Below are 71,793 nucleotides of genomic sequence, written 5' to 3'. Positions count from 1 at the left end.
ACCTACTCGAAAACAGGATTTAATTTTAACATTTTGTATAAATATTTTATTACACGTAACCAATGGTATTCTGTAATCAATGACAACCAAAAAAAAAAAAGTATATTATGAATTATTTCTACCATCTAATCATAATAGTAATATAACAGTAATATATTATACGTGTAACCAACGACAACCCTATAAATAAACAAAAAAAATATTCCTCTTTCGTGAGTTGAAAACTATAGATATTATGACGTGTGAGTTACTGTCAGCTTTCCAACTACCTATAGAGGTTGAAAAATAAACTATAAACACTCTCCAAGTCTCAATAGGAATCCATTGATATCACTTTTACTTCAATCGGTCAAGTCGTTCAAAAGTTACACGAACAGTAACAGAATACATACTCAAGAATTATATAACCAACCATTTATTCAATGCAATGATTTCTATTCATAAATATGGCTATAGAGTTCAGTGGTTCATTGCAATCGATGAAATCAATGTATTTATAATCGATCACCAAACAACAGGGGCACTGCGTAGGCAACCTGTCTCGCACAACGCCGTAAAAATACGGTCCGGTTTTGGCTAGGACTAGAGATTATAATAATTATTATGTATTGTCGTTTTTGTTTTTTGTTTTTTGCAACTTCTGATTACCGCTTTTGTTTATAATGTCCACAAATCACGTCGTGTTGAAGCAAAATTGTGGTTATTTAATTCGACATGTTTCTACGAATTCTACATGTTCTGAATAAAATTCACATTGACGCATAATTCTACTATAAACACGTAAAATGCATGTTTTGTGGTATATTTTAGCTGCAGTGGTGATTGACGAGAGAAAAAAGTAGAATATTATCAATCCAAAAAATACCAAAGTTATTTACTATGTTTTATCTTAATTGTCATAAATTCGTACGACTGTAACAGTATAGATTAAATTTAATATTTTAGATTATTCTGCAACTACCTCAGTTAAATTATTATGTGTTTGGACATAGTCGTCGTCACGCATTGCGTTGCGTGTTATTTGTGAATCGAATTAATTTTGACTTACGGCATTAAAAATGACAAAAATACAAAGTATCAATGTAAAACTTTGACAACATGTCGAAATATTTTCCAATACAGTTTGATGATGGAAAAACACTATTTTTATATAATTTGTGACCAAGCACTCATACCAAAGTATTTGCATTTTCAGTTGAATAGTTTAGCATATTTCACCATATATTATTACATATATATCAATTCTATCCCTATAGTTATGAGTTTATGACTTATGATTTATGTCGTTGTAATATGTATCTACTTCAAATAGACCTTATATGATCTACCTACCATTACTATTCATTGTTGTTCACAGCTGCAGTGTAACTTGTAAGAATTATACACACAATACAGAGTGTTCCGTGAGGATTTACCCATTGCGATATCTCCCGAGATAATAAATATAACATTAATCTGTTTTATTTATTATTAGAAAATAAAGATACTTCTGTGCGAATTTTACGATCGAGTGACTGACTATGTAATTTATGTATGACATTTTTTACTTTTGACCTCCCCAAAGTACTAAACAGATTTACTTTTCTACTAATAAAGATGCTGTTGAAGAAAATTTTACATTTGTACTGCCCCAAAAGGTGACGTCAGACCCAAAATCAAAAAAAGGGGGAGGGAGACACGAGTGCCTTAGGCGAATGTATTTTAAGAAGCTAAAAAAAATTAGAGAAAATAGTCTATAATATCCAGATTTTTAAACCAAAAAAACTATTCCCAATAGTTACTTCATTAAAGAATGATTACCTACTTAGAGATATTTATTGTTATTCACCAGGTTTTAAAGCTTATAAAAATATGTATACAAAAAAATCAATTAATTAAAATTAGTAAACGTATTTTGTCAAAATTTGAAAGTCAGACGCTCATAAAAAAATATTGTGTATTTACGTTCAACTTTTATTTAATTTAAACTAACAACAACTTACGAAAAACCTTTTATTACATTTTCAAGATTTCTGACAGAGCAAAATTGTTTGTATCGACATTTATTTGAAAAAACCTAATAATAATCGAAAATGCCATATGCTTATAAATAGCTCAACATCATAAGTGAAATATTTTGAAAATTGTATGGTGTATATAGTTAAAATGCTATTATAAACATTAAAACATTTTAATGAAATTCTCATGTATCTACGGTCATTTGTTTTAGAGATACACCATCAATCAAAATTTTGAAAACAAAGATTTTGTAGAAAACCGATTTTGATTAAAAATTCCCGGTTTTTAAAAAAAATTTTTTTGTTTTTCACTGCGCTTTTGAAAACTACTTGGAATTTAAAATTTTTACGTCTAATTATGCACCAGCTAGTTTCACTTTCCCACCGGAAAAGATACTGAAGTTGAAAGTCGAAGCATTATTTCGACTACTTATCGCGTACAGAGACGCAAATAAAAAACGTAAAAAACACACACACTATTGTCAAATCAATACATTCATCGCTCAGCTCAGAATCTAAAAATCAGTTTAGGCTTTCGCACTTTCGCAGGCCGTAATCGAGGATAAACACTGAGCAACAAAAATATTGATGCGTTGAGGTAACTTGTTTATCTTAAATCGTGGAATATACCTGCAAACTATTGTTTACTGTTTAGAATGAACCAGTGGACATAACAATGAACTAAGATTGAAAATTTAATACAGTTAATGCTTTTTAGTGATGTAGTGACGAGTGACGACGATAGGAGTGCCGTCGTATCCATGTGAAGTTGAATATCAATGGCCATGACTAGCTACATAAACAAGGTGGATATATATATATGTATACATACATCCATCTTGCACATAAATCAAAAATATTGTGATAACGTTATGTTGATAAAAATATTTAATAATATGAATATTATGATTATTTTATATGTGTTCGGTTAACTGTAGTCTGTAGTGAGTTTAGTTGTAATTTTTTCATCAGTTACATCTTAACATTTTGTAATTATTATTAATCTCGTCTGGAAATGTATGTAGTTTAAAAGAAATTAAACCGTGTAGTGTAGGTTTTAAAATGGAAGTTTACACAAAAGCCCCGACCGATTACAGAATTGAAAATGTCAACATTTCATCAAGGTAATAACGTACCTAATAAGTAATAATTTGAGTGATTTTAAATTCTGATTTTTATCTGTAAACATGTAAACTACACTGATACTAACTCTGTAAAATAAACGTAAACTATGAAAATATTATTTATAAATTCTAAGTTACAACTAAATTTTATTATAATGGCACACATTTTCTTTCCCAATTTAATGCAGAAATTAATTACACAATGTGTTGAATGTCACAGGTCAGATAAAGACTATCATTTGTATTGCTTAAAGCCTCGTGACATGACGTTTTATACCTAATCATAATTGGCAAATTTAGGTTTAATTTATTTATTTTTTATTATTGCTTACCTATATGTATTTATATGTACTTATATATAACTTTGCATACAAATTTGTATTGGATTTTTTTATAAAATTGTGTTTTTACATGTTATAAATTCAACCCTAAAATCAAGCCTAAAACGCCAACACCAAACATTGGTGAAATATACATGTGCTCAATAATTAATTTAAAATATTAAATTAATATCTTTTTATAATAAACGGGTTCAGATTCAAAACTATTCACATATTTTTAATAAGTTATTCCCCAGATGAGGTCTTGCAATACCCATATCTCAAATATGATAAATAATATAATCACAAATGTAAATATATATCAAATTTGAGTTAAGCACAACCAATCTTGTGTTGTTAGCTTTCTTACCTTAATATTATTAGTAAGTTTAGGTATTATGACCTACTTTCCAACTTAAAGGTAACAATATTTTGTGTTGAAACAACTAAAAATTGAAATATTTTACAAAATTAATGTACAAATAATGATAGTGTTCTAAACTTAAAGTGTAATAATATGTCAACTCACTCTTATAATGAATATAACCACACAAAATTATTTAGTTGTAAGAAGGATAGCAACACAATTGCGATTTTGACGGACTCTCAAAGTCTTAATCTTTTAAGGCAGGGGTGACTAAGTATGGTCCACAATTATTTATTAACTGGCCTGCCAAAGTATTAAAATTAAATCAAAATAGAAAAAACATTTCTAAAAACGTAACTTACAGTTATTGTTAAATTATTAAATTTAAATGCCTTACTGTTTAAAAAATGATCTGTGTCCCTATATTAAAATATGCCCACAATAAAATAATATTCAGTTAATGGAAAAAGTTTAAATTCTTGGCGTTCAATGAAAAAGGTTAATCACCACTGTTTTAAGGCATCGAGAGTACTCTTAGTTTCCAATTTTTTTAAAACAATATTTTCAAATAGTAAATCACCTATATTTTTAGAAAAGATGGTTTTAAATTAAAATTTTTTTTTAGAATTCCTTGCTTTAATTGGGTTCTAGACTTAACCATACTTATCTACCGTGGCTATCTTATCAAAGAATTAAAATGTACAATTAGCACTTAAAATTCATAAAATGTTAAATTTTATTTTATCAACAACCTTTAGAATAATATTTCACCAAATAGGTACATTAAGTAAGTAAATTCAATGTCACGAGTTGTCTGTAAACCTATAGTATAAAGACCATACTATAAAGTATGGTAATACTCAGACAGTCAATATGACAGGTTACCGTGAATATTATGATCTCAACTCATTATTTATATGTATTTAGAATCAAAGGGAAAAATTGAGTCATTTCATGGCTGCATGCTTTTATAATGATTAATGACTCATGTATAAATTATAATCTCTAATCTGTAATTGAATAATAATAACTGTAATAATTACAAATATTACTCTTGAGTCTTGATCACGGTGAGACATAAATTATAAACTATTTAGATATAAGAAACAACGGCTGGTGTGTATTATCCGCCATAGTGTCATATTGTAACTTTATATAATTTACACGATGTAATATCTTTCATTGATGATTTATTTAATTGCTGTAAAATCTATTGGTTTCTTTTTATTTATATCAACAAATTAACATCACAATGGGCTTCAACATATTACATAAATTGTGTGACTTTATTATTAATTCACTGCATGGTTCATACTTAATGATTTAAAGTGATGATTATATTTCACGGTAGTCTATGATAGACCTCATTCATTAAACTGTAACTTAAATCATGTAATATTTCCAGTTCTGGATAAAATAAAATAATTTTTTTTCTTCTTACAATCTCACATATTAATCAAATATATATTAAATCATAAGATAAAAAAACATATTAAAAAATATTATAAATAAATAATCTTTGCAAGTAAAATTTTGTATTATACTTACAGTAATTGTTACAAGCTGTTTACGACGTTTTCGTGCACAGCACATTGCCGACATTTACAATATAAATAAATAGTTTACCTTAAATTAAGTTATAAAAAAAAAAATTTTAAACATTTTTTGCAAAGTTTATTTCATTTTATTAATTAGCTTATTTGTTATAGTTTTTACATTTATCAATTATAATTTTTTTATAGAAGTATCTAACATTTATCACTTATTAAAAATAATTTACAAAGATGGATACCTATATATTATGAATCTCAATTTATGATCAATATTTGTATTTATTATACATTTCTTTGTACAGTTAACTTAGTGATTTTTTACATTCATATTTTTATTAACAAAAATGTGATATTGAAAATTTGACAGTAAATCATCTTACACAATGAAAGCTGTATTTACTGAGTTTTAAACAGTTTAACTGTTATTACTTACATGTTTTTTAATGCTATGTGTAATAATTTTATAATTAATTTCAGTGAAGGACCAAAAATAGAGAAACACATAATTATTGATTTGTTAAATGAAAATAACACTAGTAAAAGTGTCAGAATGTCGGTGTTGCAACTCAACAATTTAAGACACAATGTTGCTAATTTATTGAAGCATACCAATCGCCTTAAGACAAAACTTCAACAAAATTAACTTTTAAAATAAATTAAATGTAAAAAAAAAAAAATTAATAACAACAATAAAAATAATAGTTAACAATGTGGTATATGTATAAAATATAAGGCTGGAATGTTTGTTTTATACTTATATAGTATGCAATTATTGTAATTATTATTCTAATGTAAATTTAGTTTTTATACAGTTTTTAAATATACTCAGTGCACACATACAAATTATTTTTCTATATAATATATTAAGTCTAACTGTTGTGGAAATAACATTTGGCCTATTAGTTATTGACTAAACACAACACTTTGTTTCCAAGTAAGTAGTTATACACCAGAGACCTATTGATATCTAAAAGTAACGAGAACAAATTGAATACTGTGACAATGACTGAACAACTGATGAGATTTATCGCATAGTTTTCAATTAAAATACATAGTACAGTTTTACTATAATTTTAAGCTTATAATTACCTACACATAAAATAGGCCCTATTTATAATTTTCTTTCTCCATAGACTTTTCGATTTCGAGCGCCAATTTATAGCCCAGCTCAGGCCTCCTGTCGCGCCCTTCAACCATTGTTTTTACCTAGAAGGGTAAAAAAAAATTTCCACTATTATTACGCTCAATTGCCAAAATTCTATTTATTATTCTACAGTCGAATCTCGAAATCTTGAATCGTATCACTGTCCAGGTGAAATTCCTTAACATTGAAATACCCAATGTTATTATAGGTATGCAAAGCATAAAACCCAAAAATAAATAAGCCGAACTTGTTTTTACCCTCCTCAAAATTGTTGTTATCGACACTCAACTGTACTCTCTACATTAGGTATAACAATTAGTAGGGTGATCGGAATCGGCAATATGCTGTCACCATCGTCCTTTAAAATTACACTCTCGTGACTTGGAAATATAGTCTTTTGCTCCATTTTGCAACCAGTGGCGTGGTGAGTGATATATTAACTGCGGGTAAATACATATTTTTCGACCCCCCACATCATTTTCAAGTATTAACAATATAGAACTATAGAGTATAGAGTAATGGGGGGATGGTTAGGGGGTTTTAACTCGGACCGAAAATTGTTAAACAATAACAAAGTGTTCATTTATAAATCATTTTCAGATAAAATTTGTCAACATTTTTTTAAAATCCCGCCCAAAAAAAAAATTCCGGATGCGCCACTGCCAGAAGTATATACATATAATCAGCGTCTATTTATACGTCCAGCCCTGCCTCCCCCCAAAAATGTTTAAAAGTTGAACAAGAGTTTTTATAGGTTTTGAATGCAAAAATGGAAAGTGTCTATAGTATCTAGGTTTGTAACAAAAAAAAGCTGGATCCCCGACATTTTTTTCAGTTACGGCCTTGGCTACTATTTACAAATATGTATTTTTACGTTTATTTCGAAAGTACCTAGTGATATCGTCGTGATTTTCCGAGAAACACCACTCACAATATATAGACTGGTATATTATTTTCAACCAAATTTATATTAGCTCAAAAATCGGGATACAAATTGTTACTGCCGATCTAAATGTTCAATCATCAAATCATTTTACATTCTTGCCCCTCTAATATGTATTACATAATATAATGTTTACATTTTACAGAGGTATTAGCTGTAAACTTAAAAGGTACACTTATTAATACTGTTTGTTAAATTTAACTTACTTCAATTATCAAATCATTGTAACAAAAGAAAATTAAGTCAAAATCAATCATGTTTGGAGGCCAAATACCCCCCCCCCCTGAACTCACCTTCACAGACAATGATATACATATATAGGTGTATATAATGAATAGGTACCGAAAACTCGCCACGATGTCTACCTACTATTTAGTGGATATCGACTTTTCCAAACGAAAATATCGTAATGTCATACAGTTGAAATCGGGAGCCCCCTTTTCGGTCAAAATGTACCGTTCCTTCTTCGGGCAATAGTTTTTTTATCAACATTATTACCTACAACTAGGTGAAAAATAATAAAACAAAACAATTGGCAATAAACTGTTATAACATAATATTACATTAATCAAATACAAATTAATATAGTCTTAAGGTCCCCACTCCCCACACACTGCAGCGGTAGCGGTAAAATGAGTCCAGACACAATTTACCGCCACCGCGGCGGCACCGCCAAGACAGAAGAATTTTACCGCTACCGCTGCAGTGTGTGGGGACCTTTATAATACATATTATATAATAATAATTATGATATTAAAATAATCATTCACGAGTACGTCGAAAGTTAAGATTTCCTAATACAATAATTGAATAAAATTTATTTTAAACTTATAAAACCTATATAATAATAATTATGATAAAAAAATAAGTACCTAATTGATTTTTCATAATGCCTTTAATATAATATATTGTTATATAACATATTGGCATTACTCTATAGTCTATACAATAATATCATACTATACTCTATTGCCTATACTGTCCATATAGGACTCATCACTTTACTAATTGGGCCGTGTTTTACATTTTATTATATCAAAAAAATAACAAGGAATAATACTGGTTTGTCTTTATTTACAAAAAACTAACTATGAACGAAATTATAATACTTACATTGAAGACTGAAGACTATAAAAATAGTAAGATTGCCAATAGTTTTATTTTATTATTTTTTCATACAGTTGTTGCCTGTTGGTAATAATTTTAATAAAAAGATTACCAACCGAAAAGGAAGGGTACATTTTGGCCGAAAACGGTGACGCCTTTAAAATCTGTTCCTAAAATCTTTAGTGCGAGTAACTGTATATACTATTAGGATATAAGATCCTTGGAAATACGACCTGTGTAGGTACAGTGTACTGTATATTATTATGGATTGTCAGCATATAGATCATCGATATCATTTAATTTCTTTAATTATCATTTGTCTTTTTGCTTGTATTTTTATAGACCATTAAAATTAAAATTCACCTCGTTTGACTGAACAATGACACCGTGATTTTTGACAACATTGTTTTTGGTTTTTTCAATGTCGTTCAAATCGACGCCGCGGCAACAGTCATCGATTAATATCGTCCGGTATCCAATCGACAACGCATCCGCTACAGTCGCACCTGAAATAAAAAAGAATTCCGGAAATGTATAACTACCGTAATAACGACACAGCTATACAACAATAAAAAATCGTCATGCGTTATGAAACTTCGACAATGGTTAATAACGATTATCGTATTTACAAATTACAATGATGATCAGTGGCGAAACGGACGTGGACGTATCTTACCATTAATCACTAAAAAAACATTTTATTTTTTAGGCAAGTGCTATTTGTTGTAAAATATACATACGGGGTCAGATACGTTATTTGGGAGGGCAATATGTGATGCCAGAACAACTCTGGTTTTGGCCTGGTGCAAGATTTTAAATGTACATCGTACTAAGATACTCTGTACATTTTGTTGTCACATACAAATTAAAATCATTACTAGGCATTACTAAACTATTAAGATTCGAGCTGATCGATTCATTAAATCGCATCAGTTAAATAGGGCGTTGTATTAGGATTTTTGATTCGTTAGGTTTAGGGGTAAATGACAAATATACATGATGCGTGTTCGCGATGGTGATGTGGAGTACAAAAAATCAGTAAATTTAGCCATCAATTTTACAAATTTCAAAATAATTCGAAATGCAACAACCTATACAAAATAATATACAATAACTTAAATATGTCAATAGTTAGTCGACCTTATGAAATATCAAATAATACAAATATCCATGTCATCATATACACATGTTTAGGAATATTTTCAGATCTGGTCAGAAGTATTTTTCAGGAAGTTCCTTATATAAAATAATTGAATTTCCATTAAATAAAAAATTTTAAAAAATCACTTAAAAGTTAGGTATTTAAATACGCAAATCCGCATGGCCATATTGACACAGTGGCTGGACACGCCCAGTGCTTGATTTTGGGGGGGGGGGAGTCCCCTTTCTTTTAACATTTCTTTTTAGCGTACCCCTTTTATTTATTTGAAACTGAACGCTGGGAACGCAACATTTACTATAATACATTTGTAAATCGTTAGTTTTTCTGATGCAAAATATACCTATGTATATAGCCATAATATTTGTACATTTGAATCGACTATAAATATAATGATTAATAAACAAGTGTTTTTTTTTTAAAAATATTTTTGTGTAATAAATTTAATGATTTTTGGGATTATGGGTAGTTGATGGGGAGTGTGGAGGGTAGAGCCCCCCACGGTAATGTGACAGTTAATTTTGTATGGAACGCTCGTTTATCAAACATCCGCTGAGTCCCTTCTAGTTTTTTTCCAAATCAAGCACTAGACACGCCCATATAATATGTATACCTACCTATGATGATTATAATATGTATTAATTAAATTAATCCCTTATGTCCATACATATGGATAATAAATATATTTTTATCATGAACATCGCTTTTATACGTTCGTTTCGCCACCGACAATAGCACATATGAACTTCTTTAAATTGATCATACATATAGCCATAATATAAACAATATATTGTTAATTACCGACACAAACGTCGTACGCCAACCCGCACACGTAAATGTCGGTGGCGTTCAACTGAGCCAACTGCGTGCCTAATGTGGTCTGAGTCAATTTTTTGTTGTCCCAAAACACTGAGTACGAATCTACGTCCGATATCGTTCCTTTGTATATTTTCACTGCATTATCCACCACCTATATTAATGTAAAACGGTTTTACGCACACTGTAAGCCTCTCAGATCATTAAATTATACATTATATATATATTTTATATATACATTAAGACTTCCATATTACAAAGCCCACAGGCAAAAACTATTCTATAGACAAAATGCATTTAATAGAATTATATACATTTAGTTTTAATTTTGTTATGTTTGAAAAATACATAATTCGATGAATAAAAAATATCGTTATATGGAAGTTTCACTGTGCCTATATAACGGATTACCTTCAAGTCTTTATAGAGCTGAGCACCCCACGAGTCTTGGACACAGTGCTTTGGCCACAAACGTTGTTTTATCTTCGGAGATCCCTCGAATACCACGGTGTCGTATAATTGTGCGTTGTCAGCTTTGATCTATGAACAAACACGAGTGTTATGCAATTATTACACCAGTATTTGGTATTTTCTTTATTACCTGAGACGACGAGTCTAATGGACGCAAAGACAAGTTTTCGATGAACGATATGTGATCGATCGGATGCCAGTCGAATGAATAAAATACAGAGTCGAAATTCACAGTGTCCAACAGATGGTTGATGGGCTCTATAACCTGAATAAAAATTGCAATGAATCATTTACAAAAACAAAGTGCAACGAGAAAGTTATTATTATTCTATAGTATATAATATTTTATACCTCCAATCCGTTCTGTTGCGCAGAGCAGTTGCTGATGTTCAACGAACCGGATATGAAATCGTTTTGGACGTCGATAATGAGGAATATGTTGACGGGTCTTATAATCTGCAATATAAATTAAGTTGCCATCTATACCAAAGTCATATTTTGTTGTGTGAGAATGGGCCCTATGAGGTTATTGATTTCAGTGACATACGAAGGGAGAGAGAGAGCTAAAAGGCAGAAGGCCTCCACCATTGATTATGCATTATTAATCATTATTGTTATTTTATGTTTTATGTATATTTATTAAGTTTCAACTGTAGTAAACTAGTGAGCATATGAATGTATAATATATATACGAGTAGGTACCTCGCCTAAACATCTGAAATCATTACACTGGACTAAATAATAATACAATTTTATCTTATTTTATTGCCTATTATTTTAGGCAATTCCGCAATCTTAATGCATAGTTATAAACTCGTACTTACAGTCTTAATCCACTTGTTCCAACACATAGTGAATTCTTGTCGATCAATCAAACCGTCCTAAAATCAAAGAGTACAAAATTATTTAATAATTGTTTACCAAATCCCTTAATCCACCTTACATACCTTTTTCGTATCGAATATGTTAAATATGTGTTTAAGGGTGTGGACATCAAGGCTGTACACAATTCCGCGGTCGTTGCGGAAGAGCCCTTTGCAGATGCCATCAAACTCTTCAATGTTTAAAAAACCATCGCTGCAAACAAAATAAAGGTTATAAATGGTGTACACCTGAAAATAGTCCTCATTCAGAATTTCCGACCATGGTCTTAGTCTAATATTAATAGTATGTCGCACCCGCTTGTGTAAAATTATAATAGAATTTTAAAATGCTCATTGCTTGAAAATTAAAATATCAACAAAAACGCCTACTAAGTACTCTGAGTTATTACCTTTTAATTTGATGGTATGGAAATGCACTCTAATATTTAAAAAAAACCAGAGTAAATAGATTCTTCTAAACATGTAAATTTGCTACATTATGCGTTAGTTAGGTGGAGACAACAGTTATTTAATTAAAATTAATATCCCATGCAATGTACTATATTTGTATAGACTACAGATTTTAGGTGTCCACAGTCCACACGACTAGGTATATGCATACGATGCCAATTAATGTACATAATTATAGGCATAGGACTATTAGGACTTCAATCTTAGGACCTAATCGCATTTACTATAAATGTGTTTAAAATTAACTTAATTATAAATTAATTTTTAATATTATATTGATTCAACTAAATAAATTATTATATGTGTCCAATTCAGTTATATTTTTATTTTTCATTATTTTGATAATATGGTAAAATCAGTTTATAATTAATGACTTCCTTTACACGCCTGTGTAATCTCTAGATGTAAAATTCAAAGTTCACAATTACACACATACGATATAGGTATAACGTACATGATACATATAGCCCGATAAGTTTTGATTTCTGTGCTTTTCTTGAATGTTTTTTCAGGGTTTTAGGGCCAAAATTTAAGAATAAGTAATTAAGTGTCTCTCAGTGACCCCAGTGACGAAATAGAGCCGTAGATGGTAAAATCATTATAGGTATAAAAAAAATAAACGGTGCTCACTACTCCGCGGTACCTATATACGAAGCGCGGTGCCTATAGATGTAGACTACAAATTGTCTACAATGTAAGTATTCAAAACATTATATATATACTAAATAATTATTCATTCGGGTTTTTTGACGTCACGCGTCGATATATATATATTATGTACAACTAATTTGACCTAATTCATTACACGAACTTAAACGTTCAATACTTAAAAAGTCAAAATCTCAAAAATTTAAAACGGAACAATCATTTTGTATTAATCACGAATAACGCAGAACAAACTTATTATATAAGTTATAATATAAAATATTATACTTGCTAGTTGCCACTGATATAGTTTAGTTTCAAAAATAATAAAAAATATACCTCATCAATTAATGTTTTCGTCGTATAATTTCAAACAACTATTGTTCACGGATATTAAGATAATGTATCATAATACATCTGTATTTCTAAATTAAAAAAACTGTTTACTTTAGCATTATTTATTTTTTTTTTTTTTAATCTTTATTTACTTTAAAAAAAAAATTAATGTTATATTTTTATAGATATATTCTAGTAGTAAAAATTGTAATATCATTGAAATATTTTTCAAATTGTTCATACGATCTAATAATACATATATCAAGATAGTGTCACTATAATTTATCAATTAAAATAGGTATTTAGTTTAAGACTGGAACACACACTAAACAATTTGTAGCTTTAACGTTATGAATTTTTAATCAAATTATTCATACATCATTATTATTTATATACATTAAATATACTGTATATAGTCAGTATAAAATATATATTGACTTATACAGAATTTACCTATGGCCCCTTGGCAAAATTAAAGAGGTCGAGAGCAAGGCCCAAATTTAAATGTAAATTTCAAAACGTAAAGCAATCTAATTTGAATTAAAATTATTATTTTCTAAAACCACATTTTGGGTAATTTTTCAATTTTACAATTTATTTCAAGAAAATGTCTAAAATATCAAAACAACAATAGAGAAATTTGGAAACAAGCGTGGTTCTAACAAAATCTAGAGAATGTTTTGGGTAAACATAAAAGCTTTGTTCAGATTATTTTTAAATTTAAATTCACAAACACTGATTTAGGCATGGATGATTTCCTTAATTTAAGTCCAATACTTTAATAGTCCACTAAATTATATTCAAATGACCACATAGTAGGTATTAAAATTTCAAACATTTTGTATTATCTTTTTTATAAACTAAATAACGTTTACTCACTCACACGATTTGAAATTTGTAAAAAATGTGTTGTACCAAATATAGATACATCATATATTGTACATTATTTCAAAAACATTACTTTTTATGTCTTTTATGTAGTGATATAGTTATAATCCTTTATTTTTAAAAGAACCGTTGAATTGTTAGGGTTTTATTTATTTACCACCCCTAAAGTAACTCGTGAAGCATTGATTAACCTCACCTATATTATTATACTAATATACTATAAATAGTATTTATATTAAAGCTGTTGCCAAGAAATTATAGGTACAATGTGGAATCAATACACCTCAAGGTTCAATAGTTTTTAGAGTATCGAAATACTGTGAACGCTTTAAATACTTTGCATGTATTATGTAAATATTATAATATAAATATACAGATACGATGACTTGCCTACGTGTTTACTTTAATGATCATTATAGCTAAAGAGAAATTATAATACCTAATGATAAATCATTAAGTTAAGGAATCGTTTTTTTAAAAATTTAGATAATTAATATTATTAAAAATTGTCTTTTTACATTACTTACTACTTTATTACAAGATTTAAAATACAATTTATGGTCGTCAAAAAAAAATTAGATATTTAACTATATTTTCACTATTACTGGCCGTTATTACTTAGCGGTTAGTTCATTACTTAGGTATATGCATATTAGCTTGAATCGACCAGCTCGATGACGTACATTGTGACGAATAGGTCTATCGTTTAAGATAAATAAATATAATCATTATCTGATATACAATAATTAAATATCTAATATGTCAAGCTGAATACCAACGCAATATATACACACGTAAGACACGTGTCATGTATATAAATATAGCTATAGTACAGGTATACAAGATAGTAGATATACACTCTCTAGTGTTACATATTATATCATATTCCTAAACTTTACCGTCTAAACCTACCTAACATAAAATAACTAATAACTAATAAGTAATAAACTAATAACAGTAGGTATACTATAAAACTACAGAATGCAGGTATAGGAACATATTGTGCAGTTGTAGGTGTGCTCTTTTCAGTCAGAATATAATAATATGTGACAGTAAATCCTTGAATATTACAATGGTTGAATATAGTGTATATGTACGAATATGGGTAAAGGGCACGTGGAATACAATACGTAAAATATGTTACATTAAAAAAAAAGGCAGGGCATAATTAACGACACAGCATGATGGGTATTTGTGGGTGCGGATGAGTTATTGTAAAATTGATAGCCGAAATAAGTCGAGACAATAGTTATGAAAAAGACAAAAATTTGTAACATAAAAACTAAAAATTTCGACAATTCTCATGTTGTAAGAAATAAAAATTCGCAGCCTCTAAAATAACCGGTAATAAGTAGGTAACGTTTTAGCACTAACCCGCTATACAACACCATGATGAGAGACCGCAATGTCCGTTCAAAAAAAAAAAAAAAATGTAATAAATAATAAATTAAAATTACATGATATTGGCGAGTACATTTTTATACTAATACACGATTGCTATGAATTATGATACCTATACATTTAAATTTTTAATCATTATCAGTTTTTGCTAATAAATCGTGGCGGTTGCACACCATAAACGATAATACTGTAGTTTAATAGGTACTAGTTCGGTTTATATTATCATTTGCAAAAAAGGAGTCGGCCCCGTTTTTCTTGACGCACCGATTTCAGATGTCAACTGCTTAAAATACTGCTATATGAAAAAAATAACGATGGTGAATAATAAATGATAATAATGTCGACAAAAACAATAACTATGTTTATTATGCAGTTAAGTTATTAACCCTTAATATTGTTGTCGTTTTTTTAAATAATTTATCAGATTAATTACATAATAATGTAAAAATAAAAAAATGAAATATATTATTTTTTTCATTGGTCTTAAGCATTGGCAACTATGGCCATTATTATTTTTTGTTTGTGTGTGTGTGAGAGAGGGGGGTGGTTAGTTGAGGAACGCGTGTGTATGTGGAATGAGTATTAGTCGCTAAAAACCCGGATGGTTACCCATCCGGATGATGTTTGATCATAGGCCATAGCACACATTAGTGTCTGCGGCTAACCATCACGCCCATCAAGGCTCTTAATTATTTATCAGATTGCGTTGAGATATAATTAAATTATTTAATTTGTTCGTATGTAAAAATATTTAATTAAATAAATAGGTATCTCTATAGTGATTAAGTTATGTAGAAGGCCAAAATATACTACGGCCGTTGTATAATATTGAATAGAATAAATCATATTATTTTAAAAGAATAACGTACATTCGATATTATTTTGCCAGCACACGAAGAATCAAATCGGCTGGATAATATAATACAATCGAATGTCTCTAACCATCAAGATGGTTACCCACTTACCTTACTAAATCATCAGGCTAACATTTATCAATGAAACCATCGTTATTTGTTACCATAAATAGTAAGGATTAAGGAGTTTTAAGACTACGGTTAAGATAACAACCAACAATCAGCTCGTTTGCCCAAACCGGCGTTAAAAAAAATGCACCGGTATATATATATCAATTGCACCATATAATTTATATGGATCATCCCGGTGCGCCATGCAGAATAATTTTACACCGGTTTGGACCAACGTAATTCTAGTATATATCACAATAAAGACTGTGAAGACTAAAGGATAACAAATCATAACAAACATAAGTTATTAAATATACCGAGCAAACATCCACGAGTAAAAAAAAATCTGGGAGATTACTTTTTTTTTGAAACCACACGGATTAAAGAGATCTAGGGTTGAGACACCATGTGGAAGAAGGGATTCTACTGATTTTGAGAAGATTTTTCCCTCCTTTTTGTATAATAGGAATATTTTATACAGACAAAATATTTGTCAATGCATTACACCACGTGAGTACATGTTATGTATCAAGGGTCGATGGGGGTGCAAGGTGATTAATAGGGGTTAATTGTATGGAGAATAACAAATGTCCATAGTACGTTTCCATATTATTTTGCAGAAACGGTCCGATTAATTATTCCCGGTTACGCAATTAATGTACAGCACACTGTTTAAATAAGACATATTTTACCCGTCCTTGTCGAAGGCGCTAAAGCAAGCGTCCATAATGGTGCCGGCCGCGGATTCTAGCTGGCCAGTGATGTGCGTCCACGGCGTTGCAAATTTCCCGCTCGTCGTCGTCGCGTGGTCCGCGTGACCGCGTCGAAATGTCGAATGTCTATATTTACCGCGATCGCGGCGCGGTGTGTTTAGGGACGGCGGCCGTCGATAAAAGTCTCGCCGTCGACGAGAGCACCCGAACTGCGGCGCGCCACGTACATCTCTGTGCGCAATTTCGTTTGCACGTATATAATAATAAGACGTGTGTGTTACGATTTTGTAGATATCTGAAAAAAAAAAACAGAAGGGAAAAAATGTTATGAACCCAATCGATAAAACGTTTATAACAATATTTCGTATGTGCACGCAAACCTGTAACTGGTACTGACGACGACGACGGCGACGACGACGACGACGGCTAGACGCGCGCGTGCAATGTGTCACATGGCAACGCGAACGTTTCGTTTAAAAACTCGGCGGTAGCGCGTCGACGGTAGGCAGCGGCGGCGGCCATTCGACAGCTGTGGGGATGGAGAGGGGCCGAGTGAGAATGACGGAGTGCCGGCACAGTGTTCGTGTGAAAATACGAAAAGTATAACAAATTTTACCTATGCACATTTGTACAATAAAAACATTATACAGGTACCGCCAAAATTTAAATATAATAACATATTATCGCGTACCCGCTTTCTAACCCCCCCACCACTTTTACCGGTCACAACACTCGTTTTTGCCGATTTTTTTATTAATGGGTTCGACTCCGCCTTCTCAATTCTTTTTTTCACGTGACCGATTTTTTTCTCTTCATTACTTTTATGCTACCTCCATTCTTTATAATCGTTTTTTGCACAAATCAAATGTACACGCACGCACACACACACACACACACACACACACACACATACACACACACTGCATTTACACCGTCATTATCGGGCGTTTATGTAAGCTAAAGTGCACGCGTTTTTTTTCCAACGCATTTTCACCATGGCCCTCGAGTTAGGTTACACATCTGATAAACTTTTATTCACTAAACTACCGTTGATTAATTCTTTAATATTTATCAATGGCCTTAACGCATAAATATACAAACATCAGCAGTCTGCAGACCATTGAATATATTGTTTATATTGTAATGCACAACCAATTCCCGGGAACAAAAGGTAAATAAATGATATTTAGGTACCACAACATTTTCACGGCAACGTCATCGACATTTTAATTACCTATATAATTTTACTTCAATGAATCGACGAATGTCACTACCCCATGAATTAATAATTTTTGAATTAAAATACATGTGCTTATAAAATTAAATTTTGTTCGTTTGTATAGGTAGTTTATTATCGTATATTCATGATTCATTAGTCATTACCATAAATAGTCGACTTTGTTGTACAAATATTTGAAAAGTAAAATTATATCGAGTTCACATTCATGTTGTATTTTAGATTGATATACTTAATAATTGCTCTCAGAAATAATAATAATTACCATTTACCATGTAGTCATTATTGGAAAAAAATAATTTTTAATTAAACATAATATTATCTATTTGGTTTCTGCGATAAATAAAACCGTTCTACACGTTGGACAATATAACTACGTTTTAAAATAATGGTATTAAGATTGCAAGTAACCAATTTAAATTGCATTTTGAAATTTTAATTTTTCTGGTTTCAACATGTTTTATCTGCTCACAGGGTATCGTTTAATTTTTAAAAGAACTATTTTTGACAACGTGTATTTTATCAGTTAGTACTGCTTTAGATTATTATCGCAGCTAATTGATAAGATTATAGTTTATAAGAAAAATATTTCGCTTACATATTATCATGAGTATTTGACTATTAACGATGACCGATATACAAATTGTTAATGTGAGATCAAATGCAATTCAGATTTCATGTCTGAGGTCTGCGTCTTGAATTATACGTATTGTTCTTTCTATTTAGAACAATGACTCATGTCAATTTATGTGCCAATATGAAATATGACGAAAAAAAAATGTTGATAATAAATTCAAAATTATATCGAATATTAATGATTAATGACGATTAGATAAATAGAATTGAACTACCTAATGGTTGCGAATTGCGATATTAAAGATGTTTTATGGGACACATACCGTTAATGTAAATCACCTTTTGTAAAACTGCACATTTAATAGCATTAAATAACATTCTAAACTTATTATTTAATATATTTTATTATACATTAAAATTTAATAAAGAAATAAGTAAATATTATAATATATTATAATAGCGAAGTTCGGGATTCAAGCATGAAGCATTGAAGCATCTATAAACAATTAATTATTATAATAAGTCGGTAAGATATTTCTATATTATACACGATTATTAATATTAATTGTTATTTATATTATGTATTATAGTAGGTAGGTGTTTTTTTTATATTTAAAAATTATTTATACGATGTATTATAATTATTATATAAATAATATATTATTATGTGCAAAAAATTACTAATTACTAATTATTATTGCTATCATTAATTTACCAATAAAAATAAATATGAGTATATAGGTTAAAATAATAAAAGATTAGATTTTGAATAATAAAATGTCAAAGTTCAAAAAGTTTACCCTTCACCTTCAAGGATTTTTATTTTATTTTGACGCGATGTAATAATATAAGGTATAAAAAGTGTTAGTATTCTACAGAATTGCGTGTTCGAATTTTGTGGAATATCACGAACTCAGTTTATTATAGATGGCAAAACTTTGATGGTTTTTAGTATCAAATTATTGACGCAAATGTAATTGTTTTAGTTTTAGTCAAAACAACAATTATACCAATAAATATTGTAAAAACCGGGAAGTCGATTTGCTGTATAGTAGGTTTTGCGTGTACTTTGCCATTGAGTAGGTCACTTTATGTGATAAATTATTGTATACTAAAAACCATTCTGAGCGGAGACTGTATTGTCTGCCTCAATTTTTATTTATATTGTATAATTTATATTTTGTATAATATTTACTATTTACTTTATTATGGCTTTATTTTACTATTCAGTAGATCAAACTTATTTTTGCATAAACGTAATAATTATTTTATTATATATGTATTAATGTATTATATATTACTGTCAGTATTAACTTATCAAATATGTATGTACCTATTTACCAATAAACGGTAAAAATAGCTTAAAATTACTCTAAACATTTTTAAAATTATATTATGTAAAGAAAATAATTATATACCTACGTACCTATAGTGACAAAAAGCTTCCAGTCTTCAAGATATTATTTTTTTTTTTAATTACTACAAAATAACTAAAATAGTTGGAGAAAAATTCGTTATTAGATTATGAACTAAGTAATAAATGCCTATATTTTTTTTAATACATTTGCTATTGGTTAAAGATTGAGCGATATAAATATATAATATAGTATTTGCAATGAGTATCGTTGTAGTGTATGGGCTTAACATTGCGTTCATATATATGAACATGTATCTAATATCTATATTCTATGTACATATATATATGTACAGTGTACACATATATGGACATTTATATCATTATTTCATTGCCCACTGCCCACGAATGGTTTGTGGTGTAAATACTATTCCAAATCCAAAACGCAGTTTAATATTATGAGTTATGATATATCATATATTTATAATATATATAATATATATATATAGACATTTATCTGCAGGTCAATACATGGTTTTACTCAATATGGTCTTTAGTCTTGGGTGTTCGCATAATAATTTGAACTTTGTAAAAAGTAAGTGTAAGTTCCATTCCAAAACTAGGTGCATATTGCATTATTGCAGCAAAATTGAGCTACGGTAAATATATATAGATTTATTTCTAAGTATAAAGGAAAGTGAATGAAAATTATTTATAAAAAACCGTCTTTATAATTCTCATGCATAGGCATATAGGTATAATTCTACAAAACATACAAATGTATCATATTTTTACTATATTTTTTTACAGTTCAAAAATAAATTCTTCTAAAGGTTAAAATTCTTATCAAAAACTACTAAACAGGAGCTACTCAACATATATTTAATACCTACTTAAGTTATTATTATATTGTTTTCAATAAATTAATAATGTAATAATAAATTAATTACAATGGACTTTACGATAACATTATGGCATTATTGAATGACATACATTAATTAAAGTTCTAAATAGATCTATACATACCTATTGTAATAAAGGCATGTAGCCGCTTAGAATTGTTTTTAAAATTAGTATAATACGAGTATGCCTATCAGTTGGTATTCTACCTAAGGGTCTGGCAAAAAAAAGTTCCATGGTATTAAAGACCAAGATAAAAGTTTGGTAAAAATCCAATATTTATTTTTATTATCATGCGATACACACGCAGGTAGGTCCTATTATTTTTTTAAATTAACACATACACATACTAACATCTAGCATGCACTTACTTTGTTTAGATATCTTTAGGTACATAAATAAAGTAGTATAATATAAATTCAGTGTTCGGAACGTTCACTAAAAAAATGAACTCGTTCACGTTCACGTTCAGTACTTAAAAAAGGAACTCGTTCGCGTTCACGTTCCTGTTTTTTTCAAACGAACGCGTTCACGTTCACGTTCATTCAAAAAATGAACGCGTTTATATATATCATAGGAACTATAATGGAAAATATTATTATAATATGATTGATTAAAATATTTTAAAAATATATTTATTAAATGGTAAATTAATTAAACGTCTTAATAATCGACCAAGTTCATTAAAAATATAAACGTCGTTCACGTTCAAGTTCTATTTTAAAAATACGAGTGACGTTCACGTATCGTTTACTATTTATGAACGTGAACGCGTGAACGTGCGTTCATGAACGACGTTCTTTCTAAACACTGAATATAATCATAGAAGAAAATCTTTGAAAAATAATTATAATTTATATAATATATATGAATAAATTATATCACCTATATTTAAACAATTAACAATGTAGCATATTTATAAATATTATACAGTTTAATCTAGTTCACTATTATATACGAAGTATACCTATACAGCATATAGTTATAATTAGGGTATTTAGGGTGTTTATGACGTTTTCATGTATTTTCTTTTGAGGTGTGGGCGAGGTCGAGTGAGGACGTGGTAACTATGGATATAACTGATAACTAATATGGTTTAAAAGTTGAGGTGTAGTCAATTATTGGTACTCTTCGGTTGCAACTTGGTTATTACAGATACCAAAAAGTCATGTCCAGTCACAATGCGATTTGATCGACACGACATATACGACGTAGGCACGTAGCGTGAATCCCTTATAGTCATGCATATTGCAGACCAAGTTATAAATTCGTTTCATATGGCATATAATCAGATACATTAAATTGTATTTTGCATATTTAGAGGTTTTGAGGAATAAGTGAATATTTCAATGAAAACTGGGAGAAATAACAAAAAAAAAACAATAAAATGTTATATTTAAAAATTAAAAATATTCATAATCTAAATTCTAAATTTTTTTTCACATTTGCATAGTAATTTTTAAAAATGTATATCATTATATCATAATGTCAGGTTTTATTGATTTAAGGACATATTTCGATGTTTTTTCTGGCATATTTGCATGCATTTTTCAAGTTTTTATAAAGTCATAAACATCGTAACACTAGTTATAAATTTATAACAAAACATCCAAATTATGAATTTTTTCAAGGGAGGATGGTGTCTTAGATGGGGGAGGGGACGTATGTCAACTCGTAAATTCATGGTTTGGTGGCTATAGCTGGAAATATAACGGATGAGGGAATGTCCAAATACCATATTATTAACTGACAGTTAATTTGTAAATTACACCTCCATGGTAGGTTATCTCATCGGTTATTGCCTCTAACACAATAATATAATATCCATTACACTCAATTCTGTTATTTCGACCACCTCATAGCGGCCACAGGCCCCACAGTTCACAATGCCTTATATTATTTTGTGACAATTATATTGTCATCCAAAATATAAAATAGCACAAGAAGGCCTGCCCAATAAATATACTGATAAAGAATTATCTATGCAATTTTTATTTTCTTATTTTTTTTTTTGCTCGGGACTTCATATATCTGCAAAATCACGTATTAAATGAAAATATAAGTATGTAAAGTGAATATTACTAATATACGTAACAACTTTGTAGATTTATAGACTTTGACACTTTGTATGATAATATTATAATGATAATATACCTACCTACTTTAATATGACATATACACTATGTCACTATCTATAATGTCCTAATACCTAAACACCTACATATTATTATATAATAAGCTGTATTTTAGATTTAGAATGTATAGATTTTACAATCGCATGTGTTTTTTACTTTTTATGTCTGTCGACTGTTATCACTCATCACTTTTTGGGGTAGTAAATATGCGTTTATTTTCTGGTAGGTAAGTGAATTTAGTAGGTACTTTAAGCCATTTAAGGAGGGGGCGGGGGAAGAAAAAAAATTCCCTGTAGTTTTTAAAAGCGTAGGGACCGTTTGGTATAACTCAAAAAACTAAAAACCGTATACTTTAAATTGTTTATATGACTCTATATGACCATTTTCCACACATGATAAAATTTTCAAAATATTTTGACTCTTTTAAAGCTATTTAGAGGCATGAGAAATTACGGTTTTTTTTAAAAATTTTTTTCGATGAATAATTACTGGCTAGGTCAAAACATTTAATACAAGGTTCCTCGTAAGTTGTAATTAGTGAATCCAGTTAAAAAAGTTGAGCTTAAATTCACAGTAGTAAGTTTGTATGAACGTTTAAAGTTAGAATCTTGACAAAATTCATCAAAATCACGAAAATCTAAAAATAATTTTGCAGTTAAAAATGTATACAATTTTCTATTTTTATAGCTAGGTAATGATGGTTGAAAATTTAAAATTAGGTATCCAAAAAATCTAAAAACTGTATACACCGCCTTCTTTATAAATATTTTAATTTCATATTTGGATGGAATTTGATATTTAAACGAACAATAATAATTTTAGTTATTTTGCCGTAATTTAAAAATATTATTCATTGGTATTTGATACATTTAAATAAAAAAAATTTTTTACACATACAGGAATTCTCAAATGCTAAATTTTCTGCTACAAACATTAATTCAACCCACTGTATTATTATTATTAATATTTAACAGTAAAATAAATTACTTTACTACTAAGCAACACAATAATAAAATATACCTAGTAATATAGGCTGATAGACCGACTTTGCCCAGAATCGTTGTTCGTATATACAATGATTTTATTTCATTGAATTCAAATTTAACACATCCATTCCATAGCGACACGACAACTAATGTACAGCAGAGTTGAATAATACCTTCATTAATAATATCATAGATAATATATCTATATCATATATTGTGTATGACAAGGATAATCCGATTAAACTCTGTTATAATATAATTCATCATACATTATTGCATTGCATTTAATTTGATCTTATACATACATTAAGTTGAATTCGCAATTCTATATTGACTGTTATACACGGGTAATATAAGAACTGTTGGTAAATCGATAAACTTTTCTGCACAATTTAAAATAGAGAAAATAATATTATGTCAATAAAAAAAATTTACGCTAACCTATCACGCTAGTGGTCTGTACTGTCAACTTTTCAATGAGAATTTATCATGCCAAACACAAATGTATTTTCTTCAACCGTTATTGATTGTATTTCGTATTTTCGCGTACTTAGAAAAGTTTTAGCATAAAATTGGCTCTTTAAAAATAAAGAATAAAATAAACACTTATGCGTTTTCTATTTCATAATTATATAATATTTTATTGGCTTGCAAAGAATTTAATATTTCTGCTTAAAATCGTTCAGGTCATTTTTTTTAATGGATAACATATATAGTACGTTTTGCTAGAAAAGTAAAATAACAAAATATCTCAATGAACTGTATATCTTCTATAGTCTATAGGTATGTAAACATGTTGGAACTAATAATGAAAATAAATACATTTTTTTTTATGATTGTATATTATATCAAAGCTCATTTTAGTACATTACCTATGCATGGTGTCTCAACTAAAGGATACAAATTACAAAATAAAGACACAGCTAATTGCTATAATTTAACAAGTTATTCTTGTGATGTTAATTTTGACTGCCATATCGTGATTGTATTTACCTCTACCTATCAATTATAATGCAGTATACCTAGATATCGTTGTATTAAGATACACAATATGATTATTTGCAGATAAAATTTCAAAAAATACATATTTTAATTTTCAGTGAAGAAAAACATGTTATCTATAAATCATAAAGTTATAATTGCGTATTAAATTAAAGAACAAGTATGTATATTACTATATGTACATAGTTTCAATTATTAGAAGGCAATAAACATGGTAATTGTATTAAGGAGCAAAAAAAATATTTATTAGTAGATAGGTTAACCAGTATGTATTTAATAGACAATAATATCAACTGTCCAGTCGGCAGTATTACCATAGTATTAACATTTATGATTTATTTATATTTATATTTTTTTAAATTTTGATGGACGTACCTTTCTACCTATCTGTACGGTGCAGTAGGCCTGGACCTATGTACATAATATTACAATTTATTGGAAGTTCAATAACCAATAGTTAAACAAATACGCAAGAACCTACACAAAATATGCTATGCAATTAGGTACTGAAATGTCAATATTTCTACCCATTTATAAAGTCTTTAATTATGAGCATTTAAAAATTGTAATATTTTACATAGGTACCTATAGAATCTATAGTTATAACTTATAAGTTATACATTTATAATTCACTTTAATATCAATAAGATCCTACGGTCTACGAGGTGTCCTTGGTAATAAATTTACCGTTAAGTATAATTAATAATAGATTAATTCACTCAAATGGAAAACAACACAAGATTGGTTCTGCCGAACTTGAACGCAAATTTGTTAGACAGAGATAACATATTATGCAAGTGCCAAGTTGGACGTCATACATTTATTAAATATTACGTTTGTATTAATTGCATACATACATTATTGGAGCATGTGCAAGTACAAAATACGAGAACAATAATATATGCATGGTTTAGGTACAGAATAATTCCAAATTTGGTGAAGATCTAAATATTATTTAAGAACGACTATTTAGTGTACATGTCTCAGACATCACGAAGCCGTCTTCTCTGTATCCCAGTTTAAGATTCCAGGTACACTGGTACACGATGATCCGATTCACTGTTATTATTGACTATTGTTAATATCGCAATGTACCTACTGATAAACATAAACCTAATAGTTATTATTTGTTAGTTATGACTTGCGTTATTACTTACCTACTGGCCACCACCTACGAGACTGCGATGACTATTATGGAAATATATCATTTACTCGAAATAATGCATTTATAAGGCATTTTACATATTTAAATTATTTGACATAATGGTTTAATTCGTTTGGGTTTTATTGATGATTTCGAAGGCACAAAATGAGCTTGTTTTTAAAACAAATTCAGGTTTATAATATTATATCCGTTATTCCGTTAAATTATACTAGTATTTACTACTATACATTTTTACTTAATTTTGAAAATTTGATCGTATAATGTCCTTTACTATGGTTCCGTATAATGTTCCTAATAAATGTTTGCTAATCCAATTACAAATTATATTTGGTTAATTAACTAATATTATAGGAAATCAAAATCCAAAATGACCAAATACTCTCAATATGACCTTGATTATACATGCAATGTATTAATTTGTTTGTATTTAATTCGGGAATAATGTTTCAATAATCATCAATATCGTATTTTTGAAAAATCAGCAATATTGAATGTATAATATTTATTAATATATGCATTAATATATGCACGCGTCACTACAAGAATCAATTTTAACCTCTATGGTCTGTCCGTACCTAGTGTTTATTACCGTTTTTGTTACTCATTCAATCAAATTTAACATTTTCCATTATGATTTGCGTTTTTCGATTTTGTTGTTTTGGTTTGATGACCAAGCTTAAGGCCAAATTTCAATGTAAAAACTTGGGGTACTGAGATCCCCTTTTTTTTTTTTTTCATATTATCTTATGGTTGTAGATACCTGTATAATGAAAATTAAAATGTTAATTAATACGAACAAATTCGGGGGTGCTAACCCCCCCCCCCCCCCCTCAATTGCGCAAGAGGTAAACCTCTTAACTTATATTTCATATATTTACTATTTGGTTTACGGTGTTATGCGGTGTATATAATATCTAGGGCCCTAGACCAACAGACCAACAGCATAGGCGTAATTTAAGGGAAAGGGTGCACAGCACCCCCAAATTCGTTCATGTTAATTTACATTTTAATAATCTATAATATAATAATACCTACATATAGATTCTATATGTAGGTATCCATAACCATAAGATAATAATGAAAAAAAAAAAATGAACTTCAGCACCCCCAGTTTGGTCAATTGCGCCCCTGAATCCAACACCCGGATGTTGGCACTCTTTAAAATTCAATTATTATTATTTTTTAAATATGCCATCATCAACTTTATCAACTTTTTATTACCTATCATAGTTTTTTTTTAATATGAAAATAAGCGCTGATTTACTCCCGGATTAGTCTATTTGGGAGTTTTGCAAAATAAGTACTAACTTACGAACATTTTCATAAACTATAGCAATAACGAACGTAAATTCACAAGAATCAGCTCTTTCACCTTGATTCGTGTTCTTTGATATTTTAATTTTATAGCTCTCCTGAAAGATAGACCAAGGATCATTGGTGAATAGTTTTGGACAAATAATGATATATGCTCTGCACACTATTTATTTATGAATTTTAATGAATTTAAAAAACCGCGATTCTCGAACCCTGTCCTTGAACACGAATATGCGCAGTGAGTACTAAAATAAGCCTTTATGTCTTTAATGCACATTTGTATTTTTTTTTGGCTACAACTTGAAATAATACGTAAATATTAAATACATTTATACGTATTTAAGTTGTCGTTGTCACAACGAGTCTACTGGAATCAGCGTAGCAAACTTTTGTATCTATCGAGTAATATTTATTAGTTATAGCATATTAATTTGATTTAGAAAAGTATCTATTTTGAAATACGAAACTGGACGACTTTGGAGGAAAATAAAATCCGTGAAAGTTACAAGTAGATACACAAAATATTTAAGGCCAATGTCGTGTAGGCCAGTCATGGTTCCCAACCTTTTATGATTATGACCCTAACATTTTAAAATCAATTACTATGATTGCAAAATATAATTCTCATAATTTATTAACACTAAATCATGGTATAAAATAATAAACAATTTAAATTACACATACCTACAATTATTTCAAATATTCATAACAATTTCTTTCCTCAATAGTTTTTGTTATTCAATTAATTTAGGATATTTCTTTAAAGATGACAAAAATCGTGCTGAAATAAAATGTAAGCTATTAATTCACGACTAACTATAAAAACCTGGAGTAGGTGATGAATGATGATGCGACTTCAGCTTTCGGCATCATCTTAATCTAAAATATTTTTTTTTATATATATATATAATATATTTTGTATTTTTTTAATTATATTTTTAAACTACCTACCACAATACAACTCAATTCTAATCCTAAGCACTAAGGGATGCGGGTTTTTAGTAAAATTTAAACGAATAGGATATACTCACGGAAAGTATGGTTTATGCCTTTACGGATAACAATGGATTATGGTGCCGCGGGCACGTCGAGGCACCCCCGGACATTAAATCGACATGGTAGTATAATGCAGTATTTGGTAATATGGTACCTGTCTACCTACGCGAGCTACGGTGGTGGTATATCTGTAATTTAAATCCTCAAATTGTAATATTTTATGTTGCTTAGTTCACTATATTTTGTTTCTTTCGATTTACAAAAATCTTAAATCGTTAAAAACTTTAAAAAACGTTTTACAATTTACAATTTACAAATAATATTATCAAATAGGTACACGATATAGTACTTTATCATGATCAAATCGTTGAGTTATGAAAAAGATAAAAATATTCACAATATGGAGATAATTGGATGGTAATCAGATAACGACGTAAACTCAACCGCGGTAGTCGAGTTTCAAATGATAACCAAAATCTCAAAAGTTTAAATTATGTGTATGTTGATGTTTTGTCACTATTAAAAGCTACAAAAGTGCGGGAATTTACTTATATTTAAGATCCACAAGTTGCAACTATAGTCTTATAGTAAGTACTTCGGTACTTTGAGTAGTTATTAAGCTCTGACACTGCCGTCGTGTTATCTTTGTTTAATTCACATGCAATCCTAATTTTTTCAGAATAAAAACACTTTTATCGAATGTTACATTCGCCTAATTGTAACCATTTGTCGTCTTTAAGGACGAATTAAAAAAAAAGGACTAATTAAAGAAACAAATGTTTCATCTTATCATAATGAATTTATATTTCACCCGGTTATAAGATTCGGTTTTTTTATAGTTATGGTCATTCAGAGAAGTGTTTATTTTTTAACCGGTAATGCACGATTGAGCATTAAATATTTTATTTATATTTACGTTGCTGAAATTTTGTTATTTATTATTTTCACGTATTATTACAAAAATTATTTTGAATTACTTTTATTCACCTCACCCTCATGTCCATGCAGTCGTTAGGGTATTGATCGAAACACAATCAGAAACTCTGACTAGGATCAAATCATTCTAACATAAGCACATAAATTAATAACATCCTCTATAGAAATTTAAAAAAATAGAATTTAATATTCAAGCTTTCAACCAATATTTAAGTCTTAAGAATACGGATCTCTATTTATATATTTGAGCCAGCTTGGAAATTGCACATCAATTTAATTTAATTCATTGTTATACATTTCAACTTCATGGTAGACAGTAACCAGAAAATATGAATATTTTATTATTATTATTATCAAACAGATCTATATAATATCACATAATATTAACTTGTGACTATATTATTGACTATGCAATATTTTTTTGAATTATTATAATTATTTAAATAAATATTTTTGTATAATACATTAATACAGTTCAAAATTGAAAATGGCAACCTTGCAGTTTTTTATGCTCAATCATGGGTGGATTTTGTTTTGTATTTCGGTTTCTTTTGATAAGCCGAAAATTTTGCTCAATCGTGTCTCAGCCTTTTGAACGGTGATACTGTATTCAGATTCTGTTTTCGATTTTTTTTAGAAAAGTAATGGCTATTTTTGCCAAATGTAATCATCGATAGCGACGATTGCTTGTGTTTAAAGCTATAGGTAGATATTATACATTATTCTTCAAAATACGGTTAGCTAGTTAATGTGTATACAATTTTCGTTATTATTTGTAAATGAAAATAATGCAAGGAATTCACATATTTCGTATACATACTATTCGCTGTTTCAAGTATAAAATATTTGTACATTTTCTTATTGTAATATTATTCAATTACCTGAAATACTAAATAATAATAACAAGCTGTTCGGTAACAAAAGAACAAATTTATTGTGCTGGAGGACGAGGTAAACATGTACACAACCGACACAGGGGATGAGGGTATCAAGTACCACCTTTTAAAAAATCTGTGCAAGCCACTAAACTGATGTTATCGCAGAAACAATTTCGAGCTGGTTCCGGGCAAAGCGTCGTAGATACCGAAATAATAAGAGGCACTCTATGTGTTCCAAGTAACACTAGATATGAAATATATAAAAAGTAAATAATTAAACTGTGTTAACACTATCTGTAAATTGGAAAGTATAATCGTTTGTGATAGCCTTGTTCAGAGGGTTTGACGAGCTTAATATCTACAAACAGATGGCTTTGTAGGCGTTTACTGCATCAATATATTTTTTTAAATAATTTTTGATTGTTATTGAACACAACATTGGCTGTTTTGTTTGCGATTGATTACATTTTTTTACAATCAACACTATAAATTGTTATGTAATATTGAACAACTTTAGAGCTCAAGTAAAATAAAAGTTGTCAATTTTGTTTATAATAATTTGCATAAAATCCGAAGGGTGGATTGACCTACATTTATTATGGTTAGAATCAGATATAGATACATTTAAAATTATTATAGACGTGGGTAAAGAAAATGTTAAAAAAATAATACAAAAACATTAATATCAAAAATATTTTATATAATATAAATGATTTATTTATTTTTTTATAATTTATTAAATACAATAATAATATTATATGTTATATATATATCCTTTCATAATTAAATTTATTAGGTATGTTTCTAAACTTATATTAAAATATATTAATAACCAATAAACAATAGACATACCAGTAATTCAGATACTAAAATAACATAATTCCATTTAGGGATGTTGTAACATAGTTCTAAAATAAACGTTTGAGTACAATGAGATTTTTTAAATAAAAATAAAATATAAATGACAATAAAGATTATTAAAAAATATTAATAATTGCTAATAAAAAAAGATATCTATTTTAGGGTATTGTCGGGACAAACAAACGATCTGAAAATTGTGTAGAATTCATTGGCGAAATACAAATAACATTTAGAGGCATAATCGGTGGAGATGATGACTAACCCTAATTTAAGTATTTCTGATTTTACCCGGCACATAACTTTTATCAATAACTGGTTCTTGTAGGAATATGTGTAGACATCTTTCATTTTGTGCCAATGGATGACCAGCAATTCTAAAGTCAAGAATACAAAAAATATGCAATTAATGATGGATAACATTATACCTATTAATAAATAATAATAATTTAAAACATTATATTTCATTATAATTTTGAAATACAATAAATTATGTTTTTTTTTAATTTATCAATTGTACATTTCAATTGAAGCTATGGTTTTATTACTCCTATTTAATAATAATAAATAAATATGTAAAAATATACTTGTTTATAAAAACTTCAAGGCCTTTTCGCCGTTCTTCGATAAATTCTTCTTCAAATATACCATCATCATTTCGGAACGGCATTTGTCTTTTCCATGCCTTACCAGGTAAAGGAGGTACAACAATCTGAAAAACACATTTTGATTAATATGAAAACGCAATCAATAAAGTATAAATAGGATTCACTAACATAAATGGGCTAGTCTGAATCATTTAAAAGAGAATTATAAACTAGTTGTGTACCATTAAAAAAAACAACATTCTTTTGAACTAATTAAGTTTTATACTATATTATTTATTTTAAACCAAGTATACTTAATTTTAAACATAATGTAATAAAATAATAGTGGAAAATTATAATCTTCGGTTTTTAAATAATTGTATTGTTTTAAAATATATTTCTCGTAAGATAAAAAAAAATAAAGATTTATCATATTCCCGCTCAAGATTTAAAATATAATATTACAATCTCATTGGATTGTCAGTGTTACCACAACGCTGGTATAAATAACATGAACACATTGTTTTTTTTTGTTATTATGATTACGCTCAAACCCATTGACGATAACAAAAAAGTCAGTATTCGATATTCGGCACTGTCTTTTCACTCAGTGATTGTTCTATTCTGTGCTCAGTGTACGACTTGTCTGAATTCGCTACTCAGTATTTAACTTATAAGTATTAAGTTTAAGTCGTTATCTATTCAAATTGTAATTTGTATGTTTAGTTTAGTTAAATTTACTGTTGTAATTTTAGTTAATATTCACGAGTTTTAAAGTATAAAAGTATTTACGTAGTATATAAATATTTTAAAGTAAAAAACAAGTGTCATGTAGCCAACAAGTGACTCATTTCCATTTTTTTATAACGGAAATAAAAAAAATGTCAACTCTAGATTTTACTGCTGTACCAAACACATCGGCAAATGAGATTCAAGAAAACGTTACTACACATAATGTTCTTGTTCTAACAATAATAACTCATTACATAAGAGACTATGCAAAGAGATTTCCAAAATCTACTGACAAGCCATTAGATGGTGTACAAACCTCAAAGTTTCATCGTACATTTAGTATGCTTGCATTACACTTAATTCAATGTCCTGATCTTACATTTGGTGAATTAATCAATTTAATATCATGCGGAAAATACCAACTACCTCAAACCTTCATTCAAACATTTCACTTGGAAGTATATCATACGATTAATACTAATTTAAATATTATAGCAGATATGTTCAAAAATTTAGATGGTACATTTTTGGACACTGGATTGCCAAAAGTACATCAATTGAAAATTGTTAATGGCAGTAGTCCTGTTGGCATATTTATAAGACGTATAATGTTATTTTTCAATAAAATGCAGTTTTTACAAACTGAAGCTGTTATAAAGGAAGTAAAAACTCATTGCAGTACAATATTGAACAAAATTCCGGTAAGGATTATGGCAAACTAGATTTTGTTTAATGACATTTATATGATAAAATAATTTTTCAGGGACTCAAAACCAAAAAAGTAGGAGCAAATGACAAAGAAGAACTCAGTCCAGAAGCTGTAGAAATGATAAAAATAACTAAGACAATCAATGATATTATTGAAATGATTAACATAAATTATCAGGCAAGTTATAATCAAAATAGTAAGTACAACAAGGCTCGTTCTTGGTCCCCTCGACAAGTAGAATTGTTTATTGCACAACAAGTTAAACTATTGAAAATTAATGAATCTGTTGCCCTTGATCCTCCAACTCTACATCAAAAACTTAAAGACATTCTGCGAGCCAATCCCGACCATTTTGACGTACATTACTTAAACTATCTAAATTGCTTGAGGGTGAAAGAATATTGTGGTGCAGTTAGTAGTGTACAACACTATTTCAGTCGTCAAACTTTTAGGGTTATAAATGTAGATGAAAAAAGTAGAGGTTATCAATATACATCTCTAAATATGGCCATATTGAATGCATTTTTTAATCACAACGAAGAAGCTATAAGTTATTTAAAAGAAAGTATAGCAGTAGCTCATCAAGTAAATGATCATGTTTGCTTACAGCATGCACTCATGTGGATGTACACATTGAGTAAAAAGAACAAGTCAACTATGTTGAGATGTTCTGTAACTAGAAGCAAAGAATTACAACTGCATCAGATCACTTCATTTAGCTTACAATCTATGGCTCAATATTTAGTCGAAAACTCTGAAAATCCAGCAATAGTCTTTGAAATCTTAAAGAAAAGCGAAATATATAATTATTTCAATGGTTTGACTGATCTGCGTATGACAAATAATGTTCAAAAAGCAGCGATTTGGAATACATATGGTTATCAACGTATATCAACTATACATTCTTTATTAGTCTTAGAACACGATCAATGTAACAAAGATGTTTACAATATAGAGAGTAAATGTATAGCTATGTGCAATATCATTAATGATTTGATTGCTCATGGTGATTATTATCTTGCCCCCATATTAATTAATGAAGTTTCCCACATTTTTCCATACACACATAGTAAATTCTGGATAATGGCTGAACAGTATTTAAATTTCACATTAGCTATGAATAAGGAAGAATGGCCTAAAGCAGAATTAGCAGCTAAACAAATGGCTTCTGTTAATGTAACAGAAAGTGCATTACGATTAGGAGAGATGTATTTGAAAAAAGAAGACTTTGTTGCTGCTACTAATATTGTAAAAGAGTTAATGGAGAATAATGAGGAAAACACCGTACTAACTAGATTGCGGGCATACTTAATTGTTGCCAAAGCAAATGAAAGTGCAGCACTAAATTTACTTATGGATGCAAAATTGATAGCTATTGAATATCATTTGATGTATATGACTGCAATTATAAATGTTGAGATAGCAATCGTTTTGATGAAATATGATTTTCCGCATAAAGCATTAAGATTATTACAAGAAACAAAACAACACATTTATTGTGGCATAAACGTTTATGATAAGGCATACACAGATTTACAAATTATTAAAGCAAAGATGATGGTTAACATAGTTGACGAGTTTGATCACAGTCGAGAGTTTTTGAACAAAATGTATGATAAATTAAATAAGATTGCAGAGAAATTTCGATCAATAGAAGCAATAACAGAGTTAAAAGAAGTAATATATTTACAAGCACTAATAGCAGACGAATTGGATATGAAACAAAACCGAAACAAGCATGCAATGGAATTCAGACACTTAGAAGAATACAAAGTTCAACAGTAATGAACGTTACAATACAAAATAATTAAACATATTCATATACTGTATTTGTGCTTAATTACGATATTGTATTGAATTGGTAATAATATAATAAATTGTAAGTTGTAACGAAGAAATGTGCTTTTTGTTCTTTCACACTAAAACTAAATAAAATAATTGTATTTGTCTATAATTATTTTTGTACACAAGTATTCACATATATCTCGACTTTTTAATACTATGTAGATAACTAAACAAAAGTAAAATAGATTGTTCAGTTCTTAAAGGAAGCAGAAAAAATTTATTATTATATGAGAAATTTGCACGTTTCTTAAGTGTTAATAATAAATGGTTCTATCTAGGGACTGGATTAAAATGCTCTGAATTTAAAAAAAAATTTTTTTCAAGTGCTTGCCCAGTTCTTGTGTGAGCCACTTAATACATTTAAAAACTAGAAATATACATTTTTTCCTTTTAGAAGGAAATCAAAATACATTTTATAAAACACTATGAAGTACCTACGTAAAAGAAAAATACAAAATAAGTTTCATTTTTACTTTCTTGATTTTGAAGAAGTAAGTATGGCAATTGAAATGAAAAGTCTAAATTTTGAAAACTTCAAGAATTTGTGTTCAATAGGAAAATAATAAAAATGTAACCGTAAATAATGAGCAGGTAGGGTAAGCAATTAAGCTAATTTTAATATAAAATATTAATATGAGAGATCCGATATTACACCCAAGGGGCATAACAATTTGAATCCACATAAACCGTCCAAAATGCCTAATTTTCTCCTATACTACGATTGCTAGAAAGTTGGTTGATAGCTCATTAAAAAGAGTTATTTTTGCTAGATTTTCATTTAGCGGAGTAGATCTCCAAATTTGGAGAACTGATTTTGTTGTTTGGGATCTAGATAAATTCAAATTGGTTAGGAGAAGTGCTGTAAAGACTTTCAGAAATTTATGTTCAATTATTAATTCACTACAAAGCTTTAAAGCTGAAGAACACCAAAAAATGGCCAATTTTAATAATAAGTTTTAATAAATAAAACAATCAAAACAACTTTAATGCCTCTACGATTTAAACCAATTATAATCAACCTACTACATTCTAATATCTTCTCAATAAATTAATTTGCAATTAATAATTTCTTCAAAGTACAAATTTTGTTTAATCATAATGTAATTAAATACAAACAGTTAATACATTTCTAAAAATCAAGAAAGTTTTCATGCCAATGACTTTGCAAGCGTTCTTTTTGTTCTACTTGAGTTACTTCCCTGCTATTTGAAAAGAATTTTGGGCTTGGAATGTATTTTTTGAAGACATTCAGAAAAAATATAAATCATTTAAATCTGCTCCTTGTTTATATCATTATTAATAAAAAACGAGTACGTGGGTAATGCTCTGCTGTACATAGGTGTCTAGGGTCACTGTAATAAGTGTGTTAATTTGAATTCATGAATATAAAATCATAGTATATAAATAACGATTCTGAACGAGGACCGTTGGTTGGCCTATAATAATGCTAAGTAGGTCTATTTTAGTTTATCATATTATTGTGATTTAAGTTTATTTTACTACATTATAGATATTATAGTATTATAGAAGGTAAAACTTTGTGCGAAAAAATTGCATTTGAAAATATCATTGTGTGTATAAAATATAATAACATACCTACTCTAAAAGTTCCAAGTACCCATGAATTATATTTTTTAACTACAACAAAATAACAAAAATCCTTATTCTATGTTTAAATATATGTTTTCCAAATTTGAAATTAAAATCACAAAAAAACGGTTAATACATTTGTTGGTTACAGAATTAACTACTTACGTGCAACCTTGTTTTAAATTTTCAATTCTTTGCTATAAAAGTTTAACATTTTATCAATTTTTAACTACAAAATAATTTGTACATTTTGAATTTGATAAATGTTGTCAAAATTTGAATTTTAAATGCTTATAAAAAAAAATAGTGTCCATCTATTTTTAACATTTTGTAGAAAAAATGATTTAAAAATACAGAAAATTGAAAATTTCCATATTTGAACACAGTGTATGGGAAATTAGTTATAAATATAAATTAGAGAAATTGCATGCATCAATCGAATTTTTTTTTGATTTACACCGAAAACCAATTTCAATTTGGAGTAAAAGTTCCCATTTTTTCTGGCGCTTTTTAAAACATCAGGGAATTTTAAATGTAGACCTCCTAAATGCACTAACTAGATTTACTTTCCTACCAGAAAGACATTGAAGTTGAAAATGGACGAGGTACATGCAAAAGAAAATCTATATATTCATCAACTTAGAATCTAAAATATGCAGTACCTACCTATTATAGGATATATTGAGTGTGTGGCTAATTGAAAAATTATTGTTGATTTAATGTATTTTTTTAAATTATTATTTATTTATTTACTACACATTATTGTTAAGCCATGATGGTAAAAATGCTGGAGCTTAAACAAAATATTCATGATTATATTTTTCCACTAAATAGGTTTGAGTATAAATATTTTCTTATAAAAAGTATAAAAAAACAGACAGGAAAATATGAATTTTAAATTATATTTTTCCTTTCATTGTATACTTATGTACCAACGTAAATAAAGCTATACTCGTCAAATAATTTTCAAATTATAAGTTATTTTAAAGCAGTTACCCAATATTAATAATTTGATATTATTTTTAGAATCTAAGAAAATTGATGATTTAAAGCGAGATTTAAAGTATTTAAACAGTCTTCAACTTACACACTAACCACTAACTACACCTGTAAATTGCTTATGTATCCCTTTAGATATCCAATTACATTTGAAAGCATAATTAAGATTATAATATTTTTATGATTTAAATTTTACTCATAAAATTAAAATTTAGTGTTTGCATCTATTACAAATGATTATTGTACAGGTATTTATAATGAAAAATAGACAAATTTAAAACATAATAACTTACTACACTATAAATACTAATACTAAAACTGAATTCTACAGTTATTTGACAGTTGAAATTTGCAAGAATAACAAAACAAATACTAGGGAACTAAAAAATTATTAAGAGCATTATTAAAATTTATTGTAATAGGCTATAGAGTAAACTAGAAATTAAGGTTTAAAGACTAACTAGTTATGAGTGACATAATGAATAAATTATTTCTTTTCAGTAAACTGTATTTATTCTTTAAAAATAAAAAAACTTTAAAACTTTTAGAGATAAATCATTTTTTTTAAATTCCAAAATTTGTTTCACATACCAATTAACAGTTTATTATAATATTGACTTCAATTTGTTTTAATTCATCAAGCACTTTCATTTATAAGAAAAGCATGTCATTACGACAAATATTATAACAATTATTAATAACTTAGGTATTAGTTATAAGTTATAACTCATAAGTCATAACATGGCCACAAAGGTTTATCCATAATATATGATGTTAAATTGACATTAGAATAAGTAATTATTATAAGTAGAAAGTACACATTACCTTACTGTCTCGTTCTAGTTCATTGCGCAACCATTCAAAATCACTGTAACGTCTACGGACACTGGATTCTTTGACCTTAAACACTGGTAGGTTTGTCTAAAAACAATCAAACGATAGTCACATTTGTGACATCAGAAAATAAGTTCTACCTAACACAATGATTATAAGTACTTATTACAAGACAACTTACTCGCATTCGAACTTCATAATCAGTATAACGTTTTTTGGCCACACCGTGCGTTATCGGGTTCAATATATCAATTTCCAAAAAATTGGCAGGAGCCGCATACGCATCGTCCAATGTTTGCTTCTTGACATTCAACCGTCTGGTAGCCTCGGCTGTGTCAACCATAATTTTTATCTATGTTATAGGTATCTTATGGCAGTCCCTTACTCGGCACTCGGCAGTACAGCCGAGCGTTTCGCCGCGATTTTACTCGCGAGATGAGCGAAAATTTTTTTTTTGTTCAAGCGTTAGAGGAGTATCTAGGCGTCCTTGGTACCGGTACACCAGAGCAAGAGCAGAAATCGATGACGTAACGACAAGTCGACAAAAACCGGCAGACTTGAACGAATAAAAAAAAAACCAGAAATGGAAAAAAACGATCGCACAATAATTGGTATTTCCTGTTGATCAGAAGAATTCTTGTCGATGATCTACGACGTGATAACGCAACAATTGAATTACAATATTAATATATTATAAATACAACAACCACACACGATATAATTCGTAGCAATAATAATAATAAACCAAATTTCGTTTAGTCGGGAATCGAAACAATTGAGCCGTCGTATGTCGATGATAATGGGTAGGATCGAATAATACGACTAGAAACTAAATAATATCCGAGAATTTATTCTCAAACACGACCACTGACCACTCTCGCGGAAGTCGGGAAATGATCGACGGACGAGATAACGACGGAATTACACGCATGGCCAGGCTAGCCAACCGTCTAGACACGTCGGGTCGAGCTGATAATGGATTGACGGGCGTTGATAACATTGAGAGCGCGCGCGCGACACGGCAGCTGCTGCCGATAAATTATTTACCGAACCAAACAAGATGTAACAACTAACAAAAATTCATTACGATTTTCTACTTTTTGATTTTTATTAATTATTATTATTTATTATTCGGATTAACATATTAGCTTTCGTTTGCTAATCGTTTCTCAAGGTTTTCAGACGACGTTCATGGTTCATCATTGAAATCTACCGACCGACCATGGACCGATGGCACTTACTTAACTTTCCGTTGCTTTATTGATATCTCCTTTACTAAAATATTCTAAATTAGGCAACCCTTGCTAGGACGTTGTTTGGCTGGACGATTACCATGGACTTTTTCGCGCTAATAACTATCGTCGTTACTTTCTATGTCGCTCTTCTGTTTTTGGACTTCACGTTCAAGGTGGGTGAAGGATAGTTATAACTCATAATTTTGATGTTCTATTGATAATCTGATTGCCAATTTCTCTAGTAGATCTCGAGGCAAGAGATTGGTTAATTGGTTTGATGACCCTTAGCGACAGAACGTCTGAAACAGACATTTTTATCACTTTATATGTTTTTGCATTTTTTATTTTAGTCCTGTTCACACTATCCATATTTGATGTTAATGCAAAAGACAGGATTAAGTGTTGGCCCTTTTCAATTACGATGGTACACAACGTCGTTGAATCGTCTAATATTGAAAATGTCGTTTTGGCATCCAAAATTCCAAACCAATTGGTTCACTTTTGGGTCTTGGATTACTATTTGTCTGATTATACCATCTATATGTCTGGTTATTGTATCTTCTGCCCAATTGTGTAAAAAAATATTCACTGAACCTACTAGTGAACCATCTAGTAACCAGCAAGATACATTTCTTGAACCAATAGTAAGTGAAATTTCCATTAAAATTCATTATTTTACATAAAATTTTTCTGAACTATGCGTGGATTTTTAGGTACCTGGGATCAATTTACCAATTTCAGACTTAGGCTATTATGTATTTGCTCTAATTTTTTCCACGGTTTTTCACGAACTAGGACATGCATTAGCAGCAATCAGGTATTTATTTTTTTATCATATTAGTTATTACGTATTATTCATATTGTGCGAGTATAATGTCCTTTAAACACATATTAAATGTGAGTTTTTATTGTAAACAGGGAAGACATGCATGTGGAAGGTGTTGGTTTAATGTTCATTTTGATTTTACCTGTGGCTTATGTCCATTTGGATGACATTACTTCCTTGCCAAGTAGCAAACAGCTTCGAGTGATGTCGGCAGGCGTGTGGCATAACATAGTTCAAGCTCTAATGGCTTATCTTGTTTTATGGCTCTTGCCATATATGTTGTTTCCATTTTTCACAGTTGGGCATGGTGTCATGACCACCCAAATAAATCAGGTAATTAACAATAAAACAAATATTTTACTTTTGGTTTTTTTAAATAATAATAATACTATGTACTGTATACATTCTCATTAAGAGGATGCTACCCATGCATTTGTAGTCTCTGTCTTTTACATGTATAACATATAACATTTTTATTCACTAGTTTCAATAGTGTGCTGTTAATTTTGATATTAGGATGAAGTGACCTATTATCAAATTTTTAGGTTAGAACATCATCTATCGTTGGTGGATTTTTGAATATTTTAATTTTCAAGCAAGATGTGAGCATTTTTGATGTGTGTTATTACACATACTCGTATCTTGCTTGAAAATGAAAATATTGAAAATCCGCCGACGCTTAAGCATAGTTAATATTCTTACCTAAAAATTTGATAATAGGTCACTTCATCCTAATATTAAAACTAACAGCACACTATTGAAACTAGTGAACAAAAATGTTCTATGTCATAAGTTTGTGAGACGGAGACAACAAACGCGTGGCATCCTCTTAAGGAAATTCCACACATGTTTTGAATTATATTATCTTTTATATATGTCACAACACATACATAGTAACAACTAAAGATATTTTATTATTCATTTTAAGATTACCTATTTGATTTTGTGTGATAGTGTGTTACCATGTAACATAATATTATATGAAAAACATCTATTTTGTAGTGCCCTACGACCTAATAGTTTAATTTTAAAAGTTTTTTATAAAACAATTAAAAATTATTATTATTTATATAATAATGTAATAATATAGTAATAAATTAATTGTATTTGGTTGTTTTAAGAGATCGGGTGTTAATGGCCAAGGAGGACTAGTAACTGGTGATATTATTACAAAATTGGGAAACTGTGATGTGCACGATTTTAATTCATGGATAGATTGTTTAAACCGTACTAAGACAAGTGTAGATTCTGGATTTTGTTTATCACCAGAATTTGTTCAACATCATGACGAAACAAAACCAGGTAAATATAAAATTATGTTTTTCAAAATATTTTATATTAATCAATATTTACTAATTCAAAGATTAATAATTATTTTAGTGCATTATGTAGATGAATATATAATAAACTGTTGTGATCCAAACTCAAAGACCAATTTGTGTTTCGAGTACATTGAATCGCTGTCCAATCCTCAAGAACTACCAAATCATTCCTGCTTAAATGTTAGAAAAGTTATAGAAAGGTCAACATCACCCTGTGATGCTGATAATCAGTGTTCATCAGCCCATTGTTATTACCCCGCAATTCGTAAGAATCATAAACTTGTGGTTATTAAACGTCAAAAGAAAAACGAAGTCTTATTTCTTGGACAGCCTACAGAATTGCAATACATATCTGTTACGCAATATGTACCTAAGACTGATTATCTATCAAATAGTATACCTGAATCTATTGAAAAATTTTGTATGTACCTAATAATGTTTGCAGGAGGCTTAGCCGTCATAAACGTAATACCATGTTTTTATTTTGATGGAGAAAAAATATCAAGGGTATTAGTGAATACAATGCTGAAGGAACACGTTGAACATTTGAGTGTTCGATTAGCAATTTCTATTTGTTTAACAATTTTTGGTTCTTTAATATTGATTATTTATATGATATTAGGGTTTTGGTCTCTGATAAAAATTATAAACTAAAAATGTATCATTTACCTAAAAATATAAATGGTTCCTACTTTCTACTAACGGTTAGAGGGCAACATTATGATTCATACCAAATTCCAAAAATGTATTTATTTTTATTACTTTCCAAAATACGTTTGTACTGAAGTTGATAAGACATGAGTAATTTTTATATTTATATTATGTAACTATAAACTAATTCTTATAGTTGAGTTCTTTTATATAATAATGTAATCTTAAGAAAGTGCCTAATCTATATTTCATAAAGAATCAATATTATATGATACATAATATTAATGAAAAATATTTTTAATTTAAATTTCATAATTTATTATTATTTAATTATTTTATTTGTTTAATGACTGAAAACATGTATTTATTATTATAGAATATTATAATCTTTTGAATTAGATACATTTTTAATAATAAGAAAAAAAATATAAGTTGTTGATCTTAATTTTTGTAATTGTTATGTTTAGATACCAAATGCCCAAATATATTTGTGTAATAGTCACCCTAGTCTTATTTTATTTATTATGTAAATATTAAATATCAAACATTACCAATATATATATATATATTATTAGATACTATTATGGAATAATATATTTGTGGAATTTTATTCCTATAAAATATATAATTAGTAATTTTGTCCATATATAGCAAACAAGTTTAATTTATATCAGACTTTACCAAATAACTTAAATTGTATTAATTATATTAATCACTTGAATTTATTATAGCTATTTTATTTTCTGTTATGGCTGTTCTTGTAATTATTCTTCAATAAAATTGTATGTTTCATTTTTACACTGTCTTTTTTTATTCTGAAAGTGTATACCTAAGTCACTTTACTCTTGAACAACTGACCACTTTAACGAGTACATGATTTAGTTGTAGATACTTAAAAGTTAAAGTCGTTTTGATTTCACAACGGGAGCCTGTACGGGAGAACAATCCTCATTAAGTTTTTCGATTTTGAGCAAAGAAAAGAAGCTATTGGTTTTAAAATAATTTGTACTTTTTTAAAAATATTGTTTGATAATTTTATGAACCCCTTCCCAAAAGATAAAATTGAGTAAATTCTACTCGAGTCCTGCTTATAATTTATCATCATATATAAGTTGTTTTTTTTCACATATTCAGGTACCTACCTAATTCATAGATCATATATTTTATATTATGAACAAAATAAATGTAATACAAATATATTATAAACTATGCAAATTAATAAAATTTATCTGCATGACCGTTTATAAATAATTTTAATAGAAACAATTACTGTTCAGAACCTTAATATGTAAATTGTTGATAAAGTAAGGTACCTATTTTTATTTTATCAAGCTTTACATATTTCGAAATAATTTATGTGTTAAGTATATTGAATCATAACAAATTTAGGAAGAGGAACTATTATTTGGTATATTAATAATTTTTTTACTCTCGAAGTCTCGAATTCTCGATAGCTGATAGATATGAATACATTAGCTGTAGCTAGTGGCACAATTAGGACTAAAATGTTGGGTTGCAGGAGGTACTGAAACCCACATCTGATATTACATGAAAAGTAACCCTGGGGGAGTATGTATAATCATACCAATGTACCGACATAAATTGTTTCCTTAAAAACAAATATCACAGGCAACATAAAATAAAAATTAAATCATTAAATTTTTTCCAAAAAAAAAATATTGAATAATTTATTTTCGGGACTATTTCTCAACTGACCAGTACATGAAGAAAAAGTAAGTAGGTACCTACTACTTACCTAGTACCTACTATACAGTGTCGTGCTATAATTTACATTTTTATGGCCGTCTAATGTATAATACAAAAAAAAACATTCGACATAAGTTGTAACTTGTAGTCCTCCTTCCTTTTAACAAAAACTAAGTGTACCGAAAAGTAAATTTTTTATGGGCATTTAAAATTTTATTTTTTTCGACATTGGATTATCCACCGCAGAAATTAACGAATTTTCATCGAATGATTGTCTTATTTTTGGCTAACGAATTATCGTATACTTTTACTTGAAATTGTTTCCAAGTGATAATTTAACCATTTCCTATACGACTAATGACTATACAAGTCTATACTTGATAACATTTTCCAAAGATTTTGACTCATTTTAAGATATTTATGGATATTTTTAATTATTAATTTTTTTAGTTTTTTACTCTAAATGACAATACAATTTTTATTTTTGGGCAAAAAAGCTTGAAAATTGAATACATGGTTCCTCATGAGTTGTTATAATAACAGTTTAAAAATATTAAAAATACATGGGCACACATTTTTTATTAATAATGAAAGTTCAAATGTCGACAACATTTATCGAGGTTTTTTATGTCGATAGGTTTTAGAGTCAGAGCTGAGTGATGAATGTATTGATTTTACCATTATGTGTGTTTTTTTATTTTTATTTTTTTGTTGTGCCTGTCATCACGGTTTGGGGGCAGTCAGAGTGCTTCGATTTCATCAACAGCAATTTGGATCAGGATTCTTTATCGGGTTGGTCAATGATCGACGGCGTGACCTCGGCGTCTTCTATTCTCGGCTCAACGGATCTATTCCAGCGTTCTTCGTGTGGTTTTATATCATTGTATTCAAATTTAACACATTAATAACAGTGAATCCGGAACGGTACCCACTTGTCCACCCACTTTTCAAAAATATTATTTAGGAAAAAAGGTTGTTTCAGGGGACAACGAAGTTGAGACACAGTGTATCCGACACTGTATAAATAATAATGTACTTATGTGCACAAATAAAAGTAAAAGCGAACAAAATAAAATATATTTTAAATAATATAATAATAATACATGTAGACGAGCCGTAATTTGTGGTATATATATATGTATAAATATATATATGCGGTCTGCAAGTCTACTACATGTGAGGTGTGTCCATATAATATTCTTGAGGACGAATTCTCATGTTTGCCAGGTTAGTGGAAACCATGTAACCGGCATGGTGATGGTGGTGATGGTGGTGGTTCGGTACCAGACAGTTTGAAACTGCCATCGACATCGAAGGATTACCGTGTGCATGACTACCTGTTGAATAATATAAAACGTGATCGTAGAAATAATTTTTCAAATCAAATAATATCTTTTATTTGAACCCTTACAGCATTTGATGATAAGTACAGTTTATATAGCAAAATAGTATAGGTAGTTATAGTATGACAGTGTTTTAGAGATTAATAAATTAAAAATATGCAATCACAAATGCATAAAATATAATATCTACCTACACTAAATTAATAAGGTAACTTTGAAAAATTAGAAGTTGTATCATAAGAGGTGGGGAGCGAAAAACGTAAAAAAGTGAGTAGGCCGTGGGGTAAGCTGCCGGAACTCGGAAGGAGAATATGAGATCGATGCTAGGACTGAGGAGGGTCAGGAGTGTCAACTGCTCTAAATAGGTAGTTCTAACTCTCTGAGTAGGGAAGAAATAAAATAAGTATCCTCACCGCGGTAAAATACGATTGAGAACGTTACGGTTGAGAACGTCATTTTTGGTAACACGATTGAGAACGCTCGATATTTGTTTTTCCGACGTTGCCAAATGTTATCGAAAGATAATTTGAGTACGATAATCGGCCAGTGGCGTAGCCAGGGGGGAGGCTGAGGGGGCTGCAGCCCCCTCCGAAATGTTAATAAAATTAAAAAATTATTTTAACGGTCTATGGTATTCGATCAAAAACTAAACCACCGCTGTGTAAACAATTGATCAGCCCCCCTCGAAAAAAAATCCTGGCTATGCCACTGTAATCGGCTATCGAACGATAAAGAACGTTATACCTTTTTGGCTGAACGATTGATCCGGTTGATATTTAATGTTTATCGGATCTTATTTATAACTTAGATACCAGATATACGAGAGAATGACTTCGTCGCACTAGTCTTCGCATAAACGTCAACGAAGTATTCGTCAGTTTATAAAATATTATATTAAAATATACTAAATATTATAATATATTACAATTTTAAATTATTATTCGTCAAATAATGGAAAATAATGAAATTAAAATTATACGAAGTGAACGAGGTGAAGATCTAGTACTATTAGATAGTAATAAATATCGTTTTATTCGGAAACGTAAAGACACACGGTTGAAATGGAAGTGTTCAAATAATAAATGTACTGCAAATATTCTAACAGACTCAGAAAAAAATTGTTGATTCAAAGACTCGGTAAGCATTATCATTGCTATATCCCTACCTCTATTATAGAACGTCAAGTTTTACGTGAAAACGTACAGTAATATGTAGAAGTTTATTGTTGATTTATGTTTTAAAATGACAAACCGAGTGTTAAACATTTTTAATTTGCACTTGGATTTTGAACTTGGAGTCCATAAAACATCGGTAGAAATGTGCCCTCAAGTTAATATTATTGGTTGCAGATTCCATCTAGGACAAGCATGGTGGCGAAAGGTAAATTAAAAATAAATTGTGTTTATAATTATTTTGTTATTTTAATTTTTAAAACAGTAAACTTTTAAAATTATAGCAATAAAAAATTGGGAAGTATATATTTTAATTGAAACATTTATTTTAATTTTAGATAAATTATAAATAGTGAAAGTAGACTTCGAAATGCATATGAAAATTCTGATGACGCCCTAGGAAATTGGCTAAAGATGTTTTTTGGTCTTCAATTTATAAACCATGACAAAGTTGAAGATGCATTCTTTGAGTTAATCGCTGTTTGTCCAAATGAAGAAATTGGTCACATTTTTTCAGATTATGTTTTCAACAATTACATAGAGCCTCGTTCAATACGAAATTGTGGGCCACGAAACCTTCGGAAAATCCCAGGTAAGTTTCAAACAAATTAATACATGCAAATTAATAATTACTACAATCAATAACTTTCTAGGACCACCATTCCGCTGAAAGCTTTCATAGAACACTTAACAGCCAATTTTACAGTTCTCATCCAGCAGTATATATTGTTATTCAAACACTAGGTAATTGAAACACAATCAGAAACTTCATTAAAAATAGCAACGATAGAGCAGGGTAAAAAAAAGAAATGCCAATAAAACAAAAGGAAAAATTAATATTAATATTTATAAATCATAATAAATATATGTGGTATGTAGCAAATAAAAGTTCAAGTAATTTATTAAAATATTTAGATTATGTTGGATTACGCTATCCCTCTATAACTAATATATAGGTAACTCTTTTGTCATTACATTTTTTATACATATGTATTACATTTTTTACTTTTTTTTCATATTTATTACATATTTTTATAATACTACATTTTTAAAAAATTTTTAAACATATTTATATTACATATGACTTTTTTCTAGAATATTTGTTAAATGATAAATAATAAATGATATGGCAACGTTGCACGTAAATTCGTTCTCAATCGTATTCTTTTTTGGGTTTTTTTATGGTCAGTGGTAAGTTCTTTGTTATTTTTAAGTGTTCTCAATCGTTCGGCCAAAAAGGTATAACGTTCTCAATCGTTCGATAGCCATTATTACTTGCCAAATACGGATGGTAAACGGCCATACCTATTCCCAAACGAATGGTCGTTTATCATTGTTGACAGTGAACAAAATAAATGACAATTCGACTTATAAACTATGCACCTATAATAGCTATTAGGTATCTACTATAATATAGTTATAGGTTAAACCTTACATCATATAGGTAGTATATAGTTTATGATCTAAGGGTTAAACCATCAGACTTTGGTCGGGAAAAAAGAATAAATACAAAATACATCGCTTTATATCGGCAAATCGGTGTCGGCGTACCTATGGCATTATGAACTAATTCTACTATAGTATATTACTGCCTATTATATTTTTAATACGTTGGGTTTGGTTAGGTTTAGTTGGGTTTAGTGAGGTTTAATCTAACCTAACGCCCCACACAGGATTGGTCGGTATTATTATTTAGATTTAAATGAGTTCGATATTAGCAGCGCTTCTACTGCTGCCAAATCATTTTGAACTGGTACGTGGTCGTAGTTAGATAGCGCTGCCATGTTCGATTTACAATGCTGTGGATGCGGGTAAAGCTCCATCGGGTTACTTTTTAGGAAAACTTATTCAAACTCTAACTTTATTCTAGCCCACTCTCCCGCTCCCACCCAATGTCAATATGATAAATGGTCGGATCAAAATGTTTTAAGTTTAATCCAAAAATGAATATAATGTGTAAATATATACATATAATTCTAAACATTTTATTGATATTTTTTACAATAGGCTATAGACACAATTTTTTTCTTCCTAGGCCTACTCGGCTACGCTTGATCTTAATCTGGCACTGCCTATATCATGCACCCATTCATTACCCATAGAACAGTACCTATTCATCACTAGTTTGAAGTTAGTACCTTATAATCGGAGCTCGGGACTTGGAGTATTTGCGTATTTTTACGGATTGACTTAAAATGTAGCAGAGTGCTATGAAAGTGTAAGTCAAGTTACAACAAGTTCATTTGTGAAATGTGTAAGTGGTTTTTTTGCTTTTTCCAGCGATTTTTCAAAAAAATGCTTATTTCAAGTTATTTTGATAATTTTTGCTTTTTTGACCAGTTTTTCTACTTTTCTATGGTTTCTCCTGCAAAGTTGTTTTTGATAGAATTAAAATTAAAAATAATTCTTATCTTATTTATGTTGTAGTTTAGTCCGCCGCCGTCCTTAGCATCGCTGCAGGGTTAACAAAAATATTCCAACGCTTATTTTTTTGTAATATAAAGATAAAGATTTATTTATTTTTATTTTTTATTTTTATTGAATAAATATTTTTGCTTACATTTCAGTTTTGTAAATGCTTATTTGAACGCTTATAACGATGTTTTTAAGCGCTTATTTAAATGATTTTAAATGCTTTGAGTCCCGAGTTCTGTTTATAATAATTTATATGTTTAATAGGTATAGCATATATTATAGGTAACAGGCAAATCGCAAATTGAATAAATAATATTATGGTTATCTAAATCCAACAAATAATATATATATTATACTTGGACCAGTACTGTGCCAGTGTTTTTTTTTGGGGGGGGGGGGAGCTACAATATTTTAATGCTAGGGTTAAGGTAGTAGTGGGTATAGTAAGTTTGATATTCGAGGGGGGGGGGGCTTAGCCTTAGCCTAACCCAACCTAACTCTCTTTCTAGCTACGGCATTGATTTAGTCATTTAGACTAGAATTGAGTTATTCGATATAGATACCTGTGGTGGAGACTGCTGCAGGTAAAAAAGCCGGGTAACTTGACGAGTGTTGAAACATTCCACACTGTGATAAACCGTTCGATTTCCACGCCGAGTACTCCAGGAGACCGCCAAAACCAGAGCCTGTATAGAAACGTTTTGTCTAAGTTAGGATGAATGTACTCGTATTATAATTCAAATTTAAGACAATGTTTACATTTTGTTTTTATAAAATTGTATCTAATAATAATCGTCACCTTACTTAAATACCTAATTTGAGGATAGGAGTATAATATCTGCAGACCATTGTATTATACATAAGTGCATAACATAGGATAATATATTGTATATGTATCGGACATCGGTAAAGACACGAGACTCGATTTAAGAAATGGCCAAGATATAATACAATTGGTGAATAGGTAATGATTGTTTTAAAATAACCAAACAAATCAGTTGATAAAATAAATAAAATGAGTTCACTTTTTATATCAATAAAATTATAATATATATAATAATTTTAAAAAAATCAATGTTTTTGATTATTATACTATAATATGTTGGTATAATCATTACAACTATTTTTTATTATACAATTATTAATCAATAACAATGAAATGTTTAATCATTGTTAATCACACACCCCTAAATTCTAATATATGCCTAATATATAGTTTGTTTTTACCGCATTATGTATAATGTATGTATTTGGTAGGTATTATACTCACCAGATGTAAACGGAGGTTCCGCGTGAACAACGTTCGTATTTGACCTGGGTAAAAGGGGTTGTTCTACGTTCGGAGATCGGCAATCGGGCGCGGTTGATAGTGTGGGGTTGTTCCTCGACAGACTACTTCTCTCGTTCCGTCTGAATTTCGCCCTCCGGTTTTGAAACCAAACCTGATCGGACGCACAATGTCTAAATTTAGTGTTCATATTATATATACCCAACATGCCGGCTGCATGTCCTCTGTATATATTTTAGTGGCTGTGAATCTACGATAACGATTTGATTTCGGTTCATGCAAATTGTATGTTGATTGCCAATTCAACAGTCAACTTATTGTCAATAACCATGCCGTAACGCTTGATATATTTTACGAAAACAGTAGGCTCTTTTCTTCACAACTCACCCCAAGTCCCAATAAGTGTGAGTGCAGAAGTCACCATTTCACCTTGGCTGTATACTGCAGTGTAATTATGTAAGGTTACAGAAATTGTGCGATTTTAAGTGTTAAATTTTGATTAATTCCTTGCCAGTTCAGTCAGACCTTTCTAATTAATCGGAATCGTTTTTATATGCTCAAGCTTAAGACCAGTATATCGCTTCAACAGTTGTGATTGTTGAACGTGGATGATTTGCATGCAATATTTTTAAACATGCGTGTATTGTGTATACAAACACATGTATACTAATATCAATCGTAAATTCACGGATTTTTAGCTCTAGTCTCTAAGTCTTTCATTGTGTTGACAGTATTAGCATTTGGCACCGCTAAATCACTTAAAGATTTCAGCCGATTACTCATCCACAACATTTGCTGTATAGTGTATACCTAGCTATTATAAATTATAATATACTATTGATGGCGTGACAATGGCTTTTGTAAGAGCTTTGCAGCTCGACACCTGTCAATTTTTTTCTATATATTTCGTTCGTCCCACACTAGCTCATAATAAATAATAATATATGGAAATTAATAGAATTCATAGGCTTGTTATCGTTTATTTTTGGTCTAGGTGTTTAGCGGAGGGGTCGGAGAGTCACGTCCCATCATTTTTTTTTTTTTTTAATTTTTTAAAATTTGCAATTTTGTCTTATTGGTGTCAGTTTTTTTCAGTTTGAATTACTATTTTTAAAATATTTTAATTTTCTACTCCCTATAGTATATTATGTTTAGCGCCAACTATATAATTCCATGTACATTATATATTTAATAATATATAATCTTATGAGTATATAGTGTGCAAGAGTTAGAAAGTAGGTATTTATTATAATATGTATAAATAATAAAATATATAACATGCGCCACACCGAGGTTTATTTTTTCCACTCGTATATAATAATAGTAACACTGGTACACACACACACACACACACACACACACACACACACACTTGAACAGACTGCACAGCGCACACAGATATATAGGTACCTACGTTGTAGTATACGTCTCTCATTCGAACGTTAATTGATTCGGACTCGAGCCTCGCACACGTGTAAGCCCGCGACGAACAATCCGAGTTTATACTATGCATATGCTTTGTAATAATAATATGTAATATAATAGTATATAGCTGCCTCGGCGGCGTTCTTCTGTGTGTTTTATATTCAGTGTTTCGCCAGGCGCTCAACGTCTCTTGGACTCGAGCCCTCCGCCCGCGCGTCACGAAATCACTGGTCCGCGAATTCCGCCGGGCGGACTTGACAGCCTCCTCTCCGCAGACCGAACTTCCTTTGATTTACCGTGAGTAGGTATACATAGATCATATATTTCGTATACTCGCACACACGCACATACACACATACACACACATATATATGTATAAGATACTTGTTGAACGGGCGCCGACCGTCCAAATTAGGGACACATGTCAACACGTATGTGTGAGAGAGAGACTTGAGAGTTGAGATGTGAGTGTGTGTTCACGAAACCCACACGCCACGTCGGCCACGTGCTCCTCTGTGGCTGCCGAGTATATAATATATATGCGGCTGAATGGGGTGATCGCGTCTCTGTCAATTAACTAAACGCGCCGGATTAAAAGTGCGACGGATACGCCTGCAACAAGTGTGCCTCCAGTCCGAATGCGACCGCAAATAGAATATAGCAGATTTGTACCTACATCGCTTGACGATTAAATAATATTAATTAAACCGAGTTATGAACTATTAATTGTATAGATGGTATTTTCTCAATTAAAATGTAAATTATAGTACGAAAAAAGTCGTATTGAAGCATTGGTATTTTTTTTTACGAAAATAATTAAATAACTGATTAACAAAATTACAAAATGTATATGTGAAAATATAAACATGAATATTATGGATACTTTTATATGTATATCTGTATACATTCTAAGTCAAAATATCTAACAATGCAATATTGTAATATCAATTAGACAGTAAAAGTGTCACCTATATAGAATACCTATAGATTATAGCATAGTAAAACGTACAGATAGGAGCGGAGATTATCTTTAAGTTTTTTATTTTTCTTATAGGTATAATATGATTTTTTTTACATACCTATTTATATACCTATCCGATATCTACTATTATTGTGTTTTTTTTACAAAGATGTATTTTTGCATAGTAAAACATGTTGATATTTGTAGGTAAGTACTTATTAATTTTTTTGTATTTAAGTTCATGTTATGTAACAAGTGGTGTTCACAGATTAGCAAGGGGTCACAAGTAACAACCCCCTTGAAATGTCTTCCTCCGTGAAAATGTATTTCTACAAAATGCCCCTCTCCTTTATTATTATAGTAGTTGTACCTTATTATTATTATCACAACCCTCTCTGAAAAAAATCTGGGTGTGAAACTATCAATTTTAATTTATATATTTATTCCATTCTGCCTGTAATATAAGTAGTATGTATTTTATAGTGTTAAATTATGAAGGAAATAGTGGGATCTAAGTTGATATTTTTTCCGAGAAATAGTAAAGGACAATGAAAAGTGTTGAACATCTATTATCAACAGACATACAGCGAGTTATTTTATATTAATTTATAAATATTTATTCCTACAGTCTACTGAATCCTAGACTATGCACTCTAAACACTCTACACTCAACTATAAATATAATTGTACAATTTACAGGCATATTGGCATAATATACACATGCTTTAAGTAATTGTTATGCATATTATATTGTTTGCAAATGTATGATAATATACTTATCTAATAAATAGTTAATACGTTTTAGCCTTCAGATATCTATCTTTTTTTCTTATTTTTACTTACTCTACAAGTACCTTATACCAGCTATTGTCTATTGGCTATATTTATTTATTTATTTATTTATTATATGCTTACTTGAACTCTGGCCTCTGACAAACAAACTCTTCTTGCCAGCTCCTCTCTGACAAACGCGTCTGGATAATGAGTTCTTTCAAACACTTTTTCTAATGCTCGCAACTGACAACTGGAAAATGTTGTACGATTTCTTCTCGGCTTACTTTTCCGTTGACCGTCCGTCTCTGAATTCGTTTCTAAGAAGAAAGTAATAATGTTATATTCGCCATTCGCGTATTAACTCAACTGGTACCAGGTACTGGTATTTATAGATGTATAGTATGCCATTATATATTTAGATAATAATAATAGATAATGACAAAGGTATATAAATCAAATATTTTTTTATAAATACTGAAAGATAGACAGACTCGTGGTAATGTGGTATTATTACTAATAGCATTTTATATAATTTAATATCAATATTGTTTCAACTATTTATGTACATTTTTTAATTTTAAGATAAATAATAGTTTATAATTTTGTTTAATGAAGTAAAATTATTTTCCTGTATTTGTTTAACAACATATGCCAATATACATATAGGTGTATACATAATGTAATATATTCAGGCATCCGTCGCCGTGTTAAAAGCACATTATTTTCAACTTTTTGACATTTACATCCCAAATAGGACGAAGTAAAATAAGCCTTAATTGCCTTAAATATTTTCATTAGTGCACATAGATTAAACCCACCGTGAAATTAAAGCATTCTATGGAGAAATATTATTATTATTTTAGTTACCTATATGAGGAGTTATATAATGATATTTCGTTCATACTCCATACCCATATAACCGATCTTAAGTATAATAACTATATCAATAAAACAGTTATTATTTATGCTCCTACTTCCAAAATTGTTTTAAATTGTATATAATTGTTAAAATAATATATAAGATAATTAAATATATTGTATATTATAATATATGCAAGGTGTACCAGAATGACCAGATAAAAGAAATAACTTTTGTTCTAACTTCTGATCAATATTAAACATTTTGTATATACTTAATTTATAGATGCTTACGTTACAATATTACATTATGGAATTTTTTATTTTTATTTTTAATAGGCAATTAAAATTCAAAATAACTTATTTGTAAATCTTATATTTAAAAAAAAATTGATAGTCAAGTGGTTTATTGTTCGCAATTTATTTAAATATCAATAGTTGTTTGGAAGTTGTTTAGTCTAAAATTAATTTTAATTCGAAAGGTAATAACTTTTTCCAAAATATTATTTTTTGGAATTTTAACTAAAGGTAAATTTCAACTATTCGTATAATTTTCAAATTTTTTTTTCGTATATTTAACTAGTGTCAATTTTTATTTTCCATTTTCAGGTCTTTCTGGTACACCCCGTACCATATATATTATCATATATCTATTATAATAATTGTTCTAATACAAATTAAATATTATTTCAAAAATCCAACAAGAACCTGTTATATAACCCATAAGTTATTTAATATGGAATATATTACTATTGATACTTAAAAGATAAGCGGCGTACCTGTCAAAGTCTAACTTTCAATACTATCAATTTTATAAGAATCTATTGCAATTACAATAAATTATGTTGTATAAAATAAATAAATAAACTTAGTAATTAATAAAAAATGTATTATAGACGTTTGAAATTGAGTACAAAATGTAAGAAAGTCCAATAATTTGTTGTCCATGTACCCAGGTTGTATAAATTGTATATTAACTATTTGATTTTATAGTTAATACTTAAGATCAAGTACCTACCTACTTATAATATATTTATGGTATGAAGAAGTAGAACAATTTCACTAAAATTAACTATGTTGAAACTATTTATTTTACAGGTTCTTTATTAAGACAAAGTAATGAAATACGACTAGATTGATTTTGTCAAATATCCAAAATTAAAAATGAAGAATCTTAATTAAGATTCATAAAATATTTGATGTTTGTTTTTTTTTTGGTTTAAAACCAAATGTATTTCAGCGACTCATTAGTAGGGTTTTTTAAATGTAATTTAAAACATCTGTTTGAATTAGCATACATATTTTAATTTACACGTTTTTTATTTAACAAGCTATAATACAAATTAATCATATATTATGTGATTGTTTGCATTAATAATTTAAGTACCAACATAATATAATGTTTATATAATTTCTCACCCACTTACATCCCGCTCTCGACCGTAATATTCTTTTTAATATCAATTATGTTTTATTTTTTTTTAATTAATAGGGTAAAAATTAATTTAATAACGTAGGTATATTATATACACCCAAGACGAACACATAGCCGAGAGGTTTAAATTTACGGGAGACTAATGCAATGGAACATGTCCAATGACACAAATGACGACGTTAGTGTTTTGGTCTATTAACCATATATTAGTTAACCGGCCTAATAAATAACATTAACGAAAACATAAATCAGACGCATTTTAACAACATCCCGGGCACGGCGTGTGCATGACGTTTTTAAATTATTATGCATTTCCATATGCCACCAAGATTAACCGCTCTTTTAAATACTTTTTTGAAAATGTTTTGTGTAAGTTCCTTGTTCGGTTGTTTGTTTGTTTTTTGTTTTTTTTTCTTAATGTCTTTGTAATCAACCTTTCAACGAAAATAAAGGATACCTATTGAATTATAATAACTGTTCCTTCGTCTCTGCAATGTTCAATACCTATAATGTATTAACAATGATATACAGGCACGGCCTGCTTCTGGTTCGACAAAAGTGCCAATAACAATAATAAATAAAATATAAATAATTTATAACAATCAAATTATAATACTTACCTAAATGTGTTACAGCGTATTTTATAACATTTAATACATAATGGTATATTAATTAATCGGCCATATACTTGGGAAAATGACTGGCTTATTTTATAATAGGACAATAGGTACCTACTATTTACTATGCAGTCTATCAGTATAATACATGCGCACTTAAAGTATTTCGTATGCCAATATAAAAAATAAAAGGCGACTGACGCGGCAGATTATTGTCGAAGAGAAGATAGCTCGCGCCCGCTCGTTAGACATTTGGCAAGCGTCGAGCAATTAAAAACCGTTCGATCAATCGTCGGGGCAAGTATACACGGATTCCTGACCTTTAAGTCACGGACACGAAGACGTCGAAAACGTGGACGAGCGAGAAAAAAAAGTGAAAAAAACGTGCGATAAAATGCATTTTTGCCACAGTTTTAGATACCTAAATAATATCCATATATATATACATCCAGCCTGTGTCAAATGCGTTTACCGGCTTGCTATATATACCAATTATCAACCATTTATATAATTAGCATAATAAATAATATACATAATATACTTATTAATTATTATATACTATATCAATAACACTATAGATTGAGATTTTTTGCTCAATGTTTTTCTACTCAGCCGTCTTACTCGTAATAAGAACACTAGCTGTTTTTAATTTTATGACATACTTGTCCATATAAATTGCCTATATAATCCGGGGAATCTACGCGAGAAACTACGATTTATATATATATTGTCATCTGCATGCGAAATCATCGCATACGCACAAGTGACATCACATAACGTGATGGCTGCATCAATAGCCTTTGTGGATTTCGAAAAATGCCCGTTAAAAAAAGAGTAACCAAGTAATAGGAATTTACTAATCGTCGTTAACTCTGTAAAATGCTCAGCTTCGCTCGAAAAAAAAAACCAGGGGCAGTTCTCCCATCGCCGCAGCTATGACCTAAAATAATATACTGGCTGCTGCATGGCAGGACAACAAGACTTAAATTATAATAAAATTTATATATTTTATTATTATGCATTAGATGTGACACGTTAATACATCGTATTAAGAGGTATATATACAGTAGTAAGGAGGCAGGACTTACGGCAGTGCAGTCAGACGCGGGAGCGTCACTGCAGCAGCGGCTAAATTTAAATCCATAGACGTCTGTGAATGCGAAATAATTGCTGACCATATTGTGCTCGATTCATCACCAGATCTCGTTAAAAAAATTCACGTCAAAACAATAATAAAATAATATTCAAATTTCTATTCGCACTTATACCGCTTAGGAGATTAACGTTGGTCATGTTGGTGGTTGGTGGTGGGTATACCTCAGAGGTATCTGAGGTATCCCTCTGTATAATATATAATTTGTAGACGTATAACTTTTAAGTATCTGCTGCAGCCTATTTATTATAAATATATATTATTATTTCAGCTGTTTTATAATTTTATAATTCCGAACTTCTTATGGTAGTTATAATAATAAGTACCGTTGACAATATTGAATTTATTGTGATGTGCACTTAAATTAAATAAAAATTTCAAATCTGTTTAGATCTATCTAATATAAAGTGGCGATCGAACACTGTAGTTGTATACTGTTAAGTAATGAGTTTTGTAAACATTTCTCCTAAACTTATTTGCCTTTCTGCCCAATAAGAGTCTAAAAAATTATCAGAATCAATTTTATATTCTATGTTGATTTTATTTTTATGTTTTGTAAAATTTACGCTGTAAGGTGACATTTTTTTTTTTATTCTAATTTGTCGAGTTATTTTTACTGTAAATATAAAAATAAAATTCTTATAAAATTAAAAGCCTATCAAGCAGTTTACAACTGTAATTTGTTACAGCATTTTTAGGTGACACATTGATAAGTTATATTGTTATGTTTACTTCGTTCAACAGCTTATATGTATTTAAAATTTAAATATATAATATACAGCCATACATGAATACATGATGTCTGTATGAAACAGAAATAGCTGACGAATGTAATTAAGTAATATTAAATTATTAACTAACTAGTAAAGTAGTAACTACCAATGTATTAACTTTTGTTACAACAAATATGACATTTTTTTAAAATATTTAGATTACAATAATATTATCAAAAAAAAAAAAAACTCTCAAGAATAAAAGTAATTATAGGTATTTTGTTAATATTACATTGTCATTATTTCCGTCACATTCTGTATTGTATAGATATATGTGTATGTGTGAATGAGTGTGCGTGTGTGTGGTGTGCCAGTGCATTGTGTATTATATGAATTGTGTTTGAAGTCCTGCAAAGTTTCTGACACCATGCAACACGTTATAAGCACTTAAATGTTAGACTTTTTTAGTTATACAGACCATTTGTCACTTGATGGAAAATGGTGTACTCGTATGTAACACTAATCACTTCGTCAGCTACAGTGCGAATGCCATTACTCATTAACTCATTAAATATGGCCAATAAAGTATGAATTAATTGAAAAATATAATTAGTTTATTTATTTTCATTTTATTATTTTATTTCTAAAACTTATTATATCATGAAAGACATACTTTTAAAACTATTATTGTCCAACGTATTATATGATTAGGTATCAATTCTTCAGTCAAGTTTACTCATAAGATACAACGGTGGCTTGTTGAACAATTTTTAAGCTTTTGTAAAACAAAAAGATTAAGAAAAATAATATTTTTGACAGCAAAAAACAACATTGTATTTATTATTATAAATGACAATATTATATATGTTTTGCATTTTTATAATTTGTCATACACCCACCCATTTACAGCTTAATTAATTTTTTTCGAAAAAATCGTCTTCAGTACGCCACTGTTAGGTTAGGTTATTTTTTTTTATATTCCTATATTATTATTTATTTTATGGTTTACCGCAGACAGCCAAATAGGCATTTAAAATGATCATTTATAATCAACTCTGGTAAAATATTTGTTTTTTATTTCCGATTGATCAGATTCATTTATAATAACTCGTCCTCCGTCTTACTAACACAGGTATTACAGTAAATTTGAGTTAAGCAGATTGTTATCTACAGCGACCCATAATCAAACTCAAAAGTAAAAACATTATCTATGTTTGGACGTTAGTTTTCTTACAATTTTTTAAAAGAAGGGATGCTTTGATCCCTCCGCGTCCTGCTCAAATTCAAGCACATATGCTAGATAACAGTATACCTATATGGCCACATAATATCATATAAATTACATAATGTTATGTCATATTATATTCATTGTTCAGTAGTTTAAAGGTTGTAACTATTATTCAGAATTGTAAATGTCCTGATGGTGCAGTTGTAAATTAAATATAGTACATAGGTATACCTACATAATAGTTAATATTCGGTACAGAATACATCATACACTATTAGAATAACAAAATGATGAAATTTAAAAACAATTACAAATTTTAAGATGCAAAAAATAAAAATGAAACAAATAAATTAATTAATAAACTGATTGGTACTATAAATTATTAATACCTCCCGTATGGTGAAAAGTGAAAAAAAAAAAACTATTATTTTAGTTACCTATATAATAGTATATATTATAACAGTTGTACTTATCTAATACTTCCATTACACTTTTTAATATTTCAAAATTATGTTTTACAACGCTAGTCACTAAGTCTACTTTAAGTCTACTATTATTGTGGGAATATTTCTAATCCACTATCCATGTATGTTTTTAACATAACTACCTATATCCATTTTTAATTAACACTGAAAATCTCAGGTAGGTAAGGGAAATCTCATTTCGTACCTAAATCGTACGTATAGGTGTTATTTGGTAAGAAGATGCATGGAATCGATGATCCTGGGTGGGTTATAGCCACTTAAAAAGGCCACCACGTAACAACGTTCAATTAATCTTAAAATGACTTGTTTTTAATATTCTTTAAAAAAAATCTTAAAGTTTAAGATTAATATTAAAAAACAAAACTCATTATTTATGCATGGGTACCTAGCTTAACACGATATGAGTAACATTTTGTCATTTTTATGTATATATAGTACAGTGGTGTGCTTTGTATTTTTTAAAGGGTGGATATGCATTTTTGGCTCTTCTCAGACCACGTTATATATACATTTATTGCTTTATCTGTTATCTTACATTTTATATAAAATCCAAAAAGAGGGGTCAAAACACAATCATTCCCAAGGAAAGCTCTCCTCGATAATATTATATGATAATAACACTGAGTTTTACAAGAATTCAAATGTATCATTCGATTTTAAAAAAAAGTAGCCAAAAAGTATTACTTAACTGCCTAAGTGCCTAACTATAATAATTCCTCATAATTTATAAGTTTGTTCGACCCTAAAAAATGTGCAAAATGAACTTTTGTTCGAAATATAGCATGTGTAATAAACTAAAAAATATAAAGGTCATCAATTTTTAGAAAAAAATCACGTCACGCGGTGCAACAGGTCAGTTAATAGGATTCAACGCACGTGCGATTGACCCATAATACGTATGTTATATATAAGTGGACTCAGGGGTGAGCACAAGGAGCATTTCCTCTTCATTCAATATGTCAATATGTCAATCAGCCCTTCCAATAAACTTTTAGTCAAACAATACATTTTTGGTTTAATATCAGTATATACCTATAATTTAGTTGGTAACTACCGTCTATAGTCGTTGACTGTGAGACTTGAAAAAAATATACTTGGCTAATTCTTAAGTTATTATGATTATTAAAAGTTATAATACCAATTTTTTAAATTTATAAAAAATATAAGTAACAATAGTACATATAAAATTATATCTAATTATATCTAATTATATCGAATTCCATGCAGGTTCGCCCATTTAAGAGCTTTATTTACTCCCCGGTCACCCACGATACGTATTATAATATACTTACCGACTTCATAGCAGGGTGTCATGCAGGTGGCCGTTGGCCGCTTATTGTCGTCGGTCGCAATGGCCGGCCTCCGGACCTGCAACAGCGAGTCCACCGTGAACCTCTTGGTGTTTTCGGACGCGTACTCGTCCTCGGGTCTGCCGTACCCGCCGACGGCGGCGCCCTGTTCGCCGAGCATGTGCAAGACGAAACCACTTTCGAAACGCATACAAAAATTGCGACAGATATCGAGTACTGCAGCGAGCGACGCGCGTTATTAATGTAGATATGATATTACAATGTAATATTCCGCGACGGACCGCTATTAACTTTTTAAAAAAAAAATCAAAATAACAATATACAATCGACAGTAATTAAAAACAATACATAATATTACATAGCATAGGTAGCATATTATTACATAATATTAAAATATGCGCTTTACTGTGCTAATGTGCAGTTATCGAGGCGGAGGCGGTGGTACGCGAAGACATACTGTGACGACTCGAGACCCAAGATACTCAGTGACATCCTCACGTAAAAATATATCAAAACGAGACCGCCTCTACAGCGGACGCGCGTGCGTGCGAGCGACGAGCAGACGATATTATTTAGGGGGCGGCGGCGGCGGCCTTTTGGTAGGAGTCCAATCGCGGGTGTCCGCGCGAATTATGGTGTCTGTTCGAAAAACTGACAAGCGACCGCCGTCACCGTGCGCGCGTAGGTACCTATATATATATACATACGTGATAGGTATGTGATTCTTTTAACGGCGTCAACGCTGTAGCTCATTATTTTGAGTTTTTTCGGAAGACTTGAGAAGATGCATAATAATATCCCTTATGTATATATATAACGTATATAATATGTGCGATTTTAACATTATTATAATTTATAACCATTATATTGGGTACCCTTATTTCGTCGTCCCCGGTGGTTTGAGTGAAGGCTGTAAAGGATTGTAAATTGAGACTTTATGAGTGACATTTTTAATATTTTAATATTATTTTTAACACTCGTTCATTTATTCTAATTTATAAGGCGTAAATATTATACATTTGCGTATATTCATCCATCCTCCCCTTATTAGATACCTACAGGCCCTCTCGACTACAGTTTGCACTCGGCTGCTTGCACAGGCGTGCGTAGACCTATAAGATGATGGAACATACAAAATCAAATGGCCTAAATTTATAATAGCTTGTAATAATGTACCCACATTAAATATGTTCAAAAATCTATTTTTCTAGATATATAATGTATAAATTAGAATATAGTTATCAGTTGACTTTGATTTTAAGTTTAAAAAATATGTCTGATCATTTTCAGAGAAAAGTTAAGTTATTTTTTGAGCTCAGATTCATTAATCATAGTGGATATAGTAAATACATTCAAATATTAATTTGAAAACCATGAAATAATCAAAATAATATACCTACCACAAGTCAATGGTCCATTGCAACTACCAAGGCTTTGACTTTAAACAAAATGGAAGTGTATCTAGTTTGTACTTTAGGGCGTCAATTTTTTTAGTAGTTTACAAAAGGATAAGAAAAAACCATAAAACATTTTAAAAACGGGTATTATACTTAAAACCTAGTTTTGACAAAATCTATTTAGTTTTTGGGGTAATAGAAACGTAACTCAAAAACTGTTATGATTATTGTAGATACCTTACATTCTTACCAACTGTTTATATGATAATTTACTCTACATATTGACATTTTCCTATAGGCTATATTACACTTATGCCCCCCCCCCCCGTCCTCCAAAAACACACTATAATGGGAATTATAGAAACCAAATTAATGGCAATAATAATCATGGTATTTGAAATCTGAATAGGTATAGTACATATAGGTACCTACTGATAAATAAAAATTATGAGTGTAGAAAAATGCTTACAATATACATTGCAGTAGGTAGGTAGGTACCTATTTATCTTTAATTATTCAATGAATGTTGATATTAATAATATTATCAATTATCATTACTGTTCTTCTACTTAGGTAACCGTAAGTATAAGGCTCTCGCATACTGCAGCTGTACAGACAACTATTTACTACATTTAGTGCACTAGCCACCAATGCATCCTCATTATTTATTATTTATTATTTATTATTATAATCAATAATACATACGACCTTGTAAGTATGCAATTATCATGTCTGTAGATATCTTTAAAGGTTTACTAAGGAAACCATACATAACTGCATTAGATATGAATATAAATATATATTTTGTTGAATCACAAGGGTACCTCTTATATAGGTACCAAGATATTATATATACTTATAATCTATAATCACTCAAAGAACCCAAGTTTTACATGGTGTAATACAGGATGGGTATTATATCCATCTTGGCTTAATAATTGTATTATCATTTATCAAGGGGGACATTATGGACTTAACTTCACATAAATATGCCACTGCACCGTGCTATATTCAGCGCCAATGACACTACTGCCGTCTGCCATATTACCTACCTATATTGGCATATTGCTCTACTAATTACTATATTATGTTGACAGCGTACTAATATAGTACCTAACCTATGTATTGTGTGGCAACTGGCAAGAGATGAAGTGCGGAAAGTAAAGCTATTTAGGGCGACTAGCCTCAGGCGAGGGCTGCGTTTCACTTAAGAGTTTGAAATTGCCTTGCTCCACGCTCGCCTGCAGCAGATATGTCACAAGACACGACTGTCATTGGCACTATTTTTGTCACGTAGGTATTCGCCGCCTCCGTGGTGATGCATCACCAATTTTAATGATATTACGACATGTGTAAATGGTCATCCATATGAAGCTGCATCATTATTTCGTCGCTATTGGTAGAACAGCACGATTCTCTCGGAGAATCTAGTAAATGTTTGTTGGGTTTCGACAGAGATCAAGAAAATGACGATGAAAAACATAATAGACATAGAAAAAGAACAACATCTACCGTTCGGTTACAAAGTCCATCTGTTTCCTCATATTTTGTTTCTCAGTCAGGATTTGATTTGGATTTATATAAACCGAATGGAGAATTTACAAAGGCTATATTATTAAAAACTGGGAATACATTTCAAAATAATAATAATATTTGAAAAAAGACGGGTTATAATTTTTATTTTTTATTATTTTTTTTCATTTATCATTGACGGATTTCATAAAAAAAGTCGAACACTGATAACGGGAGCTAGATAGCAAACACTTGGGAATTTTTGAAAGTATCGGTAAGAAATGCAAATAAAGCGGTTGACCGTATACTTTTCAATGGGCCGCCGTACCGAAATCTCCACTCCGGGGGAATTGTCCTACGCCTACAGCTACCTACTTAACATTTGAGATACCTTCAAGTGAAAACTACAGTCAACAACACTTAAGCTGTTTTTCCGCTGTAACGAATACTGCATCAAACACTGTTTAAGCGATTAAATTCGTATGAGTCGTGTGTAATAAAAACTACGAATCGCATTTCCTCACGTTCCAGACGTGAATGTACCACGATTTCCGTCAATAGTTATACATATATATTGTACTTGGGTTGGTATACACACCGTTTGAATACAATTTATTCAAAGTTAATTTAAACTACCGCAGTGATGTGACAATTAATATCGCATATTATAAATTATAAATGTAAATAATGTAATCACAGCTGACATGTCGGTAGCATACGAAATGTGAATACTCAGCAATTTCTTATATATTTTGTTAGAAAATAAAAGATTTTTACTATATTATGTAATAGATGTATATTCATATATAATGAGTATAGATGATAGGTATATGATTTATTGATTTAACAACATCGACCGACCTACATCGACCGACCTACACACCTCACATACATATAACATATTTAATATACACGTAATCGGGTGTTTATTTTGATAATATAATAATTGTGGCTCACACGAATTGTGTGCTACATTACATTTCTAATTACCAATATGAGCGATCTATGGTTCGACCAAAACGTATTCGATCATAAGCCTCGCTCATAAATATTGATATAAATTGTAATAAACCGTCTAATAAACTTAAGAAAATTGCGACAACACAACGTAATGTTATGTCTTATGTACTTTGTTGAATTTATTTTTTAAAACGACATGTATATATGCATATTTATATACAGGTATAAACTTCCGCGCGCTCGGTTTGCGAACGCGGAGGCTACAGACCGAATTCGCAAACGAACCGAATATCGGCGGCTCTTAAAAACCGTCCAGAATGCGATTGAAAAGACGAAACGGATCGAGAAAAAACTAAAAGGTCTAGAAATATGCCTGCAATTTTTGAGATCGAAATCTTGGGCCCCACTAGAAAGAAAACCGGGCTCTGTGGACTGTAAAAACGTATGAGAAACGCGATAGGAGCACGAACGGCGCCGAAAAACGGTCGAAAACTGACAAAGTCGATAGATTTTGAAAAAAACAGACGCGTCTGATAACGTTTAACGCGATAAGGACGGCCGCCGGTAAAAACTGCCCGGCACTCGAGCTCCGGTTACACTGAGGTGTACTGTAGAATGGCTACACAAGTTGTTATTGCATAAAAATTATATTCAATTCAGAACTTTATAATTTATTTATTTGAGTTAGTTAACAATTATTAACAATCTTTAACTTTTTTTGTCTGAATAACACTAGTTTTAACAAAAAAAAATCTTATATAATCAATGACAATAGTTAATTAAGCTATTAAAATATCCATTATGTGAATATTGATTAAGACTTTAATAATAGCAATATTTAGAAAAATGTGAAAAATGATTTTTTTTTTATGTATAATAGGTAAGAATTTGTCATGAAAACATGTTATTGCTATTATTTTTAGTAATCTGATTCCTAGAAAAAATATTTCTAATGCTAATAATTTTAGAATGTTCATACTTCATAATATGCGTCGTAAAATTTTTTAATTACACCATTACAAAAATAAATAAACTACCAGTCTACATAACACAAACACAATATTTTGAATAAAAATACAATAAGAATAGAAACATAATAAAAATTGACTTTAAAATAGCCAAGGTGGGGTTGAGGGGCTCTGAAAATCTGAACAGGAACTTAAAAAAAAAATATATTTTCAAGGACATAACTAATAGTAGAAATCAACTGTTACATATCAGTATATCACTTATACTATAATATAAAGAAAAAAAAAAAATTTATTAGTTTTCCAGTATAAAATATTTAACAATTTCAAGGTATTAATTTTTTTAGGAAATATAAATCTAATAGAGTTAAAAAAATTCTTTGATTTAAAAAAACTATGACTATTTCAAGCGAGTATAAAACAATTACCATTCACAGAAAATCAGAATGAAATAAGTTTTTCCCTAAAAACAACTGAATAACAAATATAGCCGTAAATTTAATTTTAATTCAGTCTGATATGAATTATTAAACATCACATTTGAATTCCTTCATTATAAAACTATGCATACATATCAGTCTAGAATGTTGAACAAAAATCATGATAACATTTTCGAACAAGAAAAAAAATGTATTGTTTCAAAATTTAAGTTAATTTCAATATTATATTTCATATATAATTATTAATTGACCTCTGAAACAACACTCTTAATATCTAACAAATTGAAAATAAATAAATATATTGTAGCAAGGGACAAACAGTATTGATATATTTCTGTTTTTTTTTTAAATTCTCAATTAGCATAAATAGTTCATTAGTCTACAAAATTATTGAAGATTAAAATGAAAACATTTGTACAAATATAAATAATAAACGTTAATCAATTCCAGTAAGAAATAATTTTGCACCAAAAAAATAATTTATTTAAAAAAAAATTTGACGTCAATTAATTTGTAGCAAATTTTTGATAATTTATGAATCAGTTAAAAAGGTTTTAGGTTGTTTCACTACAGAAAAGACAGTAACTTTAGTCTTTACACCTACTGTAAGATGAAAATCACAAAAATTGCATAACCCAATGTTTTTCATGAAGCCAAATCTGTAGCGTAAGCATGATTAATTGTTAAGATATTATTTTAGGAGTTCCAAATATCAATTTTTCAGCCAAAGTTTATTAGGCTTATAGTTTTATAATCATTGATAACCAATTTATCAAAATTTCAGATTGGATTCTATTTAATCCTATTTCAATCAATTATGTCCCTCCTTCTGAGGCATCACGACCACGTTGTTGTTCCAATAAACGTTCAAGTGGTGATGGTCCTGGACCTGACCACAATGACTATGTAAAAAAAAAATTATGTATAATGTTAAGTATAATTACTTTATTTTATTTTTAACGAATAATACCTGCTGATGGAATGTAGCAAATGATCTGTTATTGGGCTCTTGATTTGTATCCATATTACGAGGCATCATAACATTAGGTTGATTAAATAGTGAATAATATGGACTGTTGTTCACACCATTGTAATAATTACGTTGTTGATCATCTCTTATATTAAAATGCTTAAAAATTATAAAAATTAATAGTTAATATTATTTTTTTATTTATTTGTTTTAAATCGTTATACTTACATTTAAATTATTTTGCAATGGTGAATTATGTGCTACTTGGGGAGGATTAACATTTGACCAGGAGCCATTTGGGTACTGCCCAATTGGAGCTTGGTTTTGCATAAATGGAAACATTGGATGATTCTGTTGGTTGCTAAAAATTATAAGAGTTAAATACAATTATTAGAGTTGTATAAGTATAGTATTAATTAAACAGTCTGAGAAGAGTATTCATGCAATTATAAAAATCAAATTAATTTTTTTAGGAAAACTTATATTATCTTACTTTTGAGGTTGTTTAATGCTATCAATCCAACTGGCTGGTGGTTGTGGCCAAGTAGAGAAGTTTGGTAATGGTTGACCAAACCTGAATTGACTTTCAGAAGATGATGGAAATCCACTCATATGGAGCTGACCAAAAGTGTTCATAACTGGATTAATATTAGGCTGAGATGAGTTTAAATTGTTGACAGGGTGTGGCAATTGATAGCCAATAGGAGTTGGTTTTACAGCATTTTGATCTTTTTCAAATTCTGAAGAAGTCTGATCAAGGTCTTCCAATGACCATTTAGCCTCACTGCTAGATGAAGAACTTGGAGATGGAGACCGAAATTTTACCTACACATTATTTAATTGACAAAACAATAATTCATAATCTATAATATATTGCCCTATACTATGTAGTAAGATATTTACTTGTTTGGCCTCAGTATCTTGATTTTTTTTAAACATTGAATCAAAATCAACATTACGCAAGACAGGTTTTATATCTGAATTACTAGAGGATTGAGGCTTCAAAATACCACTTTTTCTTTCACCTAAGATAATATAAAATAAAATAATAAAATATCACATAAAATTATTATTTATTTATTATACTTATTAATAGGTGATAACAATTTAAATAACATACTTGAACTAAGTAACTGCCGTTGTTGATATGATGATAATGTTTCAAGATCAGCAGCAAGATCAATTGAATGAGAGCTGGCCGAACTATTTGGTATTATTTCAAAACTCCATCCTTTATCTTTTTTTCTAACAAAAATATAACAAATTAGCTTATTTATTGCATAAAAATTTAAAATAATTAAATATTCTTACATTGCTTTAATTAATGAATATGGAGTAGACGAAAACCATACACCAAAATCAATCAAACGATTAGCTCTTAGAGCATTTATATTTATTTTTGAAGCATCATCAGGGTTTAGTCTATGATAAAATAATAAATATACATATATTTAAAGAATTAATGTGTTAAAAAAACGATTATAGTTTGACTTACATGAGCTTAGAATGTACTGATTCTAACATAACAAAGCCGTGGAGTAATTTATCTTCTGGTAAAGGAATATGTGAATCTAATAATAATGAAACATTTTGAGTTATCATATGAATTAAAAAGTAGGTAAGTATTAAGTAGGTAACTGTTCTACTAAATAGTGGGTGTTAGATGTACATTGTTTTTCAGTAAGTCACTGGAATGGAATGTTATAAATTAAGACACAATGATAAATCATCGAATACAAAAAACAATTCTGAGCGGAAACAGTAGAGGATTGCACAGGCATGACCTGCTAAATTTGATGTAAATTAAAAAACTTAATTTAAAATCTTTAAATTTGGGGGTCATATCCCAATACCCTAACAGAATTTTTATTGGCTCGGGGTGGGTGTAGTTTAACCCTCCCTTTGATATGATGCTGCTGTGCATGAACTGCGAATGAGGTCTGGACACGCCTGTGTGGCCAAGACATTATTTTTTTTACTAGGTAGTCAAATAACATTATAAAATAATTATACAATGGTTTGCAACTCACAATCGTCACTGTTTAAATCATTTGATAATCCGTTCAATAGTTTGCAAAGGCCAGGCCATATTTGCAAGCGACTTTTAAAACCAGGAGAATTTAGAACACTTATATCACTTCTTATCCAATCCAGAATTAGTTTGACTGTAAAATAAGGCATGGAATTATTTAAGTTACAACATGTGATATTGATGGTTTAAAAAAATGTAATAAGTTTAATCATTGAATGAATTTGGTATTTTTTTTAATACCTGCAGGCAATGTATAGTATTCTGAGATATTCTGACTTTCTTTCATTGTGTACAGTGGAAGTAAAAAAGCATTGAGGAAAGTGGCCAGTAAATCAACAACAGGAAAACACTGCATCTTAATTGATGTAGATTCATTTCCAATATAGTTAAATGCCAACATATTAATAGCCACCATCTAAGAATAATTTAATATATGACATGTACATTTTAATAGCAATGATAATATTAATAATAACCTGCTGCAATTTAAATGATGAAAATGATTCAGTAGCAATATGAGGTGTAAATGACAGGGAAAGACTTTTGATGTATCCATCACAAGCTTGCCGTTTCATTATATCTTTTGACATCAACACTCCATGGAAAGCGAGAAATAGTTGGACAAATTCAGTACTAGTGATTTTTGTTTTATACAACATATCTTGACTAAAAAACAATGTAATAGAAATAAAAATGTATTAAAAAAAACAAATTATTAGTTGATTTGTAGAATAAAAACATTTTTTTATTTTTACTGTATTATATTTACCTAGAGCTAATATATTTATTTAAGGTGAAATTTAGATTATTGACAGCTGCTAGAAATGGGTGTCTAACATTAATGCTTCTCATGTAAAAAAATACTGTGCTCAAACTATCTCCTCGTGATGCTTCCAATAGAGCCAATTGGTTGTAAGGTTGTCCACTGTTAGGGCTCAATTGAATGGCATGCCTGTACAAAAGTATAGATTGTGTTAAAATAATAAACATTTTTTAAGACAAGTACTCATCAAATACCTAATATTTGATTATTATTTCAACATTGTTTAAGTTTAATATTGCTATTTTAATTCAAAATTGTTGTGGTAATAATTACCTAAAATTAATATATTTTTTTTATTAGCCTTTATAAAAAATGTAGCTCAACAATTAAAGAATATTAATATTTATTTAAGAAAATTATTATTTTAGCAGTATGTCATGGATTATTTATTATATGTTATAATTATCATATACCATGTCACTAAATAAAGTTTCCTATAAAATACAAGAGTTATAACTGAATTTTTATAGATTTTTAAATAACATAAAATGCCTAATAATTATTAAGTTTGCTGTTTTTAATAATACTAAGTACCTATACTCTATTCAGAATCAAAAGATAACAACTAGTGGATAAAAACTGGTAGACAATGTCAGAACTCTTCACTCTCTAACTGACAAAAACATTCTGCCACTGGTTCAGGGGTTTGGACCTCATTTGACATGTCTTCTGAATAGAATATAGTTATATTTATATTTAATAAGTAGACATTGCTAGCATAAGGATAAATGGAACAAGTGTATACATTTCAAAAGAAACTATTATAATTTAAGGATGATATTATAAGGAGCTGAATTAACTGTTATATATTTATACAAAAACAGTTTTATTATAGGTACTATTTTCTAATATAAAGT

The 71,793-nt window shown here is 29.5% G+C and overlaps 6 protein-coding genes across 6 annotated transcripts; 2 read left to right on the top strand and 4 right to left on the bottom strand.

Annotated features, from left to right (window-relative positions):
- Nucleotides 1–6,310: 6,310 nt before the first annotated feature.
- Nucleotides 6,311–17,695, bottom strand: LOC111032504 (nicotinamidase). The gene is made up of 9 exons (XM_022312878.1): nt 17,263–17,695; nt 11,949–12,078; nt 11,826–11,882; nt 11,353–11,457; nt 11,132–11,266; nt 10,942–11,070; nt 10,516–10,684; nt 8,919–9,061; nt 6,311–6,567 (listed from the first exon to the last, which is right to left on the bottom strand). The coding sequence occupies exons 1-9, from the start codon at nt 17,295–17,297 to the stop codon at nt 6,469–6,471; spliced, it is 1,002 nt and encodes a 333-aa protein (XP_022168570.1). The 5' UTR covers nt 17,298–17,695; the 3' UTR covers nt 6,311–6,468.
- A 14,126-nt stretch (nt 17,696–31,821) lies between these two features.
- Nucleotides 31,822–39,761, bottom strand: LOC111032488 (sorting nexin-12). Its single transcript, XM_022312846.1, has 4 exons — nt 39,098–39,761; nt 38,908–39,003; nt 32,208–32,332; nt 31,822–31,997 (listed from the first exon to the last, which is right to left on the bottom strand). Exons 1-4 carry the CDS (start codon nt 39,257–39,259, stop codon nt 31,892–31,894), a joined length of 489 nt encoding a protein of 162 aa, XP_022168538.1. The 5' UTR covers nt 39,260–39,761; the 3' UTR covers nt 31,822–31,891.
- LOC111032486 (anaphase-promoting complex subunit 5) lies at nt 33,089–35,777 on the top strand. Its single transcript, XM_022312844.1, has 2 exons — nt 33,089–33,640; nt 33,703–35,777. Exons 1-2 carry the CDS (start codon nt 33,089–33,091, stop codon nt 35,431–35,433), a joined length of 2,283 nt encoding a protein of 760 aa, XP_022168536.1. The 3' UTR covers nt 35,434–35,777.
- Nucleotides 39,762–39,941: 180 nt separating the features above from the next.
- LOC111032487 (membrane-bound transcription factor site-2 protease) lies at nt 39,942–43,290 on the top strand. Its single transcript, XM_022312845.1, has 6 exons — nt 39,942–40,324; nt 40,502–40,795; nt 40,865–40,968; nt 41,070–41,310; nt 42,099–42,279; nt 42,358–43,290. The coding sequence occupies exons 1-6, from the start codon at nt 40,250–40,252 to the stop codon at nt 42,951–42,953; spliced, it is 1,491 nt and encodes a 496-aa protein (XP_022168537.1). The 5' UTR covers nt 39,942–40,249; the 3' UTR covers nt 42,954–43,290.
- A 2,471-nt stretch (nt 43,291–45,761) lies between these two features.
- LOC111032518 (paired mesoderm homeobox protein 2-like) lies at nt 45,762–62,306 on the bottom strand. Its single transcript, XM_022312893.1, has 5 exons — nt 61,817–62,306; nt 54,177–54,352; nt 50,858–51,029; nt 50,151–50,273; nt 45,762–45,994 (listed from the first exon to the last, which is right to left on the bottom strand). Exons 1-5 carry the CDS (start codon nt 62,022–62,024, stop codon nt 45,828–45,830), a joined length of 846 nt encoding a protein of 281 aa, XP_022168585.1. The 5' UTR covers nt 62,025–62,306; the 3' UTR covers nt 45,762–45,827.
- A 4,559-nt stretch (nt 62,307–66,865) lies between these two features.
- On the bottom strand, nt 66,866–71,118 carry LOC111032511. Its single transcript, XM_022312884.1, has 12 exons — nt 70,883–71,118; nt 70,590–70,779; nt 70,354–70,528; nt 70,112–70,246; nt 69,577–69,652; nt 69,393–69,503; nt 69,202–69,326; nt 68,985–69,106; nt 68,575–68,906; nt 68,310–68,442; nt 68,082–68,240; nt 66,866–68,013 (listed from the first exon to the last, which is right to left on the bottom strand). The coding sequence occupies exons 1-12, from the start codon at nt 71,101–71,103 to the stop codon at nt 67,927–67,929; spliced, it is 1,866 nt and encodes a 621-aa protein (XP_022168576.1). The 5' UTR covers nt 71,104–71,118; the 3' UTR covers nt 66,866–67,926.
- Between the last annotated feature and the right edge of the window lie 675 nt (nt 71,119–71,793).

This window comes from Myzus persicae, unplaced genomic scaffold (assembly GCF_001856785.1).
Source record: "Myzus persicae strain clone G006 unplaced genomic scaffold, MPER_G0061.0, whole genome shotgun sequence".
Taxonomy (NCBI): Eukaryota; Metazoa; Arthropoda; class Insecta; order Hemiptera; family Aphididae; genus Myzus; species Myzus persicae.
This window is presented reverse-complemented; position numbering and strand designations above follow the sequence as displayed.

Excerpts from the sequence above, each read along its gene's own strand:
- LOC111032486 (XM_022312844.1), top strand. The coding sequence starts at position 33,089 with ATGTCAACTCTAGATTTTACTGCTGTACCAAACACATCGGCAAATGAG. Across the intron at positions 33,641-33,702 it reads CAATATTGAACAAAATTCCG|GGACTCAAAACCAAAAAAGT; the intron begins GTAAGGATTATG and ends ATAATTTTTCAG.
- LOC111032488 (XM_022312846.1), bottom strand. The coding sequence starts at position 39,259 with ATGGTTGACACAGCCGAGGCTACCAGACGGTTGAATGTCAAGAAGCAA. Across the intron at positions 39,004-39,097 it reads ATTATGAAGTTCGAATGCGA|ACAAACCTACCAGTGTTTAA; the intron begins GTAAGTTGTCTT and ends GATTGTTTTTAG. Across the intron at positions 32,333-38,907 it reads AACTAGAACGAGACAGTAAG|ATTGTTGTACCTCCTTTACC; the intron begins GTAATGTGTACT and ends TGTGTTTTTCAG.
- LOC111032504 (XM_022312878.1), bottom strand. The coding sequence starts at position 17,297 with ATGGACGCTTGCTTTAGCGCCTTCGACAAGGACGG. Across the intron at positions 11,267-11,352 it reads CGCAACAGAACGGATTGGAG|GTTATAGAGCCCATCAACCA; the intron begins GTATAAAATATT and ends ATTTTTATTCAG. Across the intron at positions 10,685-10,941 it reads AGCTCTATAAAGACTTGAAG|GTGGTGGATAATGCAGTGAA; the intron begins GTAATCCGTTAT and ends ACATTAATATAG.
- LOC111032511 (XM_022312884.1), bottom strand. The coding sequence starts at position 71,103 with ATGTTTATTATTTTAACACAATCTATACTTTTGTACAGGCATGCCATT. Across the intron at positions 70,529-70,589 it reads CATCATTTAAATTGCAGCAG|ATGGTGGCTATTAATATGTT; the intron begins GTTATTATTAAT and ends AATTATTCTTAG. Across the intron at positions 69,504-69,576 it reads TCAGTACATTCTAAGCTCAT|ACTAAACCCTGATGATGCTT; the intron begins GTAAGTCAAACT and ends ATTTTATCATAG.
- LOC111032487 (XM_022312845.1), top strand. The coding sequence starts at position 40,250 with ATGGACTTTTTCGCGCTAATAACTATCGTCGTTACTTTCTATGTCGCT. Across the intron at positions 40,325-40,501 it reads TTTTGGACTTCACGTTCAAG|TCCTGTTCACACTATCCATA; the intron begins GTGGGTGAAGGA and ends TTTTTATTTTAG. Across the intron at positions 42,280-42,357 it reads TCATGACGAAACAAAACCAG|TGCATTATGTAGATGAATAT; the intron begins GTAAATATAAAA and ends TAATTATTTTAG.
- LOC111032518 (XM_022312893.1), bottom strand. The coding sequence starts at position 62,024 with ATGCGTTTCGAAAGTGGTTTCGTCTTGCACATGCTCGGCGAACAGGGC. Across the intron at positions 51,030-54,176 it reads TGTCAGAGGCCAGAGTTCAA|GTTTGGTTTCAAAACCGGAG; the intron begins GTAAGCATATAA and ends GCGTCCGATCAG. Across the intron at positions 50,274-50,857 it reads GGAACCTCCGTTTACATCTG|GCTCTGGTTTTGGCGGTCTC; the intron begins GTGAGTATAATA and ends GTTTCTATACAG.